The 72,089-nt window shown below is 36.8% G+C and overlaps 2 protein-coding genes across 2 annotated transcripts in view; one reads left to right on the top strand and one right to left on the bottom strand.

Annotated features, from left to right (window-relative positions):
* Nucleotides 1–13,875: 13,875 nt before the first annotated feature.
* Nucleotides 13,876–34,685, bottom strand: LOC120343320 (uncharacterized). Its single transcript, XM_039412496.2, has 20 exons — nt 34,589–34,685; nt 33,706–33,832; nt 33,072–33,145; nt 32,067–32,158; nt 30,773–30,918; nt 29,986–30,073; nt 28,975–29,111; nt 26,871–26,955; nt 24,979–25,096; nt 24,162–24,294; nt 23,315–23,358; nt 22,889–22,976; nt 21,450–21,662; nt 20,276–20,426; nt 19,691–19,840; nt 19,001–19,068; nt 18,107–18,294; nt 17,265–17,456; nt 16,536–16,659; nt 13,876–15,689 (listed from the first exon to the last, which is right to left on the bottom strand). Exons 1-20 carry the CDS (start codon nt 34,613–34,615, stop codon nt 15,598–15,600), a joined length of 2,337 nt encoding a protein of 778 aa, XP_039268430.2. The 5' UTR covers nt 34,616–34,685; the 3' UTR covers nt 13,876–15,597.
* A 34,934-nt stretch (nt 34,686–69,619) lies between these two features.
* The window catches only part of LOC120345730 (uncharacterized), an 8,635-nt gene continuing 6,165 nt past the window's right edge, over nt 69,620–72,089 (top strand). The window contains exons 1-2 of the mRNA XM_078117408.1: nt 69,620–69,736; nt 71,893–71,993. The gene's annotated coding sequence lies outside the window, so the exon portion shown is untranslated. The remainder of the gene's footprint in view (nt 69,737–71,892; nt 71,994–72,089) is intronic.

Raw genomic sequence — 72,089 nt, 5'->3', positions numbered from 1 at the left:
CAATTATTACAACATAATTGCTCGCGTCATTTGTACTTATTAGGCGGAAGAGACACAATTCAAAATATTATTGAAAATGGTCACGAACATTTTTTAATTTATTCCTATTCAAATGTATTATATGGGTACTTTGATTAAAATACAATTTAGCTTCACCTATTCTTTTAATTCACATTATAAATATAAGAAACCTTAACTAGGGTTATTTGATAGTTGAACTATGTCTATGTCTGCGGGAGTCTACCTTTGGTCAGACAAAACGTTAAAAAAATATATTTGTGTTAGTGTACACAGCAAGACTCTTAAATCACTAGGGCTTTTTGTGATCATCTCTTCCTGACTGCAAATATACAGGAATTTCGATCGAGAAAAAGTGTTCTAGCAACTAAAACCTAATTTTGTTTCTATCGCTGGTTAAGATCTCGAACTCACGTGTAAGTTGTAATAAATGGCGCTCCGTAAGTATGTGTTCCAATTTGGAGATGACTAATTTTGTTTGCCTACTTTACATCAAGTTGTGTAAAGGGATTGAAACCTATGAGCAGGGGGTATATTCATTCGGCTAACACAAACAGTGCCCTAACTCGTAACTGAACTAAAATAAGGAAAATCGGAATAAAATTATAGACTAACCCTAACCTGGTACATATATTACGGAAGTGTCTAATAAATTGAGCAGGCAATGCCGAACTGACCGATTCAGGTTCTTACTAAAATAGTAGCACATATCGTTATATATTAGTAGCTTGTTTTACGTAGCGTTGTTCGGGCCGAAAGGCGTGAAAAAGCGTCGCCCAAAAATCACATGTCCACTGGTGCCAATCCTTTCTAAAAATAGTAACTCGTCGGACATCATTAGCTACTTGCGCACGCCCCTGTTCAGAGCAAATTGACCAGACGTGAGTAATCGTATTGTAAGAAAACCCGGCGCTCCAGAAGAATGTGAACCAAGATGGCGGACACCGGAACGTGGTATGTGTACCAACCAGATTAAGGTGGGCCATAATTTTATTCCAATTTTCCTTATTTTAGTTTTATTACGAGTTCAGGGACTATTTAAGTGACTTTTGTAGTATTTGTACTTCGAATTATGACCTAACTCTAACCTGGTACACATACTACGTCCCGGTGTCTGCCATCTTGGTTCACATACTTTGGGAGTACCAAAAACTCTCACATATGCCAGCACAAATGAAAACTTCATTTCATGATATACCGGTACTAAAACAAATACCGTCTCGTACCGTCTCGTGTTATCTTATCTTCTCATCTTATTTATCAATAAATATTGGAACACGAGCCTAAAACAGATAAGGCATGCATGATAACACCTATGTAATCCTATTACTCATTAGGAACACATCACGCATAGCTTCAATACACAAATAAATCCCACACGCATAAATTATTGTACTTTTGATGCCAATCTTATGTAGTCTGACATTTTGGCTGATTATTTCCAGGGCGACGGAAATTATTTGTATTTCAAAATAGAGGGTTCATTAATTTAAATATGTGTCGTCATATTACCGCTTTCTATATACTAAAGCAGAGGGGGCAATTCTGAGTGGACCATTTACTTATAAAAGATTTAGTTACAAAACTCAATATGAAAAACTATGAATAAAAAACAGTTTATTTACAACAGCTAGTCCAACAGATAGGCTAACGTTTATATAATAATAAGAAGCACAACGTAACAATAAAGATCATTATGACGTTATTTTCATATGATTTCAATGAATAAAAAATCCTTTACTTGTGTACCTTTCTACCTCGTCAAATTTTGCTGTTATTGTTTTAATCTCACACTTAAACACGTTATTGCCAGAATGTTGCTGCCTAATAATCATAATATCTATTAGTGATAAAATAACTAATTGATCCAGGCTAAACACTCCAGATCATATGAAAACCCTGAACTCCCCCTCAAATAAGGATCATATGAATTTCCTCCCCAGCCCTGTAGCTGCGATATTGTGTAGAAGCCATTTGTACATTACAACGCAATTTAGCTCAATTGCCACTTGTACACAGTATCAAACTTGAAGCTTATTCAATTCGGTAAGTAGTAGTCAAGTATCATTAACATTACATTTTTGATCTATAACTATTGTTACAACTTCACCAGCTTTAATTCACGAACACTTATTGATTCGATATAATCGATAAGCGGATATGTTTTAATACTAATTCTATAGGATTTTATGCTAGATGGGGGAAATCTGAGTGTTGACAAGGGCCCTACTGAAGGGCATGGCGGGCCGGGTTGTGGCCCGCGGGCCGCCTGTTGCACACCACTGGACGGAAAGTAGTTAATTAAATAATAAGCAATTAGGAAATAATCTGCTGAGATTACTCTGAAGTTCGTGATAGTGAGCAAAGTACCAGCTTTAATTCACGTATACTTCTGGATTTATTATATTCGATATATGAATATGTTGCAATACTAATTCATATGATATTGCATTTTGGTGTTTTGTTTCTTCTTTTTATATCTTTGCTTCAGATAAGCAAAAATCCTCTGATAAGAGATAACTTACTAATCGATGACGGCATCGCCTACAGACATGAGTTAAAGGGATGGTCATTTTCGAATACCTGATGATTTCAGAATCAAATCAATTTTTTTTTTTTGAATCGAATCTTGAATACTTGAAAGATATGTGATGGTATGTGATTTTTTCTGGTATTCCTGAAGTATGCATACCAAGATGGCGGACATCAGAACGTGGTATGTGTACCAGGTTAGAGTAGGGCCATAATTTTAGGTACAAATCATACGGGAGTCACTTGGCTAGTCCCATAATAGAACAAAAATAGGAAAATTGGAATAAAATTAAGGCCTAACCCTAAACTGGTACACATACTAAGTTCCGGTGTCTGCCATCTTGGTACGCATACTTCAAGAGCACAATTTATTTTCTACTGTAATGAGTTCTCCAGAAACGTACATTACTGACAACATGATATCTATCTATCACTCAGACAGTTTAACGATTTTTCAAACACAGAAAGAAACATATTTCATCTATACTTAACTAGGAAGAAAAGAGTCATATGTAAGAATTGCATTTTGAAAACAGAGCTTCAATAAGAAAAAGTGCCGGTATCATCTCGACCTTTTATCAGACAATAAAAAAACAAGATGGCGGCGATTCAAAATTCTCGTCTGAGCGGATTTGAATAATTTACTTTTCGATTACATTCGAATATTCGATTCGAAACGCTCAGCCCAAATTGGGTTATTTAAGATCTATTCCAATATAGTGCAGTCAAAACGCTTTGTCTACAAGGTTACTGCTTTCACATAAATTTATACATTTTGTAAGTAAAGATAGTAAAACAAAAGTATATTATGTTCAAAACACACGTTGAAAATACGTGGATGAAACGTAAACAATGAAATAAATGCAAAGTTTTAAAAACAAGCAAAAGCTAGCAAGATCGAAAAGCAAAATCCAACAAATATATTTAATTTTAGTTAGCTTCACGCTCTCTCAAAAACTTGCCACCTCCCTCTTGTGGGGTACGCTCCACCGTTGAGATCCACTGCATTAGACTATCTTGTACTTGCATCAAGATTTTGAATTCTCCGCAAAGTAACATAACACAAACCATTAAACTCACAACCTACACAACAAGCAAAAAATGTGCTTTGGCAAAAGCTGGCATTGACTGTATATTATAACCAGTTGAAATGTATTTTTTCCCCCAAATGCGAGCATGTTGACCAGTTGCGCTGTTAATTAATGTTTTGTTTAGTATTTTTGAATTTGCTACGTTTTCTTGGCGTTCTTGCCATTACGAAAATTACTTTCCTTTATCTCGTAAATTAGTTTTCTAAGACCACGTCATCGCTTAAAGCTTTTAATTTAATCCAGGCAATTAGCGAATACGCTACACCAAACACTCCTAACAAATTCCATAACATCATCACACACGAATTTTGATAGGGTCATGGCTTTGCTCGTCGGATTTTGCGTAGTAAGTCGAAAAATCTCGGCTCAAATCCAATTCCTTCAACCGATTGTAATAAATGGGATGTACGATATGTCAAACAGTAAAATTTTAAATTCTTTGAAAATAATATAGCTGTTAGCCGCGGGATGGTGCGTAACTGTGCTTATTTTACTTATATTATATACTTTACCTGCCAGGTGAAAAATGTTCAGCCAAAATTTTTTCCAGTCACATGAAAAATGTTGTGCCAAAATTTTTTCAAGAACTCTAGTTATGTTGGATTCGCTATCTCACAGTTATTTTTAAAATCTTATCAACACAAATTGCTTTAAGTCTAACATTAAAATTGACGTCTATTAGCGAGTATTTCACCGTTATAATTTACAATGATCACAGTAATCCTTACTCAGTAATCACCTGTAACATCCTTCAGAAATCGAATGTGCTTTAAAGATTTTCTCTTACATGCAAAAAAGCAGTGCAGTTTTGCTTGCAAAACACTACAACCTTATAAAAAGATAATATATGTAACCCTGTACGCCAAACCGGAAAGATTCCCATATTCGATACTAGTGTCTAACGTCAATCATAATACTCCAGGCATCGAGCCATTTATCATAAAACCTAGTCGAGCAGAAAAACACTCATTTCCGAAAATCATTTATTAAAAGTCTGTTTGACATAAATATTAAACGTTTTTAACCATAATTTGATGTTATCACTAAAAAGGCTACCCATTCCCACAGCTACGTCATGTAAAGTCTTAACTAAAGGCTTAAATATAATCCACAGTGGGATAGAACATAGCTATTATACAACTCACGTAGGGTGATTTCACTTTGCGTTTTCGCGATGGTGTCATATCCTAGAACAGTGTTTCCCAACATACTGGTCGCGACCCAAACGACGCACTCGTAGTATGGAAAACAAGAAGGCGGACACCTGAACATAGTGTGTACCAGGTTAGGGTCAGGTCATAATTTTATTCCAATTTACCTTATTTTAGTTCTATTGCGAGTTCGGGGACTAGCCAAGTGACTCCCGTAGTATTTGGACCTGGAATTATGGCCTAACCCTATCCTGGTACACATACTACATTCCAGTGTCCACCATCTTGGTTAACATACTACGGGAGTACTCCCCAAAATGGGTCGCTTGTATAAAAAAGATCGTTTTGTATATGGTAGTCCAATTTTCGTCATAAATATAGGAGATCATCTTCATTATTTAAGAATATAGTTGGGTCCACGTGTTTTTACAAAGTATAGTTTTTGAAAAATTTAGGTTGCTTTGGAAACCACCTAGAGCAGGGTCGTCCAAGATTGTCAGCTCCGCGGGCCACAAAATTTCTTTTGCATTGTTCGCGGGCCACAATAGTGCTAAGAATTTGCTCAATCAACTTCGCTATAGTTGCCTCAGCAAGCCATAACACTATTCAATTCAGTGGCATTTATGATGGGACAATATATCAACAGATATTTTGGTCAATTTTATGACGATACAACACGAAATGCAATTTTTTGATTTCCATTCGAATGCGACGCGGGCCACAGATAATGAAGCGGCGGGCCACACGTGGCCCGCAGGCATAGGTTTGGACCACCCTGACCTAGAGTTTAGTTGGTACTTCTTCGGAACGGAGACATTTTGAATTTTTAAAAAAATGGTATTCTAGGGTCAAGGATGACGCGATAATACTGGTAGTCGACGTATTTTGTCATACTGAAAATACAAAATGTAAAAAATGTAGTCAAGGGCCAAAGGTATACAGGGACGAGAGTTACAAAAAAAACACGCCAAAAGCAATGAACTCTTAGCCCAGCGGTTCCCAGACTTTTTGTTCTTGTGGCGTCAAATTATCAGTGAAATACCTCACGGCGTACTTACACGAAAAAAAAATTGCTGCTATCAAATAAAACTCATCATGTTCAATTCAATGAAAATAGGTTTTAGTAATTTATAATTCATTCAAGTCTTTATGCATTTCTTTCCGTACCGAGCGATCTGACGCGTTTCCCGCCCCGTTCGAGATTTCCTATTTATCAGGGAAACAACTCACGGCGCAACTACTCAATAAAAAATTGTTGCCCTCAAATTAAACTCAATTTTGTGATCATTAATGTGTATTTTAAGCTTTTTAAAGTTTGTAAACATGTAGGACTAAAAAATAAAGGCAATGTTCACAAAACAACATGACATCATAACATTCACACTTATTCATCCAATAAGAGGTGTGCGGCTGCTGCTCTGAACACATCTTTTTAAATATTCAACCATATATCAGTTAAGTTTAACACAATTCTGGCTCCCAATTTGGGAACCGCTATCTTAGCCAGTTTATAAACACCCCATTATTTGCCAAGGGCTACAAGAACTATATATAGAATTGTGGTCGCGCTTTACGCCCAGCGAGATTTAAAACGGTTCTAGTTAGTACGACCAGGGGAACAGCAGTGTCGTAGTAAATCCCACTAAAATATTTCCGAACGTAAAATAGACAAAAATGTTTTCTAATCCCAAGGGAAAAGCTAACAATGTTAATCATCAAATCGTAAGTCTTGTGGGATTTAGAATCGCCAATGTTTACTGAAATGCGTTGATAAAAGTAGGCACGATGAACAAAAATTACCAAATTTAAAGTATGCTGTACGTACACAATATGGTACTATCATACTATTATGTAAAAAAGGAATGTTATGAGAAAACTGTACACGCTGTACTGACATATTATAATGAACTAGGCCTATAACAGTTCTATTCAATAAACGCAATTCTACTATGCCATTCTAATTTTAAGCAGTATAGCTTAATCCATAGGTTCTCAAAGTAACTATGTTTATTTATTTTTTGTATTCAACTTTACAACTTTACAACCTTTTCGACCAAAAGTATAAGAACTCTTGACCAAATCAACATCTAAAGAACCGAATCTGTCTTTCTCAATGCTTATTTCGTTCATGACTGTAACAATGCAATAAAAATATGATTTCCTCAATTTTGTTTGCATATTATAATATTGACTTGGTTAATTTCGTAACCATCCAGGTATGCAACAATCGGCATATTAATAAAATTTGACAACGATAGCATCGATGTGGGGCAACAAGAAGTTTTTCAAATATCGCATTATATATCCGAGTCCCAATGGATAATTTTTGTAAATTTTATTGTGAGGATTCGTAAATAATAGTGAACCTTTTTCACGGGCTCCATAACACCAAACGTTTGATAACCCCTTGATGTGTATCATAAATATATTCTTATCCTTGACTGATGTCCATAAAACAGCCTAATAGCCCTCTACAAAGGAGGCCTTTGAAATGAAAATTTGGTTCGTTTATCAAATTATATTCCTAACCTTCTATCTAAATGACTGTCCAATAACGTTCTATGGGGCGAAGCATTCAAATAGCGATTGTGGGACCAAATATCCATCCCCATTCCTAACCTGCTGTCTATATGGCAACCTAATATGACATCTTTATGGTTCTACTGAAAAGTCCTTATATCCACCCTACTTCTAATTTTGAACCACAAATAGCTCTTCACCCGTAATGCTTATAAGAGATGTAACTAGTCGGGAGCCTTGATTTTGTCTGAATCAAAAAGAGAGATTGAAAAAGTTAAAATGAGAGAAATTATAAAACGAGAGAACGTAAAAAACGAGAGATTTGTTATTAACCCTTTGTTTTAAATGACAATGGGTCTCTTTGTTGAATCATAAAGCTAAAGGCAGTATGTAAATTGATTTCTGACAGAACGTTTATTATGCAATAACATCAAGTTTTTTTTATTCAATTGGGAGCGATAGATACTTCTTTGAGGCACCGGAGTCTTTTCGGTTTGGTACAGCCTACCCGATTTATACTGCCATGGGTGAGGTGGGGACATGGGTATAATCAGTCACGCTAAAATATTTGAAACCAAAGCTGTGACCCAGGGGCGTAGCCACGGGGGTCGTGAGGTTTTAAACTCGCCTTCCCTTATTTGAAATGTGAAGAAAAAGCAATTTTTTTTTATCATATATTAGGGTCACCATATTTGAGAAAGCAAAATTCCGGACAGTGCATGACTATTTTCATGACCTCGTAGTAAAAATATGGCACGGCACGAAATAACAATGTTCCTCATTAGCAGTATGCACAGTACGATTGCAGATGCAGTAAAATTCCGGATTCCGGACATTTGAGCATTTTTTAAATTCTTCCCGGACGCAAAATTTAACCTTAAATTCCGGACATGCCCGGAATTTTCCGGACGGTATGGCAACCCTATCATATATAGCAATTTTTTGTATTCTGAAACGCATTCCAGACCCTCAAGACCATTGGTTCTCAAACTGGGGTCCGCGGTCGCTTAAGGGTCCGCGAAGCGATTTCAGGGGGGCCGCGAGACAACATTAACCTTGGAACAGAAGCACTCCGATTTGAAGTAAAATTGTGCTGTCAAGCTTTTACAGTGTTTCTCCAAAGCACGACACGCGCTACCGCAGACATTATTACGTAACAAACGTTGGTGAACGTTGCAAGTACCGTACATCAGAGCGCATTGTTTATTGCCATAAAAAATAATTTAGATATGACGATTCACATGTGAAATTTAGTTTTGCTGTGATCAGTTCAGTAGGGAAAGAAAAAACACAGTAGCACCGTCCTATCCCGGCGTCGCTAATATGGCACTAAAAATTCTAATTCCTTTTGCAACAACTTACGAATACGAGGCAGCTTTTTCAACGTTACTCGCTAATTAAAAACAAAAAGTTGAAACAGAATGGACGTGAGACACGATATGACCGTTGCATTTCCCAAAACAGAAGAACTAGTGGAAGCCAAGCAGGCGCACTCATCTCATTGAACTGTTTTTAAGCCATTCAATAGATGAAAGCGTGATATACCGCGTTGCTATTTGCTCTCATTTCTTTACTGGAACGAAAAATTTAAAAGGGACCAATATGCATAATTTTTCAAAAAGTTTGAGAACCACTTCTCAAGACTCTTGAAATCCCACGTTTTCCGAACCCGCTTTCTGTCTAAACTGGCAATCAAATATCCCAGACCACCTCTTTGAAATTTTTGGCTACAACCCTGCTGTTACCACCAGGTCATCGCCTCAAATATAAAGTTCATTTATCCCGCCGTCGCAAATTTTCATTCATAAATAATTAGTCGCGTATTATACAGTTTTTGTCACAAATCTGTGTGGAACAGACGAGAAACCTTGAACCAAAAAATATTCAAAAGTGTGATAATAAAAATACTCATTTATTTTTCAATAAAATAGAATTACATCAATTCAAAGATTGAATAGCAGAGATAAACCGTTATTTACGTATTTGAAAAAACCTTGAATTTTTTCTCTAAGGTTTAATATTTTAACTTTCCGAGACGTACGATATAGTTTTATTCTTTCCCGCGAACAGATGAGAAACCTTAAACTCCAAAAAAATCCGATAGTTTGGTAAATAAAATAGTCATTTTGTTCACAATACTTTCAAAAATGAATATCAGAGATATACTGTTATTTACGTGTTCGAAAAATTCGCCGCATGAAATTTCGGTTCAGAAAATCTCGTCGCAGGAAATTTTGCCGCATAGGAAAATTCGCGGCATGAAATATCGCCGCAAGAGCATTTTACTGTAAAACAAGTATTTTTTTGTGATAAAAACAATTAGGTTTATAGGGTTAGGGTATGCTTTTAATTACCGAATTTCTTTTAAATAACTGTTTTTATCACAAATACTTGTTTCACAGCAAAGTGCTCTTGCGGCAACTTTCCCTTTACGGTAAAATTTGCCGAACATTTCTTAGAGTGTACGGCGAATTGTTCCAGAACCTTCATTCACGCATTTATTTGAAACATCAAATTTTTTTCCCTAAGATTCTATATTTCAACTTCCCGATGCGTACGATATAGCTTAATTCTTTCCCACGGTGGTGTTAAATAAGCACATTACACGACATTCTGTATGTATGACATCATCAATGACGTCATTCACTAAACCAACAAACGCTTATGATTTAATCCCGGGACTTGTATTGTTTGCATAGGCGAAGATATTTTGTTGTAATAAGCAATTTCGGTATAAAGATGTTTCATTAAAACATAAGTTTGAAATTGGGTTACAATAAATTGAGTATTTTTGAATTAGATTCATGTTCGGAGTGATAATGAGAAAAACCCATCTTGAAGAGTATAACTAGTGTCTTCATAAAACGAACACTCGATTTAAGAGAAGCAAGCAACGGAAATATGACTTTTCACTGTAAAAAAAACTCTTCATTCGGTCTTACTAACCTTCCAACCAAAGTTATCCTCTGTGACGTATGTCGCCTCCATAGTAACCACTTGCGATAGAGCACGAGGAATTCTCGTACGGTTTATTATTTTGCAATTTTTTTAATATTTGTGCTGCATGTCGGATACTAAATGTACTATCTTATATTTATATAAAGAGTGATCATAATTTGTTTTGCGCAAATTTATTTATTGCGAAGTATATATGAAAAAATCGGATATAAGTTTCCATTTCCTTATTTTATGTTCCTTATGGTGGACTAATCGGATCCCGTCTATTCGTTGAGGTATTCTTTTTTATATTAACTGGCAAAATTCAATCAGGACATGTGTGGAACAAGCATGAAAAGTGTGAGACAAATAGATCAAGTGTCGGAAAAGCGGACACGTTCAATTAAGACATGCATTACAAATGTGGGATTATTAGGACATGTGTGGTAATAGTAGGACAAGTAGGAAAAAGTGTAGGGGAAATAATTGAAACATTCTAATCCTTTATCCCGAGACGTTTAAATTTGTTTGTTTTTCATTTTGATTTTGCTCTTTGATAGAGATTAATGGCAAGAAAGACCGTAATAAGAAAAGCGAATGTCATTGCAAACTGTACGCTTTTATGTTTATGGTTTTTATTTTAATCTAAACATACAAGATTATGGCAGTACATTAAATTGGCAGTAAGTGCCGGTCAACGACAAACTTTAATTTAACAAATTTAAGGGAATTCCACATTATCCACATATCTGAAGAAAATGGGAAAAGAAAACTTTATGTAGAAGAAAATGTGTTAAAAATTTGTTTGCGCATATCAACAGCGAAATAACTCAACCGATTTCTCGTCTTTCACGAAATCTGTTTTCCCGTTGTCCACAAAGTCTGCCTAAACAACCGTCTGGAACCGTTTTACCTTATGAATCATATTTGTAGTGTTTGCACAGAGTCACGCCGTATTGTTTACTTGTCCACCCAACAATGTAATTCATCATTACCGTGTCTATTTTTATGTGAAATTTCACACCCCCTACAATAGCTATAATTTGTATGATTAGCAAGATGATGTACAGCGTTTTATATGCTCTACATAAGCATAAATAATATAGGGTGTCTATTAGGTTTAAAAAAAAATTATAATTGCAAAGGGAATTTATCGATACTATATACTGTTTTGGCCCTCACAGATGTATTGAATGATTTAAACATACTTAAACAATTACTGATTAAAAACAAACAAAAATGGTCAAGATATATTGAAAACTGACTTCATTACCAAAGTAAAATGGCAAAGTAACTTCATGGACACTCTGTGTTTTGGAAAGACCGGAAAATTCCCGGTTTGGCATCAACTGCAAATTTTTTTACACCTTGGGTAATAAGTATGTAATTTTAAATCCGATATTTTTAAGTTATCAATATATTCAGTTCGTCAATATAGAAAAATACCTCCTAACACGTAAAAAAAAATTGAAGTTCCATTTCAAACAATGACGTCATCAAAATTACGTCATCACCCTACGTGCTCAATCACTTTTATGTCTTTTCAACCACTTAGTAGATTTTATGATTCACACCATGTCCTGTTTATTGAATGAGTTGTAAGTATCGTAAGAGGCTCAATGTTGTTTGAACAAGACTTAGTTTTAAGCCGATATTGTTTGGTTTGGAATTGTTTTTAACTTAGAAATCACTGTTCGATGTCAAATAGGATTAATTGAATCAGTGAAATGGAACCGGGGCACGTATGAGTAATTATAAAACGGGATTTGGGGGAAAATAACATATTAACATAACGCTATCCAGTTACAGGACATTGTTGGAAAATGATTGTCTACAAATATTTTCAGGGGTGGTTTTATATACCGTGTGTCTACACTCTGAACAAAGCTCAGTAAAAGATTTACTAATATTTGAGGAGATACTAAATAGGGTTTCCATAAAGTGTTAAATTTTCCATAAAGTCCTAAATTCCCATAAAGTCCTACATTTTTAATAATTGCAAAAGGAGTAGTTTATTAATACCATATATTGTTTTGGCCCTCACAAATGTAATAAATGAAGTAGTAATATCTAGACAATTACTGATAAAAAAACAACAACAAACCTGGTTAAGATATATCGAGAACTGACTTCGTAACAAAATTGGAATTGCAAAGGGAGTTTATCAATACCATATAATGTTTCGGCCCTCACAGATGTATTGAATGAATTAAAAATACTTGAACAATTACTGATCAAAAACAACAAACCTGGTTAAGATATAATGTGAGCGACTTCAAAATTGAAATTTCAACGGGAATTTATTGATACCATATATTTATATTCCCAGGCGTGGTTTCTCCTCAAGTAAGTTTGTTTGCTCAGGAAATATTTCTTGAATGTTTTTGTTGTTCGAGATTGAGATTAATTGACTTAATGGGGCGGAATGAGACAAGACTGTGACGTAAGAATTGGGTAAAAAATGAACGAAGTTCAAATATCGTGATGTAATGGTCAAAAAATTGGGTGAGTGATAAATATTTCTCACTTCTGAGATTAGGAGAAAATCTATCCCAAACCTACTTGGTGGGAGGATTTTCATGTGTTCCATCATGGGGGAATGAGGGTCTTCATATAATCCAGCAAGGAAAAACTTCAAGTGACAAAAGTGGAACTGGCCAGGCATCGGTTGTGCAGTTTTCGTCAGAAATTGGCTCGCTCTGACCATTTTCTGAAAGTTCAACACTGTTCAGGAAATATGAAATCTAATTAGCTAGCTGTATAAATTAGCTCTAATTACCAACTTCCAACTCAACCTTTCCTACAAAGACTATGGTTATTTATATAATCACTAATTGTGTCTTTTTTGCCCGCTATTTGGTGCATATTGCTCAAACGTTGTAACTTCTTACGCTCTCCAGTCGATGTTTTCAGAAAAGTCGGTGCTTCAGTACTGATACGCGACCTTCGTGTCCATATAATGGAGAATTGTTCTCTAATCCTATCCCTACTTTTGAAGTATGAAGATCTCGTAGTTAACTTACAACCAATCGATTTCAAATTTCGAGTACTGAATGAGATATGAAGATGTGGATGGAGCTGTTAGAAGGCCAGGGCCGTAGTCAAGAATTTTTGAAATTTTGAAAAAATTGTCAAGTTAGACCGCAACAGCTAGGGGCCGCTCTAAGCACCCTTCTCCCCTCCCCCCGTTCACACAAATGGGCTACGCCCCTTGCTTTCTGTACAGACACGCGTCCTTAGTGTCAATATATTGAAAAATTGCCCTTTAGTCCCTGTTTCTGAAGTATGAAGATCTTCTAGTTACAACTAATCGCTCTCAGATTTCCAGTACTTAGATATAACTGGTGATGCAAAAAGACCATGGAAGTATCAGATAACTTTGAAGGGGGAAGGAAGGGGTGCTGAATACAAATAACCAAATTGACCGTGGCAGGTAGCGGGCCCACCCTCAACACAATTCTCCTAGTTATATAATCAATCGATCTTAGATTTGCAGCACTTATATACGACTGAAGATGCAAAAAGGCGATTAGACAGAAACCTTTTACACGCATCTTCGTTTGTATAATATTATTGAAGAAATGCTCCCTAGCCTTATTCTATCCCTATTTTTAAATCAATGAATATCTTATTGTTGTAACTTTATTATATTGAAACTTCCACGTGAAGAAACAACTGAAGCTGGGCATTTTGAATCGAATATTCGAATTGAATAGTAAATCATTCGAAGCGGGTTGGACAAAATTCCGAATCCTGGCCATCTTGTTTTTGGTATGATCGCCAAAAGTCGAAAAAAAAATATTCGATTCGATTCTGAAATCATCAGGTATTCGAAAATGCCCAGCCCTGGTAACAACAAAAAATTAATTTAATTTTAATTAGCACACAATGCAATCACTGAATTTTGTTTTGTTAGAATTAAAATAAGATCTAAGTAAAAATTTGAGTGACAAAAAAAAATATTCTGAAAACGTAGAATATGATAATTGGTCGGACCTGGTCGAAAGGGGCCAGGAGAAATGCGGGGCAGAACTTATTTTGGAATGTAAATAAAACATTTCTTTGTTAATTTCAATTTTTTTTTACCACTCAAGACTTTTGAACTCACGTTTTCGGCCTCTGGTCGTACGCGCTACCTCTAAAATACCAATATCTTTAAAATATTGTAACATTAAGAATCTTAAACATTTGCCATCGAAAATTTGTTCCTAAAAACAAACTATAGGCCGAGGCTGGAAATATTTGAATGTTTATTCCAAGGGTGGCCCATCCCACCGAAATAGGCCAGTCACGTAATATAACCATTTTGGCCAGTCGACCAGTTTGGGAAAAGTCGAATTTCGAAAAAAATTGAAGTGTGCAACAAACGATAAAGAAAACATACAAAATACAGAACATACAATGCAATATTTAGTTTCTGAAAGTTGAAAATAATATGAAAGCTTGTTGTGCAGAAGCCAAAAGTGGCCGAAAATACAAAACTGAACGATAGATTGGTTCGGTGATGCCACTAATCAACTTCGGACGAAAATGAAAAAGATTAATGTGGAGTAAATACCTTTTTTGGACCTCCAGAAGTATGCGCACCAAGATGACGCACAACCTGAACATAGTATGTGTGTACCGGTTAGAATTTAGGTTGTGCGAAATTTTGGTGCGCATACTTCTGGAGCACTCCATTTTTATTTCTTTTGCACCGAATTCTGTACTGAAACTGCATTGAATTTGAACAAACGATTATTTTTTTTTGGACGAAAATGCTCAAATTGAATTTTAAGTCAGATTATAACCAGTTTTATCTAGTTTGGGCTGCAATGATGTCAATATTGAATATTTTGACAAAATGAAGTTAGTTCCAATTTTGCGTCGTCCATATAACCTAGGACCGACTGTCATGGGAAATAGGATTTCTAAATATTTGTAAACATATATAGAATGGCTGTGCCTTGGTATTATGAAGAGTATAGATAATCAAACCGAAACAGCAAAGAATTGGATAAGGTAACAAAATTGAGAGGAAATTTCGGACCAAAGTAACGATTTCGGACCGGTATTAAATAACAACCGGCAATTCTTATAAGATAGACTATATTTTAGTTTCAAAAATTTGGACAAAATGTTCATTTCAGACACTTGTTCAAAATCCCAGGTTGCAAAACGTTTTTTTAGACTAATTACATAAAAATATAAAAGAAATATCAAAGAAACGCAAATTACAGAATTCAAACTTTTCCTAATATCAAACTTTCACGTTTTCATTTTCTGTATTAGGATGCGTTCTTGAAGTAATGTTAGCCTTGTGTTATGATGACATGATACGAACACGTCATTTGTAATTCGTAACGTCATCATTGAAGTGATAGACGAGAAATGATAAGCACACAAACAATCCAAGACCAGCTTAGTATGTTTGAGATAGCGATCCTTGCCGAGCCAGAATCTGTAAATGAAGAATAACAATAATAAAATCTGCCCAAGAGTTGTCTTACGTAACCGACCCGGTCACGCGGTTACGTTACGGCGACTGAGGAGTCTAGCAATCCTCTCGCTTATATTCGCCCCCCATTAGATTCGAACCTGCGAACCCACGATAGATAATCGGAGATGACAGGGCAAGATGTTCCATTTTTAATTGGAAGTGAAATTCTCGTATGTAAGTGCGGATGTAATGTTATCTGGGATGACAAGAACATTTCCGGTACGACATTGCTTACCCACTTTATTACACCCTGAGGTGAAGCTCAGGGTTTGAACAGAGATTTCAAGTTGTGATGCAATGATATCAAGTCTTTGATACCCAGTTGAGTATCTAGACCAGGGTATGGCAACCATGGCCATGGGCGCCGTTTGAAAAGCGGTGCAAGGTAATAGGGCGAAAATTTTTTTTTCGTAAGATCTATCAGTTTCAATAAAATAATTCCAAATTGAAAATAATTGAAACTCGTATTTTTACCTAACTAATAACGTACAAGCATCTTAATTTAACAACAGTCGGTAAAAATGTTTCAGTCAACGATCAAAGGGGCAAATTTTAAATTATGCCATGGGCGCTATTATGGGTAGATTAATTATTTCGCCAACCAGAAAAAACGAGCATTGCAATGATAATAAAAATATACAACAACATAAGCCAAGTTTTTGGTATAGACTGGGAGGAAAGGAAAACGGCCATATGGCCATCAGAGTTGGCTTCCTTTAAAAGTTTCAGTTGTGAGGTTACCACAGTCAACTGTAACAATTTTACCACACGGCCAACGCGTCGTTTTACTTTAAAATATAGTCTTACCGATGCAAATCTTCTGAGTGCTGGTCTCCCTAGATGAGTGATAAGTCAGGTCATTGCCGTTCACGTTACCTCCCCATGCGTACAGAAAAAACCTACAAGTGTCCAGCCCAAGATCATTATCGTCCTGAAAATAAAAAAAAGATGTGCATGGAGTCAATATTTTGTACTATACGGTTTGATTATGAGAAAATGTGTTAATGATTGAAATATGAGGTTTTCTTGTCGTACAAAAAATTGTTAATACATAAAAAAAATCGCAAGGAATTGAAAATAGGTATGAAAATATATATTGCAATTCTGCAATGAAAAAAATGTTGATAAAATATGTCAATAGGTTATTCAAGACTACTGTATTATAAAAAGACGATTATATTTTTTTTATTGGGAACCGATCACAGGACGCCATTTCCACCGCCTTGACGTTTATAGATACAACCTAGAGATTCTGTGATTGTACTAAATATCATTTCCGACATCGGGATTAGGAAAAGGGTTTAAATCTCGAGATCGCAAACCCAGTTTGACTAGCTAAAAAATGTTTTGCCAATAAATAAAAATATCTGCCAATATCTAGTGTAAGCTAATTTTGTTTTGCGGGCCGCACGGGATGTGTCTGCGGACCCTCCGGAATATGTGATACAAAAAAGTACAAACACCCAAAACAAAAAATCCCTCCGACGTGCCGGTGGGATGTGAAGCACACTTTTTTTGTACAGTGAATCAACTTACCGTAGATTTTAGAGGTCTAGTGAATTCTACCGTCATTTGACCATTATTGTAGCTTCCCCCAACAACGGATGTAGTGGGGGTTCCCCCGTCAAGGGCGACACCTGCTGGAGTCCTGGCGGTAATATATCTATCGGTTACTGTTGGCGGGTTCGACGCGTTATCCATCCATACTACGACAGCGTCCGTGTTGACCTGAATAAAAATTTAAAAATCAAATACTTAGCTTAATCAGTACAGTACCGAGTTTATTGCATGAACTTTTCCACTTTGGGAGAATTATTGTAAAAACAACGGTATGAAAATTCATGATTCTAAGCACTACATTAAATTAATATGGAAGAGGAAATATCATTTTTAAGTTTTGGCCTTTTGTATGTAGAAAATTTGGTACTCCCGTTGTGTGTGTACCAGGTTAGGGTTAGGCCATAATTTTATTCTGATTTTCCTTATTTTAGTTCTATTACGAGTTCGGGGACGGCCTGTGTTAGCCAAGTGCCCATAGGTTTCCGTCTCTTTACACAACTTGATGTTAAGTAGGCGAACCAAATTAGGTACCTCTATGTTAGTACACACACTTCTGGCAACTGTAGAATAAAGAATACAAGAGAGCTTCATTTTCCCATGTCTCGGCGGTACTCAACACGTTTTAGTCGTCAGAAAACCATTAGCCGCCAATTGTTGCAAAGTACTAATGCGTTGAAGGGACCGGATTTAATCGACCGGATATTTAAAGTATCAACTAGAAGTAATCGACTCCAAACACCGAAAGTACAGTAACCATGGCAACTACAGCATAGGTAACACAAGCAAACTTTATATTTACATTGCTCAGCAATACTTACCATGTTCTGGTCGTCAGAAAATCCAATAGCTGCCCACTGTTGCAGGGCCACCTTTGCTGTTATAGTGAATTGCACCATTCCTGTGCTCTTTCTGTATCTCCAACGTGCGACATAATTGCAATTTTCTGTGCAATCTTTTGGGGAAGAGTGAGAGCCTTCACTTGCTTCTTCGGTAGAGTTAGGATCATCTGTTACGGGATAGAAATAGAAAAAAAAGATTTAGTAATTGCAATGATGACATAGGTAAAATTTTGAAGTTGGAATACAAGTAAATATTTGATAACCGTGATACCTTGAATAATGATCAGAGTCGGCCTTAGCTGTTATGGGGCCCTATGCAAATTGAATTACATGGGGCCTAGGGACATCGGGACTATGCTGTGAGAAAAATTGCTACCATACGCTTTATTATGAGTTTTCTTTCTACTTTTGAGTCGATGGATCGGCGGGGACCTTGCGTAGATCCAGTCTATTTACGTACTGCTCTTTGCACATCACTTATCGGTTATAACCTATTTATCTTTTAATAATCTTGCCGATTGGTTTTGAATTTTAAATTTAGGCACATAGTTTAGGCCTAGCACCAACAACGTAGTCAGCCCGAAATGGGGAAACGGAAAATTTTCGTTGGTGTAATGACGTAATAGGACGCCTACTCGTGCCTTTTGCTTCAAACAAGGCTAGATAAAAGCAGCCACCGTCACATAACGATCTTCTTACAAACTTACTTCACTGTATCTGGGATATACAAGCGCGCATTTTTACCTAAATCGGTTGCTTTATTTGATGGGAGGATTATTTATAGCAAGCCAGGAAAGACCTCAGATCGCCGAGTTGAACGCTCAGAACCTTACTTTGATAAATCTCACAATATATGTATAAAGTATAACTTACCGTAAACATTGATGGTTCTGGATCCTCTCTGGGAGTCTTTGGTGCCGTGGTATTTCAGTTCGTTGATCCTAGATATCAAGTAAAGCAAAGATGACTATTTTGGATTATTAAGTCCGAGAAAGACATGGGTTCGAATCCCAACCAAGTTGTCAAAAATATGGTCATAATTTAAATATTCATTGAAATGTTCCTTAATGGGATATTCTACCCAGACAAAATTAACTTTAAAAGACTTGTAATTGGGTCCTTTGTATTTTATTTGTTTGTGCTTTATTTGTACTTGTTTCAGAATTTTCTAGTTAGCATTTTCATGAAAAGAATTTTCGAGACAGATTTTTATAGAGACCTGCGGTTCTTAACATTTTATGACTCGTTGCCCCATTTCGGAGGGTTATAGCACTCACGGTGCCCTGTTTATCATTCCAGCGGGATTTACAGTGTTACTAGGGTTAGATTCCAAATCCTGTTATGTTCAAAGAATTCATGCTTAGCAGAGAGAAAACATCAAGCTATGGAATTAGGAAGAACTGGGAGTTTCCCTGTAAAGTTAAAAGTAAAATTAGTTTTCGCCTAGCGTTAGGGCCCCCTCCAAATGCTTTGTGGCCCTTTCGGCCTCTGGTTTCGCCTCTGGCCTCGCCCATACCTGCTTTACCAGCTAGTCTATCTCGCACATCTTCCATCCATACTTACTTGTAATAATCATAGTTGGACGCTTGGCATCTTTCAAGTCCACCGATTGGCCAGTGGTAGAATCTATTCGGGTCTTGTCCTCTTGCCCAAATGAAGGTTGCTGGTCCGTCCGGAATGGTGTGATCGGCCTGGTCTGAGCTGTAAAGCTTCCTACAAAAGCAAAGAGCATGTTAGGTAAAGAAAGTGTTGAGAGATTGTATTTCAAACTGCCTTCTTTTATTCCCTTTTCCTTCAAACAATTTAATGACGTTGCAATTCATTATTACGTCTTTATTGAATGTGACGTCATCATTTATGCCGTCATGTTTTCACCTTATTTCTCTTATCCTACGCTTTTACACACAATTTGACAAAATCACAGGCGGATGTGTCGCACTGCCAATCTTTCGTTTCCTTTTTTTTCAAATAATTTAATGACGTTACAATTCTATTAATACGACTTTGGATTATTACGTCATAATTCATGACGTCATGTTTTCAGCTTATTGCGCTTCTACCACGCTTTTACATACGATCCGACCAATCACAGGTGGACCTTCAGAAGAGAAAATTCACGTATAAAAAGAATGAAAATAACAAATTTACCTTCTAAAGGCTGCATGCAACATTCCATCAACGTGCGAGGCCGCTGCAGCAGTCAAATCATCCGTTCCGCCAAAGAACGAGTCGGGTCTAGGAGTTGACCTGTCTCTGGTATAGGAGTCAAGAATGCGATGTCGGTTACCTTCAGCCGAAACTGAAAAATTTAATTTAGTAACCATTAGAGCAGTAGTGGTCCAGACGTCTTTATTTCCCTCTGACAGTAAAACCGGCGGGAAAAGACCAGAACTGTAGAATGCAATTCAAAGAGTCCTGCTGCACGCTTACACAAATGTCTTTCTGTAACGTTTCGTCTGACAAAAATCAGACTTCCTTAGACAAGTAGTTTACAATTATGACAAAAAATGAACAATCATATGGATTCACTAGCATAAACACTTGATAGACTTTTGAAGGGGATAGATGTATTCTCACGAAACATAAAATTCTAATCCAACAATTTACGTTTAAAGAGACGCTCACATGGTTAAAAATATATGAGTTTTTAGTCTATTTTGCTGTGTTGCAACGTAGTACGGATCCACTAGCATAAAGGCATAGAGGAAGGATTGAGAACTAGTCTCGCGTAATTTCCACCATAAAAACCCAAATGCCAAAAATATTTCAGAGTCCTTGAGATAATCACAAAGTTTGAGAGTGAATGTGTTAGTAGAGTATAAAAGTGTTTAAATATTGCGCAACAACTTTAACTGCTTCAAGTCTAGCGCCATTTCGTTTTTACTAATACCTTTATTCACCGTTATAAGCTAAGTATCTCACGGTCTTTCAGAGAATAATTTCATTCAGAGATCAATCAAGGAGACACTGCTATGTTTTCGAACAAGGTCTCATCAAATATAGATTGGAACCATATATAGGGCAGTTCAAGTCGGCACGGTCTGGGAAACAGTTCATATGACACACATTTCAAATGCGAACCAAACTCAGCCACGAGTACCAACACGGGCAACCTTGGTACAAAGAACCCGTCATGGCGTCTCTCAATCCGATATTCAACAACGTCCTATCAAATATAAACTGAAGACATGGGACAGTTCAAGTAAGCACGATAAGGAAAAAGGTTTACCATAAACAAAACACACAAGCAACAAAGAGGTTAAAGTTTACTAGTAGGCAGCAACTAGTAAAATTACAAGTTCAAATTAAAAATTTAACTCACGAAAGACCATATCCTGGCAGTCCATAGCATGCAAAGCAGCAGAATTTCCCTCTGGTTGACCTTCCGGGGCTCCTTCCGGGGTTCCTTCCGGGTTACCTTCCGGTGTGCCCTCGGGAGCACCTTCTGGTGCGGCAGTGGTTCCAGGAGCGGGCTCTCCTTCTCCTTCGGGTGCGGGGGTGCCTTCTGGAGTACCTTCTGGTTCCGGCACTGGAGCTGGGGTGCAAATTTAAGATGATGAATATGAAGTTCTTGAGAGGCATGTGACCCTATGTAATTAGGGTCAGAATAAATGCCGCCTTCTAATAGTTTAATCACAGGTTATCTACCAAGAAATTGAATATCAATTAATAGCGCGTACCAGCATAAAGCATTTGACAGTCGTTTTCAACCTTTTTGGTGTTGCGAAATCCTAATGAAACATTGCATGCGGAATAATTTGATTGTTTGAATTGTATAAAAAACTATAAATATATAAAAGCAAACCTAATTCTGGCAAAATAAATGATTTTTAAAGTTTTGCAAGTTTTTTAATAGTGACAAGTCTAATAGGCATTCGATTATATTTTAACAATATACACACACAAATATACATATATATGATCTCAGGTTTAAATGTAAATTTCGAGTTGAAGTAATTCTTTGTACGCAATCATGAGCGTAATCACGGGGAGGGTTGGAGCATCAATTTAGAAATGTAAAAAGGACACCTTCCGTACTATACATAGCAATTTTTTGTAGCTTGAAAACGTTTTTTAGACCCTTTAGACCAGGGGGGCAACTTCTCTAGTAAACGGGCCAGATGTGGGAAAATAAAGTTCTCGGCGGGCCGGATTATAATATGAATAGTATTCAATATCTTAATCACATATTTAGTCGCTAATGAAAGAGAGAAAATTATGAATCGCGTTTAAAGTAAAGTTTAAACTATAAAAAAATTAGGAACCAAAAACACATAATGAATTTATCGTAACGTACTAAAAGTGTAATAATGTAATATCCTAATGTACTGATGTACAGTCAGCGGGCCGGTCAAAATCTCGTCGGGTCTGGCCCGCGGGTCGTATGTTTCCCACCCCTGATCAAGACTCTCGAAACCCATGTTTATCGGAATCAATGGTTAATTATAATACAAGAGGTAAATTCCATGAATTATGTTGGTGGTTCGTCTGGTTAGTTGTCATAGTTGTATAATATATTGATTACTTAGGAGACTAGAGCGTAACTAAGTTGTTATTGAAGGGTAAAGACTCTCTTGCCCTTGCATTACCCAGAGCGCAAGTTTTTTTTTTTTTTGAGATTATTATACAAAACAAGTCTCTTTTCGGACATAAATAATAAATTATGCAAAAAACTGTATAGCTACTTGAAGAAAAACAAAAATAAAAATATTTGAAAAAATAAATTCTAAACGAGGCCTGAAAATTTGAATGCAAATATACCTCCTGGATCAGAGTTGTAATTGCTGTTGGCCCAAGCGATTGCTTCTGAGACATTTCCAGCGAGGCAGAGTTGCTTGATCATGTTTACCTATAGATGATATGGAAGAGTGGTTATGAAGTGACAAGCTCGATGATTAGATGAAATTAAGGAAGTGGGGTCAAAATAAGTTACAAGAAGATTTCACGGGTTCAAAGTCAATGAATAAGTCGGATTGGATGAAATTAAGGAAGTGGGGTCAAAAAAGTTAAGCTTTATTTCAGTTCTTGACCAACAGCCAAAAAAAATAACATACAAGGATAAAATAAAAAAGTGGGTCAAAATAGTTTACATTTTGATTTATTTCCCGACTCAAAACCAATCAAAGACATTATTTAGTTCCTGACTCAGAGCCAATTAAAAATCCGATCATTGATGACAATACTTACCTCAGTTTCCCTTTTGACTCTTCTCAACGATCGACGTTTCCGAGCTGTATAAATAATACTAAGATGTTAATAATCAGTGGTTTGTAATATTTTTAACGGAGCGGAACAACATTGAAATATTTCAGAGGCTTGATTAACCCTGTGGGCCTCCTGAAGTATGCGCACCAAGATGGCGCACAACCTGAACTCAGGTTGTGTACCGAGTTAGGGTTCAGGTAGTGCGACATCTTGGTGCGCATACTTCAGGGAGTACCCCCCTGTGCACTAGGTTACTTGAAGAACTGTAAGAAGGAATTCACAAACCAAATATATACATAAAAAGGAACCTAAGTTTGGCTAAACAACTAATTAACTGGCTAATTGTTTTAGATGCATGGTCTTTATGATGGATGAAGCCTTAATAGATCAGCGGGTTACGTGAACCACCCTACGGCGGCGAGAAGTCCAGCAATCCTCTCGCACATAATTATCTCCCATTGAATTCGAAACTGCGAACACACGCAAAGTAATCAAAGGTGCGACGTCGAGCGTATTTCTGAGGCTTGGCACGATGCGCCACACCACCGAATCACATCATTTAAAGCCACATTTTTCGTTTACAAGAACTTTTACAGTTTTCCAGTGGACAATGGTCTATTTTGAAGGTTATCATTTCAAAATATGGTACATCTTAATTGTATTTATGACATCTAGACAAATGTTGATGAATTCAGCCAATTCCGCTTTTAAAAGCGCTTTAAGACAGTTTGAATAAATATTTCTTATAGTTCCGGGCTTTACTTCCGGGTTCGTAACGTTCAAATATCCTAAAGTTAAATAACTGTACATATTCGTGATAGAGCCGTACCAGCAGCCGCCGTTGTAGGTTCCGGTGTTGTTTCCGGTTCGGAGGCCGGTTCAGGAGTTGTTTCCGGTTCTGCTGTGCCCTCGGGAGATCCTTCCGGAGTGCCGGTTGGCGTTCCACTGGTTACAGGAAAACTCTGAAAAAAGGAGCGCATTAGGCATTGTCGGGATTTTTTTTTAAATGAGCCGTGAGCAGTGGTTCTTAACCGTTTAGGAGCAACGGAACTCCATTATAACACCTTAATCCATGTGCCATAGTTCAGTTGACATTTATTGTCTTAACTATAAACATGCATGTAATAAAAAACAATACTAATACTGGCAAAACAAAATGATCTTTAGAGAGCAAGTGTAGCTAGTTTAATGAGAGCGTCAAACCCAATGGGTGTTTGATTAAATTAAAACAATATACATATGATAATGTAGATTATCGGATTCAGATATAATTTGGGTGGCCTTTATATATATATATATATATGTATAGTTTATAGTCGGCGTTGTGGCACATCGTGCTAAGCAATAAGTCGCCACGGCACATCCGATTCCCCTGCGTGGGTTCGCACGTTCAAATTTCATACTGGGTTTATAATGTGCGAGGGGATTGCTGTGCTCTTTGCAGCCGTAGGGGGGTTCATCCACCATGAAGTCAATACACCTAAAACAATTAACTGTCTAACTAATCCCATACCCGATATGGACTGGTAACAAGATGAGATGCAGTGGTTCGCCATATCATTAAGCTGTCCACCCCAATAAACATGTGAATCCTATCGTATCAAATCATTTAATTCAACATCTCATTAAAAAAAATCGAGCCTTACCCTGCATGTTCCAGTTACAGTGTTTGGTCTCCATCCTAAAGCGACCCAGGTCTTCGTCTTTACTTGCAGAACAACTTCGATCTCGTCCTTATTGGTCCCCAAGAGCTTCCAGTACATGCTGATATAAAAAAATAAAGTGTTAACTATCTCTCTGAACAAGTCCATGTTCAAGCAATCAATGGTGTCCTGCAACCTGCGGCACGCGGGCCAAATGGGCCCACAAGAAAAAAATTATTTTATGGGGGTTTTGAAATTTCTAATTTCCAAGTTAAACCGAAACAGCTAACGGGCCGGCCAGAGGCAAGAAAACGTGGATTTTTGAAGAGTCTTTGGGCGCCAAATAGCGTTAAAGCTACTCAAAATTGCTACGCATGATACAATTTTTTTTCCAAATTTCGAATAAGGGGAATGATGAAAATCTCGTCAAAATCAGTTTAGCAGAAAATCCGCGAGATGGCGCAATTTGATCAAAATAACCAAAATCTGGGAGGGTAAATTAAGGGACTCAGAACAGAATAGAAATTGAGGCCCATAGAATAGAAAAAAAAATAGAATGATATAAAATTTCTAATTGGCAAGTTGGACCATAACAGCTAGCAGGTTTGTGTATTGAGGGTCCAAAATGATTTCAACCTACGATAAAACATTACTAGCTTCGTAAGCAAGGGCTGCAATTTCTAATTTCCATATAAAACCGTAACAGCTTGCTAGTTCGAATTGGATGAACTTGGGTTTATAGAGGGTCATTATGGTCTAAAAATCGTTTCAATCTACGAAAAATTTCTACGTGTGATACAGAAAAATGCATTTTTAAAGTAACGAAACGAGATGGGGATTCCTATTCCAACGCCTGGCAACGTCCCAGACAAAATGTAAGGAGATACAATTCGAAAGAACAGAAATCTTGACGGTTTGTCATTGCGTATTCTATTCATATATACACCCTAAGTGTTGTGGTAACCACTGGATAACGCTGTTGGTGTCATAGGAGAATGGAAATTAAGGTACTTTTTTTTATATGAATACAAGCTCGTTAAAATTGGTTTGGCTTAAAATCGCGAGATGACTCAATCCATTTAGTAGAATCATAATTAGGGGTTCCTTTGGGGTCTTTTAGTAAACACAGAAAGTAGATAAACTAGAAAAAAAATGTCAAAAATATAAGCAACAGTTTCCCCTGTAAATTTTATTTAGAAATGATAGATTCAACACTTTAAAAAGTTTTTACGGTTTTTGCACGTTTTTGTGAGATTTTTGGTGTTGTTTTCAAAGCACTTGCCAAATTGAATCTCGGAAATCTGAGCTAAATCCAAATGCTATAATTAATTTGAATTATCACTCTGGGCAAGGCTGAGGGTGTGCTAAGAGGATGATAACAAAAGTTTTGTTGTCATATAAATATGAGTCGTTTATTGATCAAACAACTCGTCAAAATTAGTTTAGCAGAAAATCCGCGAGATGGCGCAACTTGTTTAAAATTAGGGTTCCTAATACCGGAAAATGGGAAAAAAAATATTTTAGTGCTGAAAATGTGAAAGCACTCGATCCAGTAGAAATTGATAAATGTCAGTTTTATTCTTACAATAACAACAAGCTAGCAGAACTATTTCCAAGTCCACTCTGTCTTAAATTTCCACTAAGATTCTCGCCGTGTATTTTCAAGGATTTTGACGGTCTAAAAAGCGTTTAAAGATACGAAAAATTGTTAGGTGTGATAAAGGAAAACATTTTTTCCCGTCTTTTCAAATGAAAAAGTTGCGACCCGCATCTGGGTATGTCCTAAATATTTTGTTTAAAATTTTGTTTGGAGATGATGCGTAAAAACGTCGCATAAGAAAGCCCGATCTTAGTTAGGGCAATTAAATTAACATTTGAAGACAGCGTCAGCTGACCTGAACTCTGGATTTCCATACAACTCGGATTTGTAATATCCCGTCAACTCTTCAGCTGTTTTCACTGCGTTCGTTACAGGAGAATCTGAAAATTTAAAAACAAATGTTGTAAATTTAGTAAATTTGCTTGTAGCAAAGATCATACACAACACATACCACACGATAGTCTAGCTCAGGGGTTCCCAAACCAAGGGTCGCGACCCCAAATTGGGTCGGAGTGATAAGTAGGTAGGGTCGCAAACAGGTCATGGGGTCGCTGAGGTATGGTAGAGGATGGATACACAAATCATCTAAGATTTGACAAACCATGTTAAATTTAGCAGTTTGTAGCATGGCTTACTGTAAAACAGGCCCGTAAGCATCGCTCTATGCTTATGCTATAGAAAATGTAGGTGCTTATTGTGACATCACTGTTTGGTTTTAGCTTATTTTACTTAATACCACCACATGACCAAACTCAAAAGTACAGTAAAAGAAGCTCTAAAGTTTCATGAAATATATATATATTGACATGGGGTCGCACTTGACACTTGAAAGTTGTCCTTGGGGTCGTCCTGGATAAAACTTGGGAACCCCTAGCTGTTGGACTAGCTGTTGTAAATAGACTGTTTTCATTCATAATTTTTGCATTAAAAAAGTGGTTTTTCTAGAGTATTATTAGCCATTGACAAGAGTGTAAATGTAAGTTTGATAGGAAGGACACCAAATGGCTTTTTCAATGCTAAAGGTTAACGACTTGTGATGTGTAGAAAACGGTTGGTAAGCACTGGACTATTATATTAACAAAAAATTCGATACAATGAGAAGTACCCATCCTTCACAGGCTATTATGACGTATTGGTCACTACTAACGGTCATCAATAACAACAAAAAACATCTGCGCATACCTCTGGTACAACAAATATGCGCGCTCAAGAGGTACTTAAACATCATTGTATGTGGACAAAAGAGATTGATACCACTTATAATAAAATGCTCATAAATTTGTGACGTCATGGATAATTCCTATTTAAATTTGAGTTCGATTGCAACTTTAATATATCGGTACTATCCGTTATTACCCCACCACCAATTTCTGATGCTTGCACACTGCACTATAGATAATGCCATTTTGTATTATATTTCGACACTACTTTATCAATAATATGGCAGTCCATAGCATGCAAAGCAGCAAAACTTTCCTCAGGTTGACCTTTCGGTCAATATAGTCAATATAGTCAATCTCTTCACGGGCTCCAAAACATCAAAATTTTGAAAAACCCTGGGCTTAGACATCGCGACGCCCTTTGGACACTTATCGATTAACACTTGGCATAAAAATAATGACTGAAATACGCTAAGTCATTCTTGGTGTGAATATTGTCATATATTACAATTCGTTATATTTGGATAAGTATTCATGACTAAATTATCCCACGGTTAATGTAACCATGGTTACTGCTTTGCTTACAATCCTTTACATGTTTTATGACGTTCAATCCGTGTAATCTCATCGCGTTGTTACATAACAATATGCGATAATCCCTCTCGGCTGACCAGCAAATTTTGTTTTATAGTTAATAATCTTATCTTACATGGGCCCACAAAAATTGAGAAAATATTATTTTGTTGAACTGCTATTTTACTATTAAACATATTCAGTAGAATTTATCATATTTTAGGTGTTATCATGTTATTGCGTCACAAGGGCGTAGCAAATAAATTTAATCAGGAGAGGTTTCTGAAATTTCTGATCGCCAAGTTATATCGTAACGGCAAGTGGGTACGGTCAAAAAAAGTGGGGTTTCAAAAGTCTTCACGGTCGAAAATGCGTTTGAAGCTACGAAAAATTGCTATGCATGATGAAGATTTTTATTTTTACATTTGCGCAGAGCCTTATCAACGAAGGGCGTAAATCATCGTAGTATATAAAGTGTGACTAGCATATTTTAAACAATATTTTCAAGCTAACATGGTTCTATCATTTAAATTTATTCCCAAGATTCTTATTTAGACTTGGATTTAGGCCGAATCCATGTTTTTTGAGCGGGTTAAGGGGGGAGAGGTGTCCGGGGGTTCATGAGACGGCATCCTGGCTACGCCTATAGACAAGAACACGCCTTACCTTTGCTGCAGTATCTTCCCATTTTGCCGGCGTTACAATAGCAGACTTTGGTCGGATAATACGTGGATTGGATATCGTAGCAAACTCCGTTACTATTGCAATCTGTATCATCGTCACAGTCGTTTTTGTACTCACATCTGTATGAGAGTAAAGCGGTTGTTACCAGTTTTTTTTTTGTGTGTGGAATTGGCACCCGATGCATCAATTATCTTATACTAGTACTGCTACCGGGAAAAGTTATTGCTCGCGATTTTTCGTTCGGGAGGTGAACTCGATTGGGTTTAGTGGCATGGCCAAGAATTTTCAACGAGTGGTTATGAAATTTCTAATTACCTGGTTAAACGGTAACAGCCAGCGGATCCGGTCGGAGACCGGAAACGTGGATTTTAAAGGGCATTTAGGGTCTAAAAAGCATTTAAAGCTACCAAAAATTAATATGTATGATACAAGAAATGCTATTCTACATTTCAACGTGGGAGCCTCACTCACGTTGGTAACTCCCGAGTTTGGAAACTCTGTTTAAAGCCATCAATCCTTGTATTTACTTAATTGCTTTACAAAAAGCAGAGCTATTTATTCATGAACAAAATGAAATTCCATATGCCGTCTGTATGTGATTTTCTGATTGAATAAATAGGCCTCTATCAAGTTGAAACTATACTATATCAAACAATCATGTTTTTGATTACATATACGTGTTAATTCTCCTTACTATATATATATATATATACAGGGTGTAAGAAAAATATTTTGGCCCAAATTTATAGTAATAACAATCGTAAGTTTCAATAAATTTTATTGTATGATAAATGAGAATTACAAGCACAATGAAAAATATAAATAAAAAAATGAATTTTTTTTTAACTCTCATCACTATAGATAGAATCGAGCGAAATTTTTTGTACACCCTGTATACACGTTCGTGTTTTCATTTCCTGATGATGTTTGTCTATTTCAAGACTCAAAATTCATTTTATGTCGATAAATTTTTATAAAATGATTTCACAGTACCTGTCCCCTGTGTAGGTTTTGACGCACTGGCAGGTCCCGTCGCTGCATGTTCCTCCATTCAAGCATTTTCCGTCGTAGCAATCAATCCCTGCATAGCGAGAAAAAAGAAATATAATTGTGTGATAGCGCTTCTTATTATTAAGGTGAGTGTAAATACAAATAGGCGGTTGGAGGCCTAGCAATGGCTAGAGCGTTAGCCCCAAGTCATCGGTTCGTAACTAGGCGGCCATGGCTCACTGCTTGGTCACAGAACCAGTTTTGGTGGGCCAAGAATCTAATAAAAATTGCAAAAGTTATTGATAAATTTAGTTTCATTTGTGACATTATAGTTAGATTTTGATTGTAGTTGCAATAAATGATGCTGATGTTGATTGGTGCAGAGTGGTAATTTTCGTTCTAATTATTTAATTTAAAGTGTCTATTTTGCGGAAAAAATTATTTGTTTTTCTTGTAGTTTTACCGTGACATGGCAAAGTTGATGGGTCACGGGATTTTTGCGCAGTAAAAATGAGCCACGATAGAAAAAAGGATGAGAATCACTGGCCTATGCGTTAGCCTCTTAGGGGTATCAATGAGTGCTTATGTGAAGACTTGCTCAGAGCGTAAAGTATGAACACGTTCAACAAAAACAACGATAAATACCGTACATAAAAGACCAAAAAAAAAGTCGTTGGGCATCTACTCACTCACCTGTGGAGCGGTTAGGGTATAATAACTTCACACAGGAATATCAATATATACCTAAGCCGATTAGGGAGAAAAAAATCTTTGAAAATCAACCCCTCACCTGGTGCCATTATTTTCACATCAGCGCAGCTCCAAAAGAGATATCCATCTGCCCCAGCAGTCCATTCACCTGCTTGCCGAGTTATTCTTAGGATACAGTGATCGCAAACATGATCTGCCCCAAACGTGAGATCATGGTAAAGTCTCCTGCAAGAAAAGGTAAATGATAATTTGAATGTACATGTAAAGAAATCTCTAGCCCCATATTTCCCAATCCTTTGGGGAGTACCCCTTCTTATGGAGGAATTTTTTCGTTCTCGATGAGGGATTTCTATTTGATATAGTATTGGTATATACCGTATTTGCTCGGTAGCACGGGCCCATATTTTTTTTAACCAACTCACTAACCGGGCCCTTATTCAAGCCCGGGCGCTTGTTATTTTCGATCGTTACAATAATTAATATATATATATTGTTATTTCCAGTTCTCAAGTATGATTTAACGAGAATACCGAAAATTTTGACTTCTGCTACGCACCGCAGGTACAAGTCCGCAAAAGAAGAAAAGTTTTGCGACGCCCTATCAATATTGAAACGCGACGCCCAGTTTGGAACCACGGTGTTACGTAATCAAGGCTATCTGTTACGTAATTGGACGCCTAGAGCGTGAGTGTTATCTACCGGCGCTTAAAATTCAACAGCACCGGCCCTTATTTACTTTTATGTTCTGTTCACACGGGCGGCTATTCAAACGGGCCCTTGATCAAGACCGGGAGGTAAAACGAGCATATACGGTATAGGATATTTTGAATGTATGTTAATAAATCTCTAGTCCGCAAGTTCTCAACAAGTAGGCCATTGTTCACTGCGGGGCCATGGAAACTCATTTAGCCTGGCCACAGTCTCATTGAAAATTGCTAGTTTTATTTGTGTTATTATAATCAATTTTGTAGTAGCAATGAATAAAAATGCTGTTTTCTGCAACAGAGTGGGAATATTAATTTCAACCAATAAAGTGGAAAATTCCATTTTTGCGTAGAATTTTTTTTGCTTGTAGTTTTTCCCCAAAATAGGTTGATGGGCCAGAAGAATTTTTGTGCAACGAAAATGGGCCACGTAAAAAAAAGATGGAGATTTGTGTGCCGACCCATAGGTTGGGAAACACTGTTCTAAATCATACTCCTATGGAAATAATTCTTAGACATGAAATGTCATTTCCGCATGCCTGGTGGCAAATTTGGTGATCTTTGACATTGGACCTTTAGGTCACTGTTGCTACCCGGAAGTCCGCGCTCGTTTGAGCTCCCATTATTAAACAATTGTAAATGAAAGTTTAAATTAATAATTTAACTTACGTTGAATCATTGGTGTATTGATATCCGTCACCAGTCAAGCTTGCCGTAACTTCGCCGGATGTAGCATTCAGAAGCTCAAATCTGATTCCGCCCTAAAAATATGATTATACATACATTAAATTAAAATGCGGAAGATTGAATATGGCTTTTCTGAGTGATCCAAGAGCTTTTCTGCCAAGAATATTGTATATTTGAATATTATTTTAAAAGAGCATATGTCTTAACATTTGAAATGATTCCTCATTCGCTTTGCCACGTCTACCCATGTCAATATGAAATTGTGATAAAGATTACTGTGAGAACATCTCGCTTCCATGACCTCAAGGCATTGGGGTTAAATTTTGCAAGCGAGATCGTGCATGATCAAAGTGGCCATTGACTACATAGAAGATTGAAGGAAGCACACTCCTTGCACACTTAATGGGTATTATGCTCTAGCTGTGAGAGACCGTCTAGCCTTGGGGTGCACAACACACTCCGTATTCTCGAACGTGGAGTACGAACGGTTTGGTTAAAAGTAACTCCAGTATTTATAATCTTAATAACTGACGTTTATACCGAAAAAAAATTTAAATTGTCATGTTTATTCGCACATTGGTAGCTCGTGCTGCTGTTGTCAGTTATTGTGTATTTTATGGAAGTTCGTTTACAATTTTGCAATTATTCGAACGTGGCAAGTGACAAGATTATTTTAAAAACTTCGCGTATCGTCATTTCAGTTGTGCCCCCCTGGTATAGACAAATATATTTTAATATTTCACTCACAGCGGACTGAAATAGGCATTCTACATGGTTTGGTCAATTGTTTCCAGCGTAATCGAAAGAAAAGATGTGAATTCAAACTTTGACGACTAGGCAACCAGACACACTAAAGGTCCGACCGTTTTAACACTGATTGCAAACCAAAGAAATGAAAATGGAAAGTTTTTTTCTAATGTTTATCAAAGGGCATATAAGAGTTTGAAGGTTGAAACACTAGGAATGAAAGAATAAAAGTCTGTTTACCATATGTGGATAAGCGACGTGCCATGTAGCTCTGACTGTTTTTCCTGTTTCCAGTGTCGTAATCGGCATTCCATCTGTAGAAATTTAAACAAATAGAAGTTAGAAATAATTTTGTGAATATGAATTTGTTCTTGCCACTTTGTTCAGGAACAAGACTCTTAGACGAAAGGAAACTGGTGATCAGATTGCCTTGAAAGTTAAAATTGTGACGAAAATAATGTCTTGGAGTGCATAAGTGACTGCTGGCACAGCGGCTAGCTCTGAGTTAAGGTGTCATTATCCCTAAAATCCCCCTCTCCCCTCTTAAAATAGGAAAATTACTTATTATCCAGTTGGGGTCAGAAATACAGAATATGATGGAAATTCAAATTTTCAAATATTTCCTAATCCATCCATATTTTCAACTTGATAATTACTAATTCCTTAATCCAAAGCATGGCGGGAGTGTTTTTCTCAAATCTCAAATTTTTGCCTAAATGGCGGGATTTGTAAAAAAGATCCGAAAACAAATAAATATTCTTTTTCCATATCTATATTTTTACTAGTAACTATTTAGGGCCTTCTTCGGAGCGACGGCGTATCAATTGCCGCCTGGTGTTGTTATGGTTCGATACCATCTTCTACTGATATATACCTGTAAATGTCATTCCACTGCACGGTGCCGGAGTTCTGACGTTATCCAGGAAGTCCAATGCAAACTTCCTGGCCGGGGGAAAGGTCATCTGCAAATGTCCATGCACGGTAGTCGCTAGACATAACATCTGTAAATATTTATGTAAGAAATGTGAATTCAAATAAATGGGATTGCTAAGTTTGTTAGCGCGATGGGCCAAAATTATATTCAGTTAATAACCGTTACTCTTGGTTTCCAAAGTTGATTGATCGGAGTCAATATTAAAAGCGGAATGTTATTCGCGTACCAGGAGAGAGGAGCGCCTGCAAGGTGCCGATACCGGTATCGGTACGCATAATTAAGATACCGGTATCAATGAATTGTTGCGATAAAACATGTGTTTAAACTGTGATAATGCCGTAACAACTGGCTGTACATAGAACGCAAAACGATGAAAACACAGAGTGTTAAACTATTTCACTAAGTTCGCGGGCCATATTACATCGTTACGCGAGCCGTAATTGGCCCGCGAGCCGCGGTTTGGGAACCACTGCTCAATACTATTAGTGAATGATTATATACTCATACTACTCTTTTTGGTCTTCGTGTCCTTATATTTGATCATTGATCTCTTTTTAATAAAGAACTTGGGATTTTAAAAACTGAAATACTTATATATATGCGCATAACAACATAGCGTTAGCATATTCCATAGTTTTTACTAGATAAATGTGTTTTATTGAATTGAAGGCTTTCGAGCCAAATAATCAAAGAAGGGTGACGTGGCAGCATCACCAATTCTGGCTTATGTTCTGGCTAGTCTCGCTTCATTGATTTTATTAAAGGTTTTGAACAAAATTTAAGTAAAGTCGATAAAATTGCAATATATAAATAAAAAACTTACCGCCACGAGGGCCGATAACTTCCACATCTTTGAGTTCAATGTATTTCACTTTTATTATACCAATAACTTGTTTGTTATATTAGTTTATAGCTATGCACTGTATAAAATAATTCAATTCGTTTATTACTACACTCCTAAGACTCCTAAGGTTAGCGATAAAAATTTAAATAAATGAATAAACACAAATAAAAATATGCAAGTGTACACGATGCCATGGAAGAGTTATGTACGATGTCATGAAAAATGTTGTAATGACCTAATATATAAAAAAAGGCTGAAATTCATATTAAATATCGGCCCAGCCAGGACCTCAGGCAATTTTTAAACATAATCGAGTTCTTTTTCCGAAAATTACATCGACTTACGATCTGATAGTCTATGAATATTACAGGTATATTGTTATGCATCAGATTTGCTACTCTTTGAAGATCATTTTTTGCCAGTATTGTGTTCACTTTTATATATACTCACAGTTAACTATATAGACAATTAAACTATTGCACAGGAGTTCCCTTAAGTTTCTGAAACATTTCATTGGTGTTCCTCGCCACCAGAAACGTTGAAAACTTTTAACGCTTTTCATGACCAAATCCGCTGTTTTCTATGTGCCATGCTATGTGCCATATGTGACAAGCAACCATCGATGTTTATGTATATGCTATTTGAGCTTTATCAGTTCCAGCATTATAATACAACCAAAAACACTAAATGACTCGGCGGTACCATTTTTTATATATTCCTCGTTAAGCTATTTAGAAACTTTTTATTTCTTCCCCGTTATGCATATAACTCGGTTTATGTTATTTTTTCAATGTTCCAAATGACCTAATATATAAAAAAGGCTGAAATTCATATCAACTCATATGTGGTGCGGAAAAAAATAAAGTACTATAAATGTATATCGTATTTTTTGCGCGTGCTCAGTATTGGATTATTTCTGTTTTAAAACGCACAACATTTGCTACATGAAACTGGTTTAAAGCATTTTTTTGAGGTATGTTATCAAATTTCTCAACGTCACACGCGATGGACTACTCATGGCGATCGACCGGTCGACGTGTTGGCCACCCCTGATCTAGTGATACGAGCAATCTGACTTTTGTCTACCCTGAATAGCTTATAATAAGTACTACATATTAATATTAAATAGGTAAAGAATATTAGTAATGCGTAAAAACAAAGTAGAATTCATTGCCTAAAATCAAAAAATTATCTTCCGGAGAGAAGTTTTACTGGACAGGGAAATAACAAATACTGCAATTACTGCTTGGAAGCATAAGCAATGACGATGGGCTCGCGTAGCATTATCAAAATATTGTTGAAAGTAGCAGGAAGTTATAATGGCGCTTCTATTTGTTCAATGTAATACATCTTGTTGCGTGAATCCATATTCTGATGGCGCACCACAAAATACCATACCGCCAGCACTTGCCAATTATATATAAACCTACTTATAGGCCTTTTAACCTGGACCAATACCAGCATTATAATACATCTAAATACCAATCACATATAAATATCAACAGAAGCGATGAGTTGTTGCGGCATTATAAAAAAAATATTATTACAAGTATCAGGAAATTATGATAACGTTTAGCCTGCTTTGCGGTGTCAAATTTCGTAAAGTTTTATTGTTATTGGAGTCTCTCTTAAATATGACGCGCTGACGCTACAAGTAAACGGTAAACTTAATTTAGTATTGGCAGAAAATGTGCCCACCCCTGCTCTATAGAGTCGATATTATCATGCCGTATTGCCTGTCCCACTCTCTTTATCTGGACCTCCAGAAGTATGCGCACCAAGATGGCGCACAACCTGAATATAGTATGTGTGTACCGGTTAGGATTCAGGTTGTGCGACATCTTGGTGCGCATACTCATGAATCTTATACAATTATTACATTTTAGGGAAAATGGAGATCTAGAATAACTTTTCTAACCTAATAGGGTGCGCACGGCGACGTATACATATCCGATTCTTCACTACGACAGGCCAAAATTATCAAGTTAATCTGATTGTCACTTAGAAACACGATATTATCATACTGTGTCCCACTATTTTTATCTGGACCTCCAGAAGTATGCGCACCAAGATGGTGCACAACCTGAATATAGTATGTGTGTACCGGTTAGGATTCAGGTTGTGCGACATCTTGGTGCGCATACTTAGGATCTTATACAATTATTACATTTTAAGGAAAATGGAGATCTACAATAACTTTTCTAACCTAATAGGGTGCGCACGGCGACGTATACATATCAGATTCTTTACCACGACAGGCTAAAATTATCAAGTTAATCTGATTGTCACTTAGAAACACACTCACCATTTTAACTGATAGTACCTTACCAACAGTCGCTTTTATAATCCTCCATACTGTCGGAGATCTGCACCAACTCAAAAGTTCATAACGTAAAAGGTTCGGGATAAAACGGAACGGATAGGAAATTTAGTGGTGGGGCAATAATCGGATAAGAGCCTAGTCTTACTTAAGCTAAAATAAACTGAATAAAATAAAAAAAAGAAATTACAAAGTGAGTGGTGTGACAATCTAGTGTCCATACTCTAACTAAACCTTAGGGCAGCGGTTCTCAACTGGGGGACCTCGGCCCCCTAAGGGGGCCACAGAGGAGTTGGAGGGGGGCCACGAGGATGGGCTGAAATCTGAATTTACTTTTCACTTTAAAAGAAATCTCAGTTTTTCCTAGTTTGCTGCTCAACAAGGTTATTTCGCAGGGTATTTTCGCTCTCTTTTGTACAAATTGTTTTAACATAATGATATTTGGAAACTATCAATGAAAATAACCCTATTAATACCTCTGGAATATTAAAGTGGGGGCCATGAGTGCTAAAAGCCTCCGAAAGGGAGCATGAAAGGTTGAGAACCACTGCCTTAGGGTTTCTGAACTGTACACATACCCCAAGTTCGTTCATCATATATTTATATTCAAAGAAAGCATGTCATGAATCTGTGGTGGGGCGATAATAGGATAATGCGTTCACTTAACTTGGTCTTACCTAACGTGTAAGATAAGCGAAATTTAAAAGAACACATCGGTAAATAAGTGTTGGACAATAAAGTACAGGTCCAGAAAGTCCCTTTACAATTTCAATATTGTTATGAAGTCAGTTCTCAATATATCTTAACCAACTTTGTTGTTTATTAATCAGTAATTGTTTAAATATTTTTACCTCATTTAATACATCTGTGAGGACCAAAACAATATATGGTATCGATTTCCTTTGCAAATAAAATTTAAGACTTTATAGACGCCCTATTCAATATTCACACTCTAACTACACCTTAAGCTCTCTAAACTCAACCAAAACGGAATAACAAAGTGGCATCCGCGACTCTCAATATAAAAGGTGTATTACGAAACACCCTAGAATTGCCATACTATAAAACTCGCATCACGCCCTGAAAAACGTAAACAATTATTTGTGCCTCTTTGCCTAAGGCAATAAGGAAACATAAATGTACTTTATTTAAAACGGCCATCGGAAATAAAAGATTTAAACGCGTCGCTTGTCTGGTCCATAATTAGCGAAAGATACCTTTTAGAATCCATGATAATCTGTGATAATTATAGATAATGACGTCATAATTATTCATTTATTCGCAGACGACGCTTTAGTTTGATCAATTTGTTAGGAATTTAGTCGAGTATCATGCTCGGCCGGATGAAAATAATGGCTTATATCTACGTTTTTGAGACGAGGTTTTGACTTTTTCAACGTGTGGGCTATATTTAACCTGGACGTGAACTAAAGGGACTCTTTATATGACTTCTTGAGTCTCTGAAAATCTTTTTAATATTATTGTGATGTTATTCAAATATTTTCTCAAAAATGCGGTGCTACTATCGTATTCTGTGTTTGAAACGTGTAAACTGCGGCCCGCGGGTTAAATGCGACACGCAAGGATAAATTATGCGCCCGCATGAATGTAGTCTGGTCCACGAAACGAGTTTTTTATTTAGTTTGATCTGGTACGAGCGAGTAATTCTCTTTGCGTTGCAAAGCCTATACCCGAGTCCAATTTATCAAAGTGGGTGTCACGACGCTCAAGTGCGTCGTTTCAAATTTTCTGGGGCGTCGCAAAACTCTCCTCGTTTGCGGAATTGTAAATGCGTTTCGTAGAAAAAGTCTAATTCTCGTTGGAATCACAATTGAGAACTGGAGAAGACAATAAATTTAAAAATTGTAACGTTCAACCTTAACTATGTGACCTCACTAATGTCACGGGTGATTTGATACTGTTCCAATTATGACATCACACACACCTGGATATGGCTGTTTCATCATGTCATTCATTTATAATTCTTTTATGAACAAGGACACATCGAGCGTTGTTAAGCATCGTTCATCGCTTTGGCTCAAGCGGATATTCAATATTAACAGCACGGAATTCTTTCTCCAGGCATAATTTAAATAAAACTTATTGCAAAGGAGGTGAAATTGAAAGATATCAGAGCGTTTTTCACGGGGAAGTCGCAACTTGAATAAAAATTTTTGATGGGCGTCACAAACTGGCGTATGCCATTAAAATGCCCTAACAGGTAGCCTGTGCAAAGCAAACAACGCATGTCATAAGATCAATACCCAAAGATTTTGTGTTTGCGACCACTAGAAAGCCTGAAAGTATTGATAAGAACAAAACAGTAGCCAAAGTTTTTACTACAAACCGAAGTTCAGGAAGAACCGGTTTTACTAACGGCCCAAAACCGGATTCCGGTCGCATTTTTTTTGGTTTTTAAATCCCTCGCGGCACTGTCAGTATTCAAATTCAAAATGCGTCGGAAATGTATATTTCCAGACATTGCAAGTATACGTAATCCACGTGAATCGATGCTTCGTCAATTTATCAATTATGATTGATTAGTTCTAGAGAACAATGCGGAAATAAATGCATGCAAAGGTCAAATGACTAACGCAATGCCAATGACAGCCGGTGAACTAGAAAAAAACAGCAAACTTTTGGGTGGTCAAAGGAAATTTGAAAAACAAAGTGAGTAATAGTCTTTTGCGACTGAGGGCAAAATTATGGGTGGAAGACAGGCCCTTGATATTAAAAACATAAGGGCGATGCTAAAATATATGGACCCGAAGTCTAAAATAAAGTACTTTTTCTACGGTACCTACCAGTATCAATTAATCTCCGAGTTTCGCCTAGTGTCGCGTCAAAGCGGAAAACGCCGTCACGCTGGAAGAATTAAACACCGTGTTTCGATTAAAAATAAAAATATAGCAAAATTTTGGATGTGATATCAGATCTCATACGATTCATAACAAATTTAGGAATAATTAAAAGTAATACCCTTCTAATGAAGAATTCCAACCAGATCAACAACAGCATAATAGCAAAACGATCCATAGGATGTTCGTGTTCAAAAATGTAATAGCCTTATTGCGACTTTTTTCAATCTTCAATACTGAAACCTTTTTAAGTCAGCTTTCGGCGCTCCCGAAGTATGAAGACCAAGATGGCGCACAACCAGTACCCTAACTTGGAACACATACTAGGTTCAGGTTGTGCGCCATTTTGGTTCACATACTTCGGGAACTCCACACTATCTCCAAGTACCAGCTCCGCAGTCACGCATTGAACAACGGTTGCTAATAAGTAGAAAACCTACGTCATAACACTCAAACGTCCAAATACTAACTATAGTAAAGTAATATCTCCAAAGAGCTTCGTCGCAATACTATCCAACGGCGTTGTATTACCAAAGGTGACATCATAATACAATAGTGTGACGTCATAACATTTTATTTGCTTAAATTGTTTAATTCTCGTTTTCTTGAAACATTGGGCGCTCAGGAAGTGTGTGTACCAATATGAAGGTAACTAATTTTGTTCGCCTACTTCACATCAAGCTGTGTAAAAGGGCTGAAACCTATGGGCAGGGGAAAATATTCACTTGGTTAACACAGACAGTCCCCGAACTCGTAATAGAACTGCGATAAGAAAAATCGGAATAAAATTATGGCCTAACCCTGAACCGGTACACACACTGCGGGAGTACTAAAAATATATACATACGGCAGTCACCATCTCTCTGTGACCCAAACCCTTAGCTACAATACAGAACGAGGGTTGCTGACAAATAATAAACCGCCCTATCCCTCCAGAAGTTTATCAAATATTGACAAAAATTCCAAAATATCAGTCTTTTGTTATTAGTGCACGACTTTTCTGATGTTGACGAAAAGAATCGAGTGTTTGCAGCCTTGTGTTGAAAATTGCACAAAGTCGTGGGTTTAAAACAAACAGTTCGATTTGACTTCATCCCATCATCTATGTTCAAACAATACATGCACAAGAAAGCGAAACCCTTGTGAAATAACTTATCAAGCAATAAACTAGAAAAAACGAGTTTTCTTGTAAAGTGGAAAAGTAAAATAAGTTATGCGCCTGGCATTGTGGCCCTTCCAACTGCTCTGAGAGCTCACGGTGGGGAACCGCTGCTGTACAGTTTTAGTAGCTATTGGCGTTTTAGAGTTCGCACTCAACTTTTCTCAGATATGAGTCTCCTTTACCTTGAGTGAGTGCTCATAACTTTGATTAGATATCAGTCTTCTTTACTTCTGAGTGGGTGCTCATAACTTTGATTAGATATCAGTCTTCTTTACTTCTGAGTGAGTGCTCATAACTTTGCTCAGAGATGAGTCACCTTTACGTTGAGTGAGTAGATTCGTACCAAACCTTAAGAGACTACGAAACAACACTTTTAAGTCAATCATCATCTCTATTACTCAAACGCATAGCTACTAAACAAGTGTTGCTGACAAATATTAAACCGCACTATCCCTCCAGAAGTTTATCATATATTGACAAAAATTCTAAAATATTTGCAGTCTTTTGTTATTCCTGCACGACTTTGCTGATGTCGACGAAAAGAATCAAATGTTTGCAACCTTGCGTTGAAAATTGCAAAGTCATGATTTTAAAACAAACAACACGATTTGAGATCACAAAAAAAGGGATTTTTACTACAAAGACCCAGTCAAGTAAACACCCCCGACAACGCGCGAAACAAAAGAATATTATTTATCCAGTTAGGGTTCGGGTTAAGAATGCAAATGGCGCTGACGAAAAAAAAACGAGTTTTTGTAACCTGGCGTTGAAAGTTGCAAAGATGTGGTTTTAATACAAACTGCTCGATTTGAGATCATCTTAACGGAAAAGAGATCTTTTGGACAAAGCCCTCACCAAGAAAATCGCTCAAAATAAAAAAATTGGTAATTGTTCAGTTTGGGTTAGGGTTAAGAATGCAGATTGCGCTGGAAGACAAATTTTTAAATCATTCCTAACCCGAACTGTATAATTGCTAACTTGTTATTTTAAAACGTGTCGAGGGTGTTTTTATCAAATCTCACATTTTTGCTTTGTACAAAAGATTCTAGAAAAGTTAATAGTAATAGTTCCCAACATTTTGAGATGTTGTGATTCGCCCTCTTGATATTTTATAACTCGCCGACGATACGTAAAAACTCAATTAGTATAATTGTATTGTTCCTTAATAATGAATATTCACTATAGAACGACACATGCGACCAACATACTGGCTTTTCTACAGTTCAAATATTTAAAACATATAAACATCGCAGATCGCAGAGAGAACATTTAGTGAAATGCTAGCTCAGGAAAGATGGCGGCGAATCTGTATGATACACCGTAGCGACCTACCTTCTCTATAACTATGCCATCCATCATAACCACCAAATTTTATAACTTAATGACCGCAAATAACCTAAAACGGAAATGACAACCTAAAATAACCCCTCGTTTCCTTAAACTGAACTGGTTTGCTCCGTTTTTATAAACATTTCATATTTCCGTTTTAATTTGCCATTCAACTAAATTTTGTCATTAATACGACCTTATTTGCTCGTTTTAACCCGGGGATAAAGCAGAACATTTCGAATCGAATAGTAAAGTATTCAAATTGGAATTTTAATTCAGCCATATTCTTTTTATTTGATTCTGACAATTATACATCTTTCAAGGGTGCTTCCATAGTATGTGCATCAAGATGGCGGACAACGGAACGTAGGATGTGTATCGAGTGAGGGGTAGGCCATAATTTCAGGTACTACGGAAGTCACTTGGTCCCCGTAATAGAACTAAAATAAGGTAAATTGAAATAAAATTAAATTTACCTTGACTCCGGACAAAATGCTAAAAAATTACGACTCCACTCCAACTTCTTACTCCGGACTATTAAAAGTCTTGACTTGGTGCGGATTGCCCTAAGTGTCGTTCACAAAAGGCGTAAATAAACAGACTATTGGAATTCTGGACTCCGACTCCAACTCTTAACTCCGGACTAAAAAATATTCGACTCCGGACTCCGGTCTATGGAAATTTCGACACCAACTCCAACTCTTGACCTCGGACCAGAAAAATTACGACTTCGACTCCAACTTCAAACTCTGAAGTGACGAGCGATAGGCGGCTTGAATTTTGTTTCCTGGCTGTAATAAATTGGGTAAGCGATGCCGGACCGTTAGTATTCTTATTTTTTCAAAAATAGCAGATTCTTATCGTTGCGATGCCTATGCATGGTTCTGCAAGTGTCGTTCGCAAAAGGCGCAAATAAAAGGAGTATTGAAATTGTTGACTCCAACTCCAACTCTTGACTCCGGACGATAAAAATTTCAAATTCGACTCCAGCTCCGGACTCCAGACTAGAAAAATTCTGACTACGACTTCAAACTCTGAAATGACGGCTCAAATTTCGTGACAACCACCCAACGCAAGGTGTAATATAGTGGCCATGCAATGACAAATAGCAACTCTTTATCGTTGAGACATCAGTGCATGACTGTGCAAAGTCTTGTTTAAGAAAGGCGAAAAAAATAAGTAAATACAGTAATAGTCAACAAACGTTATTCATTGACGCATTATATCACAATTGATATTTATTTTTAGGGTTGAAATACTTCTCGCTATTCAAGGCTTAGTAAATAACTCAGAGTAAAAACGCATTCGACTGTGATGGCAACCGAAATCCTGAATGACTTGCACTTATGATTGAGGACTTGTTCACAAACAATGGAAAATACTATGCAATTCGTGAGTCTTGCTGCACACTAACACAAAGTATTTCTGTAACGTTTTGTCTGAACAAAGTTGAGGGGCGATGGTTCATAACCGCACATAATAAAATATAAAAAAATGCTTTTTAGTCCCTTACGACTATTGAAAAGCCACGTTTCGATCAAACTTGCATATATAATTGTTGCTATTGGTGCGCGCGGCTGTTCGCGACAAAATGACTTGTAACCTTTATTATTATTAATTCATTGGTTTGAGTTCATCAATATAATATTTGTGTTAGATCGAAATTATGAAAAATATAGATTTTAATAACAAATAATTTCAAGTTTCTATATTGTATGGCATTAATAAACTCAGTGTGTACAGATGACCTAATGGTTAAAGCGTGGACCTTTAATTTTATTGGCGATTTCAAATCTCATGTCTGTCACCCGGGTGTACCCGGGATTTGCGGATCAGAACCCCTTTATGAAATGTAAATAATAACAAAAAGCATTTCATAGAAATTTCGTAGCTTGAAACGCATTCTAGACCTTCGAGACTAATGGAAATCCGGCCCAGGTGGCTGTTGCGGTCTAACTTAGCAATTAGAAATTTCGTATCCCCCCACTTCCCCCAATTCCTCAAAAATCCCGGCTGTGCCCTTTTTAGAAAAGACCAAACCAGAAATGTCGCGATTTTTACAAAATATGGTAAATTTCTATATATCTGTGTATGCTAGTACAGTGTCCAGTTAAGAGGAAATATCAGTGAATACTTGTAAAGCTTGCAAAAACGTATAAAATAGCAATAATAAACAATATCCGGGAAAGGTCATGAATCATAGGTCACGAGTGATCACCATAGGCTAAAGGTCAAGCACACTCTTAACGCAAGTATGGAAAGTATCGACACTTGAACCAAGGCTGCGATGACGAAATTTATAATTTTCAAAATTTCAGGATTTCTGAGTCGATTTTTTTTTATCCCGCGGGAATCCACTCTGTTTGCAAATACCAAGGTCAATCTGATTCGGTATATCTAATACGTAAAAAAATAAGGCCTATTAGAAGTATGTGTACCAATATGAAGGTAACTAATTTTGTTCGCCTACTTTACATCAAGTTGTGTAAAGGGACTGAAACCTATGGGTAGGGGGTATATTCACTTGGCTAACACGGACAGTCCCCGAACTCGTAATAAAACTAAAATAAGAAAAATCGGAATAAAATTATGGCCTAACCCTAAATCTGGTACACATACTACGGGAGTACCAAAAATAGAACTACTCTAGTATTACCACTATACAGAACACTTTTGAGGCGGTACCCTATTTTCAACTGCAATAAAGCCTTTCCGTTCCAAGATTCAAAGATTATATCTGAAACTAAACGCAATGACAATAAACTAATCGCACTTTATAAAAAGAAAGTTGAATTTCATATTATTTTTAAAATCATTGTTAGAAGTATATCCCACATCAAGACTAGCTGACCGCGGTCCGAATCCGGACCTTCCGAGTATTTGATTCGTACTGCACATCATTATTTTTCTCGAATCATTGTTCCCACCTAGGATATGTGAAAGCTTTCCTTTTATTAAATTTTTTAAAGATTTGATGGGTATTTTATAAGTTGCTCTAATTTGCACTCGACTATATAAAAAGAACTTCGAAGAAGTGCGCGTTTAGAGATGCCAAAATATAATGCTGGAAAGACCGTACCTCGGTAATCTTGAAGTTTGGTATACGGGTCTTTGTTAAAGTTGAGTATCTCTGTCTTTGACAAGCACCATAACATAATCTTCCTATACATCGAGAACTAAGCCTATATAAGCACTCCCATCTAAATCTCGACGTAACAACATTACACGTGATACGATATCCTATCTTTCGAGAATAAAAACTCGCTATTCCTCGATAACTAAGCCTACAACATCATTAAATCTAAATCTCGCTAACATAACAATATCACATCTTGAAATTGTCAATAAAATTAAAATAAATTTCTGAAATTTCGGTACTCCCGAAGTATGCGAACCAAGATGGCGGACATCGGAACGTAACATGGGTAACAGGTTAGGGTTAGGCGATAATTTTTTCCAATTTTCCTTATTTTAGTCCTATTATCAGTTCGAAGACTATCCAAGAGCCTCCCGTAGTATTTATACCTAAATTTTTGGCCTAACCCTAACCTAGTACACATATTACATTCCGATGTCCGCCATCTTGGTTCGCATACTTCGGGAGCCCCGAAATTTCATTATATTACGTATTGCCATCAATTTAAATTTGTTACATAATGGTTAACTATAACCAATCTAATTTATACCGAACGTATTCGGTACATTATTTTATTCTCGATTATAATGAAATTTTGTTCTAAAGTACTACTTTTATCTCAGGATAATTACACCTAATTTTGACTCCAATCTATATACCGGTAATTTACCTTTTTAATTATGAAAAATGATTTTGAAACGATATCCTATCTTTCAAAAATAAAAACTTATCATTTCTCGATAACTAAGCCTACAACGGCATTAACTAAATCTAAATATTAAAATCATCAATAAAATTCAATTTAAACTTCAAAAATTTATCCTATTGTGTACCACTGTCAAATCAAATTTGGGTTAGGAAAACTTAAATAGTTCATGCAAAACATTTTTGATACGGTACTCCATGCTTAACTACGAAAAAACTATTTGCTTCAAGATATCATGCATATACCTAAAACCAGCTGTACATATCACTAATATTACCCCACATGATACGATTTAAATTTCAAAAACATATAAATAAACGTTTCGAGAACGATCCCCATGTTTGAAATACTTCCAAATTAACGATAACTAACCTACAATGGCAGTGTACCGTGTTTCCTCAAAAACAAGACCTAACCTGAAAAAAGACCTATAGTCGAAAGAGCGAAACAAGAACGTGTTATTTATAAGTAAATGAATACTTTCTACTTTATAATAAATCCCCCCGAAAATTTTCAAAAGAAAATTGAAATAATAGCATGTCTTATTGTTTGGGGAAACGGTATCTGACTGAATCTCCCAGCAGAACTGAGCACACTCAATGAAATTCTAGGTAACTTTGTGAACTTTTTACTATTTTTACCACAAGTAAAAAACCTCTTGAACTTTCAGATTTAAAGAACAATATTCTACTTGACACCACGACATAAGTGTCATCATATCGGCTCAATAACCAGTGAAATATGACGGAAACCAAAACAAACGAAAAACACTGATGTTGCTTTACCGTAGACGCGAGCGGACACTTGAAATGTTACAAATCTGGCTTGAATGGACAGAGACGCACCCAGTGGGGGTGTGAGAACCCCCGTCTCCCCACTCCCTCTTTTGAAATGTAAAATAAAAAAAAGCGCTCTTTCCGTATCATACATGTAATATTTCGTAGCCTGGAATGCTTTTCAGATTATCGAAACACTCAAAAATCCGCCTTTTCCGGCTTTCTGCTGACTTTCCGCTTTCCGCCGACGCGCTAGCTGTTACGTACAGCCTGGAATGCTTTTCAGATTATCGAAACACTCAAAAATCCGGCTTTTTCCGGCTGTCTGCTCACTTTCCGTTTTCCGCCGACGCGCTAGCTGTTACGTACTAACTTGGCAATTAAAAATTTCAGAACGACATCCCCCCTCCTCTTCTTTTAAAACTTCCCGGCTATTCCCCTGTCTGTAGGACCTACCACTAAATCCAAAAGTTCTCGCAAATGGTTTCTCGCAAAATGACATTCCATTTTCACAATAGGATTATAGCAAACACCATTAAAAATTAATGCTAATTTCTACCTCTGCTGTTCATATGGTAGATTGATTAGTTTGGACATCGTGAAATATTCATTTCGTAATCACCTGGCGTGCATTAGTCCACTGCATCGGACAATTCAGATTTCAACTTTTTGGCAAATTATACTAAAATCGGTCAGTTACGACTAGTAGTGGGATTCAATTTTTTTGTCAGCCGGTTCCATCACAAAAATCATATTTTTCACCCGGTTCTGTTACAAAATGTCATTGAAAGTATTCAGTAATGCTAACCGGTTCGCTGATCTCATAAAATTCCGTGAGACGTTTCTATATAACCGGTGCGAACCGGCAGAATCCAACCACTGGTTACGCCAATCTGTCACTTACCAACGGTCGGTAAACTCTGTTCTAAATTTTCAGACCGCACCTCCAGGCGACACGCAGCTTCAGACCTTGTGCTAGAAAAGAAACGTTAGTACTCTAATCTATGACTCTCAACGTATGTGAACCAAGATTGCGGACACCGAAACGCAGTATGTGTATACCAAGTTAGAGCCATAATTTTATTCCAATTTTTCTTACTTTAGTTCTATTCCGAGTTCGGGAACTAGCCAAGTGCCTCTGGTAGTATTTGTACCTAAAACTATGGCCTAACCCTGACCTGGTACGCATGCTACGTTCTGATGTCCGCCATCTTGGTACGCATACTTCAGAAGTACTCAATCAAGGCACATCTATCACCGCTACACTTCGGGAAAGATTGATTCGTGAAATATTAATAACCTAATCAATTCTCTCTCGCACTATCAACAAGAAACAGTAAAATAACGAAAATATTTGAGACGTTCCGTCTGACTAAGGTTACAAAAATATATCCATGTCAGTGTACAGCAGGACTTTTGAATTAATTAGAATCCATCATATAGAGTTCTCAAATTTTTATTCGTTGCATATTAAGTCAGGTTAAAGTTTCATCTAACACAAAGTAACATTTCTGCATTTCCTTCTTGATTGAGAGACACTGTTCTAAGTCATTTTTACATCTATTTATAAATCATAAACTATCTATATATTTTTAAAATATTTTGTTTAGACATGTGGTATTTTTTGATTACTTTTAAAACAATATACCAAAGTGATATAGACCGTAGGATTTGTATGGACGCATATGGGACTGGTGCTGGCGGAACCATGAACTGCCCCTTTGACCATGGTTGGTAATCACTATCATTTGTCATTGGACCCTATGTATGGATTTAAGAAAATTCTGAGCCACATGCTCAGTAAAAAATTTAAAAATTTTGGACAGGTGATTACAATTTTGACAGAAGGTATTGCCTGTCACATATGACATATACTGCCTAATTAATAATAATTTACTGTGACTATTGGAACTATTGATACAAACAAATTTTAGAAGTATATCTTACTTCTCTCATAGCAAAACTTGCTAACGATAAATAAAATTACAAATAAACTTTTATCTAAATCATACCATTTAAATTGTTTAGGCAGGTGATTAAAATTTTGACAGAATGTATTGCTTGACACGATTGACATAAGCTTGATTTGTCGAAAAGCATTCTCAATGAAGAGTTATAGCCATATTCTATGATAAATGAGAACCGCATGCACCATAAAAACTATTATTAAACAAACAAAGACAAAAAAATTGTGACTACAAAACAATTTTAATAATTTCAATAACAAATTTCTCAACTCGAAAACAATAAGTTTTCAATCCTAATCAAGTATTACCTTCTCTAACTCGCTCAAAAATAAATGCATGTAACCGCAACACCCTTTTTTCGTTTACTGCTTTATCCCGGCTAAAAATAAAAATAGCGTGCAAAACAAAATGTGCACCATCATGTCCTTATTTTTCATCTTAAGTCTCACAATCAACCACGCATGGTACTTAGATAAAAGCGCCAACACGACATTATATACATCAGTATCATATGTAAAACACTCATCTATTTAACGCCTTTTTTTCTATTATAATGGGATAATCACTCATGCGCATAGGAGCTTGACCACCGACGATGTACGTAAGGACATATTAACGAGACAGTAAGTGATAGAAACCCCGAGTTGTCGATAAAGGATTTTTCTTAAAAACTGCCGAATGATTTAAATACCATTACAAAAACGTTTATACCTTCTTTTTCCCCTTTGAATTCAAAATAAAAAATCGAGCTAAATTCACAATGTGTCACTGCTCAATGAAAAATTAAAGTCCATAGTAAATTAAGCAAGTCTGTGTTTTTTTAATAAATAAGACATTACTATGGTAATTTAAAAAGGATATCTCAATCTGGGGTTGAATTCCTTCATAAGAAAAAATGAGTACTCCCGAGGTATGTGAACCAAGATGGCGGGCATTGGAACGTATTATGTGTACCGGGTTAGGGTTAGGCCATAATTTCAGGTATAAATACTACGAGAGTCACTTGTCTAGCTCCGAACTCGTAGTAGAACTAAAATAAGTAAATTTGGAATAAAATTATAGCCTAACCTTAACCTGGTACACATACTACGTTCCCGGTGTCCACCATCTTGGTTCACATACTTCGGGAGTACAGAAAAATGTTATCATCCCTCTATTTGCCTATTTTTAAACTATTTAAAAAAATGCACCCGCCTCTGATGCGTCATACTGATCACGGGATTAGAATATATGGAAGTCATGGCGGAATTTTATTTGTCGCCACATTTTAGGGTTTTCGTTCTCCTAAGTTACGCAACTAAACATATTTTCTAAGTTTCTTAGAAACCAGTTTTCTATACTTGATAAGAGCCGTAATTCGATAATAATAACGCTGAGAACTCAATAATGTTGCCAATTCATTTATGATTTCCATGGCCTCTTGACTCGTGTTTGAACATGGTCAAGTGACGGAGTCTATTTCTCCTTCCCGAGTTGGAATCTGGAGAATCCGGAAACACGAGCCGCACCATCGGGTCGAGAACCACCATCGGAATTAATATTTTCTATTAAACGGGGATAATCAATCATGCGCATCGAAGCTTGACCACCGACAATGTGCGTAAGGGGATATTAACGAGGGATAAAGTGATAGAAACCGCGAGACGCCGATAAAGTATTTTTCTAAATAACTATCGAATGATTTAAATACCAATACAAAAACGATTATTCTTTCTTTTTCCTCTTAAAATGAAAAATGAAACAACGAGCTAAATTCATCATGTGTCACTGCACAATATAAAATTAAATTCCGTAATAAATTTTGAAAGTCTGTTTTTTTCAGTAAAAAAGTCATTACTATCGTGATTTAAGAAGTATAGCTCCGATTTAGTAATGGGGTTGAATTTCTTCGTAAGAAAAAAGTTGTCATCACTCCCTTTGCCTATTTAAAAAAATGCACTCTCCTCTAATGCGTCACACAAGTCATGGGACCAGAATATTTTGCAAGTCATGACTGAATTTAATTTTATGACCGCTGCATTTTAGAGTTTTCGTTCTCCTAAGTTGCGCAACTAAAAATATTTTCTAAGTATCTTAGAAACTCGTTCTTTGAACTTTGATAAAAGCCGTAATTCGCTAATAATAACGCTTAAGGACTTAATAGTTTTGCCTTGTCATTATAATAAGGCACTGTGAGTTTGAGACGTCCAAAATTTTCGTGTTATTTCTGTGACAATGGTAGAATATTATTCATCGCTTAACACGAGTTTTCCGATTATTGCTTCTAACCCTGTGTTTAAAAGCGGGCAAGAGGTATATTTTTCAATCGAGAATTGAGATCCGGATACGGAGTCTAATTGCAATCGGAGTTATTTTTTTTGTATCCGGAATCAGAAGTGGCAGACGAAGTCAGTTTTCCAATCGAATTATAATCCGGGTTCGAAGACCGCAAATCGAAATCAATTTCTTTCACACGGTCTCGAGATCGTAATCCGGAGTCTAAGCGCAATCGAAATTCATTTTTTTTATCTATCCTGAATCAGGTGCAGCATAAGAGGTAAGTTTTTCAATCCGGAATTGGTGACCAAAATCAGAGTCTACTTTTAATCTAAGCTCGAGATCCGGATCCGGAGTCAATTTTCGACCGGTAGTCAATGAACACCATCGGAGTCAATATTTTACACCGACATTGAATTTAATTTACGCAACTAAAAAGTATTTAATTAATTTTATAAACCAGCCCGTCATTCATACCTCACTCCTTAATAATGACCCGTAATTCGCTAATAATAAAGCTGCCGATTTGATAATTTTGCGAAGTCAGTCATTACTTATCGATTTTAATCGGTAAGTATGTTGATAGGTATTTGCTGTCTGTCTGTTAGATGCACGCGATATCTCACGAAAGCAAGATTGAATCTGCTTCAGATTTTGCATGTGCATTCATCATATGTCGTACCAGAAACCTATTGATTTTGGATGATTTATGTAGTATAATTAGCGAGTTATTAATTGATTAGTGATGGGACACAAGGTGTCACTATGGAGTAAGAGCGCTGGTATGGGGATCCCCTAATTTTCGATCGATAAGTCTTCGGTCACTGACCGATATTCTCGTTTTTTTATTAGAGTCAATTGTTGACCATAAGTCGAGAACCACCATCGGAGTCGAGATTTTTTTCTGTAGTTGGAAAATCTGACATACGCAACTCAAAAAAAGGTTCAATTCGTTTAGTGATAGTTTGGAATAGAAATTTCGCTCTCTATCCATACTTCAATAAGGGCGTAATTCGCTAATAATAACGCTGCGGACTTAATAATTTTGCGAAGTCATTTATACTTTTCAAAGCCTCTCAAGTATTCTACGCTATTTTCGTAACATTCTTAGAATATGATTCATCGCTTAACACGAGCCTTCCTATGCTCAACTCGGACGGAATATTAAAGTCCGGGTTCAGTCATTGTCTTTACTCTTAAGTCGAGATCCGGATCTGGAGTCTGTTTTTCTAACCGAAGTAGATAACTGCAATCGATTTCAGTCCGAAGTCAGAAGCCGTAGTAGGAGTTCGTTTTTCAATCCGGAAAAGAAAAATATAATTTAATTTTTTTTTACACGGGAGCCGGGAACCGTAATCGGAGACAAGTTTTTAATCGGAGTCGTGGACCAAAATCCCAATCATAGGAACCACAATCGGAGTCAATTTCTTAATTCCGGACTTGAGATCCGGATCCGAAATCGATAACCAACATCGAAGTCAATATTTTACTCCGGAGTTGGAAATATGATACATCGTCTATTATCACACGTTTTCCGGTTTCTAAGACCTGGTGCGGACACTACAATGTTTACCAATGCGAGAGTTAAAGCTAATTTATTATTCGTCCTCGGGAAATCGGCTCCGATTCTCTACTCAAAGTCGAGATCCGGAGATGAAATTTACTATGAGAATCAATTTATAAAACCGGCGTCGAGATCAAATTTTTAACCGGAGTCGGGATTCGCAAAAATGGTCAAATATTCGGTTGGGAGATGGGTACCGCAATTAGATAACAATTTCTAATCCGAAATCAATTTCTCAACCCGTCGTCGGATTCAAATTTTCAACCGGAGTCGGGATGCGCAACCAGAGTCGATTTCAAATCATGGACAAGATCCGGATCCGGATGATTCCATGTACTATGTTCTGCAAATTTATTACAAAAGGTTTGAAGGAGTATAGAAAACTAACAAAATTAAAGCAGCGTGCAAAATAGCTCTCGACTCATCTCAGTAAACTGCCACTCGTTTATGTCTAAATGAAGTCATTCAAGAATCTTGATTTGACATGAACAAATAACGGCCCGCAGGCCAAATCCAGCCCGCTGTGTTATTTAATCTGGCCCGCCTGATGACGACACAACCAAATTAAAACCAAATATTGATGTTTTAGCTGAAAAATAGTTCAAGGAATTTGTTGAGATTAAATTTAGTTTTGGCGCGAGGCTTATTGTTTTCCACTTTTGCTTTTGTAACACTTTGAATATTGTTCATAAAATTTCACGTCACTCTTACATGGCCCCTGGTCACACTAACATAGTGGTTCTCAGCCTATCCGCTGTACAAATATGTTAAAAGTTTCAATATCTTAAAACGGTTAGTCATGTGTATATTTGTTACAGCGTCTTTATATTCATACAAACTTGCTAGCGCAGAGGCATGCGATTAAGTTAAACAATCAGTCACACAGGAAATCCAATTGATAACATATATACCACGATCTAACAACGCAAAAGCATAGTTGAAAGAAAGGTATCTAGTTGATAATCATTTTATTTCTAAATATCTTAAGCTACAATTACAGTATCTTCGAATTGTGCGCATATACGGGTCCTCCACTGATTCGAGCCGCGAAACTCTAATCCAGGGGTTGACAAGGTTTTTGAACCAGGTGCCAAACATTTTACCCACCTGAGTGTGACGTAAAATTAACATTTTATGAACAATATTTACAGTGTTACATAACAAAAGTATGTGCACCAAGATGGCGTACAACCTGAACCCTAACCTGGTACACATACTATGTTCAGGATGTGCGCCATCTTGGTGTACATACTTCTAGAGCTCCAGCAAAAATGAAAAACAATAAGCCTTGTTCTAAAACTAAGTTTAATTGCGATTTCAATAAATTCCTTGAGCTAATATTTATTTGAAACGTATATATTTTGATTTCACTTTGATTGTGGCAGCATCGGGCGGGCCAAATTGAAGTACCCAACAGACCGGAATTGGCCCGTGGGCGTAGTTTGCCAATCCCTGCTCTTAACTCACTTGAAATAGTCATTTTCACTCTTGCTACAGCATCCTATGTTATACGCATGCGGATCCATCGGCACGAAAACATAGAAGAAAGAGAAATGATTACTTTCATAATAATCTAAGCACTGTACTAATATATTAGTGGTTCCAATAGTTGGTTAGTCATCTATAATATTGTTACAGCGTCGTAGTAATATATACAAACCGACTAACGCATAGGCATACGAGAAAGATGAACAATTAGTCACACAGAAAATAAATAAATAGCATGTATAGGTATAGCACGATTCATCAGTGCACATTGTTACTCCCCGAAATGTGACAACAACCGCCTTGAATTACCGCCTTTTTGTCACATACCGTATAATGCCGGTATTGCTTCACGAACCCTGAAGCTCCGTATGAAGCACTTTCAGAACCTATTACCTACAATACTCATCTTTGGCAAAATTTACAAAAATACATTTGTGTTAGTGTGCAGCAAAACTCTTGAATCACTTAGAATAATCTATCTTTACTTCTGCATAGCGAATGCTTTGCGCAGCGAAACTCTGAAATCACTTAAAATAGTCGTTTTCACTCCCACTACAGCTTTCTTGCATTATACGCGCACAGATCCACCGACACAAAAGCATAGAAGAAAGAGACTTACTTACTTCCGTAGCAATCTAACCGCTGTATAACTAAAATATAGTTCCAATTACCTGATATGATTAGTCATCTGTATTATTGTTACAGCGTCCTTATATTCATACAAACCTACTAGCGCAGAGGCATGCGAGAAAGATGAACAATTAGTCACACAGGAAATCCAATTGATAACATGTATACCACGATCTAATCTAACAGCGCAAAAGCATAGACAAAAGAAAGGTGGCTAGCTAGCCGATAATGCCTTTAGTTCTAAATATCTCATATCTTGCTACATTAACAGCCTCTTCGAATTGTACTCATACAGTTCCACCAGCATTTTTGCAGCAAGACTCTTAAATCACCTAAAGCAGTCATCTTCACTCATGCTAGAACATTCTTGCATTATACGTACACGCATCTACTGATACAAAAGCATAATAGGAAAGTATTATTCCCTTAGAGACCGAACCGATGTACAACTAAATTTATCATTCCACTTACTTAAAATAATTAATTATCGTTATTCTTGTTACAGCGTCCTTGTATTATATACAAACCCGTTCGCGCAGAGGGGTACTCCCGAAGTATGTGAACCAAGATGGCGGACACCGGAACGTAGTGTGTGTACCAGGTTAGACCATAATTTTAGGTACAAATACTACGGGAATCATTTGGCTAGTACCCGAACTTGTAATAGAACTAAAATGAGGAAAATTGGAATAAAATTATGGCCTAACCCTAACCTGGTACACATACTACGTTCCGGTGTCCGCCATCTTGGTTCACATACTTCGGGACTACCCACAGATGCATACAAGAATATAAAAAATTAGTCACACAGAAATATCTAATTGCTAGCATGTATACCACGATCCATCGACGCAAAGGCATACAATGAAAGACAGGTAGTTGTTATCGCGTAACGCCAAATGCTAGTATATTTCTAAATTAAACTTTTAAATTATATATGCGTGCGCGAGTCATTAGTTCCCGCTCAGTTAAAAATGCAAAGTCATCGCTTAATTATTTTTTACGTAAAGTGTGTCAGCTGTTAAATGAACTGAACTATTATTCCCAAATCCCCCCAAACTATTTATAAATTCTATTTAATTTCCCCAATCATTAATGAACTCTCATCTGGTGTTATTGGCAAATCTCTCTTCCGCTGTTGTGAAGTTCATGTAGTTAATTATGTGTGCATAAATAAGTGTTATAGCAATGACAAAAAACGAATGAATATTAGTAATAATACATAAAATACAGAGAAAAAATTCCAAACGAAACGCCCGCATGCCCTCGATATTCAGTCTAGAAATTGTTGCGCATGAGTCAAGCCATTCGAGCAGAATCTACAATGACTACTTCACCCCCCCCACCCCCCCCCCCCACCCACCCCCACCCCCCCAACCCGAAAAAGGGTAATTTAGAACATATTCCTGAGATATCATCACTTTTGTGCAAAGCTCCTACATCACTGAACTCGTGTATTTCTCAAAATCAACTGTTCTACGTTATATAGCAAGTAATACCATTTAGTTAGACTTTACATACGCCATTACTCGACATAGTGTGGATTTAATTTCAAACGTGTGGGATGCGTTTTGCTTTTAAAAAACACAATTAACATAACTAAGATTTAACAGTAATTTGACATTTTTTTTACTGATTACAGAAAAGATATAAACTGTATACTATTAATTATTTAACCAGTATCTAAGTAAACAATGCAAATATAGAATCTTCAACAAAAAGTTAAAACATTTTTGAGCGTATGTTTGTAATTGAATGACTTTAAAATTGCATTCAATTTACGTTTTCTCTTCCTACGCATTCTCGGTTCTTAAAAGGAAGGAAGCGTAGTTATACGAAAACAGAAAAATAGTTGTCAAAATTTACTGGCGGGCGTGTCTGCCTGGGTTGCAGGCAAATTTACATGTTTACTATACATTGGACCTGTGTTACTCGCAAAATTAGCGCTTAATAGATAAATCATTTCCGGATGTCTGTTTGCAATGAAAAGACTTCAAATTTGGATTTCCCTATTTTTCCTACACAATCTCAGTTTACAGGAGTAAAGAAAAGAGTTAAATAAAAACAGAATACATTGGCTCTGTATTACTTGCCAAATCCGCGTCTAATGAATCATTTTCGAGGGTTCAGAATAAAATGACTTTAAAATCGCGTACAATGTACGTTTTTTCTTCAATGCAAACTCAGTTCACAGAAGAATAGGACAAGAGTTGAACAAAAACAGGAATGATATTTGTCAAAATTTACCAATGCCCTCATCTGCGTGGGTCAAAGACGAATGTACGTGTCAGCTCTGTGTTACTTGCAAAATCCGCGTCTAATAGTTATATCATTTCCGAGCGTCTGTTTGTAATGAAATGACTTCAAAATTGCGTTCAATGTACGTTTTTTCTTCAATGCAAACTCAGTTCATAGAATAATAGAAGCCTATTAAAACAAAAACAAATAACAGTAGTTAAAATTTACGACTTCAAAGACGAATGTACGTGTCAGCTCTGTGTTACTTGCAAAATCCGCGTCTAATAGTTATATCATTTCCGAGCGTCTGTTTGTAATGAAATGACTTTAAAATTGCGTTCAATGTACGTTTTTACTTCAATGCAAACTCAGTTCATAGAATAATAGAAGCCTATTAAAACAAAAACAAATAACAGTAGTTAAAATTTACGACTTCACAGACGAATGTACGTGTCAGCTCTGTGTTACTTGCAAAATCCGCGTCTAATAGATAAATCATTTTTGAGCGTCTCTTTGTAATGAAATGACTTCAAAATTGCATTTAATGTACCTTTCTTCTTCAATGTAAACTCAGTTCATAGAATAATAGAAGCCTATTTAAAAAAAAAAAAACAGTAGTTAAAATTTACGACTTCACAGACTCATGTACGTGTTAGCTCTGTATTACTTACAAAATCCGCGCCTGTTAATCAAATCATTTCCGGCGTCTGTTTGTAATTAAATGACTTTAGAATTGCATTCATTGTACGTTTTTCTTCAATGCAAACTTGGGTCATAGAAGAAAGGAAACGTAGTGAAACAAAATCAGTAATTATAGTTGTCAAAATTTACTAAAGCGCTCGTCCGCTTGGGTCACAGACTGATGTAAGTGTTAGCTTTATGTTACTCGCAAAAACAGCGCCTAACAGTTAAATCATTTCCGAGCGTCTGTTTGTAATGTAATGACTTTAAAATTGCATTCAAGTTACGTTTTTTATTTAAACAAAAACAGAAATGAGAGTTGTCAAAATTACTATCGCTCTCGTCTGCCTGGGTTGCAGACAAATGTACATGTTTACAATACATTGGACCTGTGTTACTCGCAAAATCAGCGCTTATAGTCAGCGCAGTCAACACCAAACCAGGATCTTCCGAACAAGTAGCTCTCTTTCTGTCTCTCTCTCTCACACACACAAACACACACACTAAACTCTTTAAAATCTCTATGCTCAAATTCAAAAACACTTTCTAGCCCAGGGTTTCCCGACCGGGGGTCTGGGACGACATGAAAAGAGTCTTATCGATGTTCCACGATTGATTTAAAGCAGTGTTTCTCAACCTTTTTTCGTCCGTGGTCCATTTTTGTTGCATAAAACTTCTGTGGCCCACTAAGTATTTTATGCTAGAAAAAACTACATCATAACTTTAAGAGAATGGGCATCAGAACATACTTGTTGTAAGTATATGCAATTAGGAAAACCTGCATGCGCGAGGCAACATTTTCATCTCTTACCAATGATAAAATACAGGTATAGTGACTTGCCGTAGAGTCGGACCTACGAGTTTGCTTGTCACAAATTGCTACGACAATTGACAAATTGAGCAATAGAAAGCAATCTCTTGCAATACATTATTACACGTTCGTGTTATTGTGATGTAAGTAAAACATTATCCATCCGTTGGTTAGGCACAAGGATTGTTACGGCATAGAATGGGGGTAAAAAATTAGATTCTAACACAGGGATCCGCGGCCAAAAAAGTTTGGGAAACACTGCTCCAACACATCCACATACGTAAGAAAACTTTTTCACTTTCTACACATACATTAATACCTATTTTCCTTTCTCGTGATAACTCGTCTCGATTAAATCAAAGCAAATATTTCGCCTCGTGCTATTAGTTTAAAATTAAGAATGCACGCACAAATGCTGCCGCACTATATGACCAATATCTTTTCAAGCTCATTAAATCTCTGAATTATTTTATTTAAGACATATATGAAAAATGACTTGCCTGGATTAAAATATAAGCAAACATTTCGCCTCGCCCGCTACCAGTTTTGAAATTCAAAATGCTTACTCAATCGAAGACCGGGATATATAACCATTATCTTTTCTAGCTTAGCTTAAACCTCCAAACGATTTATTTATGCCATATATGAAAAGTCAAGACACTAACATACCGTCACGTAATGACAAGAAAATTATCGTATGACATATAAATAGAAGCAAAACGTGATTGTATCGTCATAAACGACAAATATACGTCATAATATAGAAGACGATAAGTTACTTTAAGACAAGTCATTAAAAATTTACAAAAATTATTTTCAATTTGTTTTTATGTCTTTGCTAAATAAAGAACTTTATTCGAACATGGGCGTTGACTTTTAAAATATTGTTGAATATCGGTGGCTAGTTTTATCTGACTCTGAGCAAAAGGCACGTATAAGCATCGTATTACGTCACTATACAAATATAAAATTTTGCTCCCTCCCCTCGCAAATTTTGCGCTGGCTACGATCTGCTAATGCAAGCATCATTTGGAACTCCTGTAATATGTGAACCAAGATGGCGGACACCGGAACGTAGTATGTGTACCAGGTTATGGTTAGGCCATAATTTTATTCCGATTTTTCTTATTTTTGTTCCATTACGAGTTCAGGGACTAGCCGAGTAACTTCGGTCATATTTATACCTGAAATTATGGCCTAACCCCGACCTGGTACATATACTACGTTCCGGTGTCCGCCATCTTGGTTCGCATACTACAGGAGTACCCAGCATATATATTATAGCATTGATTTCCCAACATTTTCTAATACATTTATTTTTGCCCAATTTCAAAACTCTTTCTCACGTTTTACGACTGAAAACTTTAATTCTCTTTGTTGCTGATTATCTAGTGCAGTAGTGTGCACCAGGACCGAATTATTTAGGGCTACATGATGCAGCATTTTTTTAAAAAGTCATTGCTCGCGCGTGATGAGGAAGCGTGACTAAAATATTTCAAATATTCAATGGTATGGTTCAAATGGACATTTGGGGTTGCGCTCATTCGTTAATAAATTAGTTAATTAGATGATTTTATTTAATTACGCGTCATACGCTTTAAATAAACACTCGAGGTTGCGCTAATACGTGACTGACATATTCATGCATTTCGTAACTGATATTCTAGCGTTACTAACCTCAAAGGAAAATCGGGTTTGCGCTTATTTATTTCACACAGTTGCATGCGACATTTTGCCCCATTTGTGGGAAATAAGTGCGCAGGTATTCGATCATTTAAAAATGTGCAAGTCATTCCCTGAACTATACTAATTAGGTCTGAACCAAATCTTCTTCTCTTTGGCATTAGGATATATGCGTGTGTCCCATGTGTTTCAAATGAAAGTTCGGGTTTGCGCTCATTCGATGTGTTTCATATTTTTCAATGTTACGTACTTCGAAGGAGAAGTCGGGTTTGCAGTCATTTACTTCTTTTACGCCTTCCTATACGGCATATGCGTTATCAGTTTTTAACGATATTTGCTTCAAATTGAAATTCGGGTTCGCGCCGGAATATCTGCGTGTGTTCCATATGTTTCAAATGAAAGTTCGGGTTCGCTCTCGTTCGATACGGTTCCTATTTTTTAACGTCATGTGCTTCAAATGAAAAGTCGGGTTCACGCTCATTCAATAGGTTTATTATTTTCAACATCATGTGCTCCAAATGAAAAGTCGGGTTTGCGATCTTTTATTTTATTTCACGTCTCTGTGCATCAAGCTAAGCGCCACGTAATGCTGTGTGTTTTAAATGAAATTCGAGTTCGCTCTAATTCGATATGTTTCGTATTTTCAACGTCATGTGTTTCAAAGGAAAATTCGGGTTCGCGATCATTTATTTTATTTACGCCGTTGTGCGTTACCTATGCGTAATCAGTTTTAAACGATATTAGCTTCAAAGAAAAAGTCGAGTACGATGGAATATATGCGTGTGTTCTATGTGTTTTAAATGAAAATTCGGGTTTGCTCTCATTCTTTTATTATACGCCGTAGACTTTGTGCATTGCCTATGCATAATCTAAGTTTTGAAGTCAGGTGCTTCAAAGGGAAAGTCGGGTTCGCGCTTTTTTTATTTTACATCCGTGTTTTTATGCGACATGATATGACCCCAGTCCGAGACAAATAAAAACTTAGGTAATCGATCTTCTAAATATGTGCAAGTCATTCAATATATAATACTTATCAGGTCTGTTATATTAGATTTTTAGACAATCGAGTCCGTTCTTTCTGGGCATTAGGCTATATGTGTGTTTTCCATGTCGTTCAAACAAAAGTTCGAGTTCGCGATCATTCAAAACGTTTCCTATTTTTAACGTCATGTGCTTCAAACGAAAAAAGTCGGGTTTGCGCTCATTTTTATTTGTAATTTACGTCATTGTACATTGTCCATGCATAACCCAAGTTTCGAAGTCATATATTTTAAAGGAAAAGTCGGAGTCGCGGTCATTTATTTTATTTTGCGTCATCGTGCATTGCCTATGCGTAATCTAAGTTTTGAAGCCATGTGTTTCAAATGAAAAGTCGGGTTCGCGCTCATTGATTTTATTTTACGTGGTTTTATATCTGTAATGAGCCAGAACATTACAACTACAAAACTAAATTACTAATATAAAACAATCATATTTACTTAACACCTATTTTACTGGAACGCTGCGATACTTCTCACATATTCAATTACTATTGAAAAACACCTCAATACAAATTTGAAACAAACTATTATTATTATTATATTATTATTATTTTAATGGTGCTTATAACTGGCTTAGTTTTGTGCACCAGGACTGTGATATTAAACGTTTGGTGCTCAAATGCTTCGACCCGTTACGAGGACGTATTCTATAACAAATGATATAATTCTGGGATTTGTTAGCAAATTGATAATATTCACGGGGCCTATATTCAGTTCTTTGCAATGATTAAGTAAAATTGATCTTGGGAAGTTATAACGGGGACAATTACTAGAATATAAAATTACCAACTTTTGAGTTTTTGTGGTAAAAAAAGCGATCTGAGAGGATCTTCAGACGACCCAGTGATGAATGAGTCGTGCGCGACCCGTATGCTGGGAAACATCTATATATACTTATATACCCAAGGGCGTGCCAAACTTTTCTGCTGCTCGGGGACAGTTCTGGTCAGGATGTCCCTTATACTGAACTTAAACATAATTTGGAGTGATGAACAAATTATAGATGTTGTTATACATGTGAAGGAATAAATTAAAAAGGTTGAGTAAAAGTGAAATGTGTATAATATTAATAATTAAATTAGCGAACTAAGCCGCCTCAACCCAAACAATCGACTACACACACCTCTGTTCTTCCTAGAGATTTCTTACCAGTAATTCTATCAGCCATATTGTTATACAATTGAATGAATGAATTAAGTAAGAGTGAGTTTTCCGTTCGTATTATTATTTGGGTCGTCAAACTAAGCAACAAACTCACATGAATCAGATTAAAATCATTTTATCTGCTTCCCTCAGTCCTTCTACAACGTGCTACTCGGGGCGGTTGCCTCTTACTATACCATGTACCTCATATGCTTATTCTAACTGAGACTGGGCATTTCGAATCGAATAGTAAATTATTCGAATCGGTTTAGAGCAAATTATCGAATCGCCGGCATCTTGTTTTTTCTTTCCGCCAATGGTCGAGATAAATTTCTCAATTTTTTTTCTCATTGAAACCATATTTTTTCAACGCAATTCTGACATATGACTCTTTTCTGTATCGAGGTATTGATTTTCAGTAATTTATGTGTCTGGAGGACCTAAAATAATGGGAAAGTCACATACAATTTCATATCTTCCAAGTATTCGAGATTCAATTCGATTCGAAAAAAAATATTCGATTGGATTCTAAAATAATCAGGTATTCAAAAATGCCCTAGTTTTAACACTAACACCAGTGAATCCGTCTCACCAGAAGTGTGCTGTGTACCAATATGTAGGTAAAGGTAACAAATTTTGTTCGCCTACTTTACATCAAGTTGTGTAAAGGGACTGAAACCTATGGGCATTAGGTATATTCACTTGGCTAACACAGACAGTCCCCGAACTCGTTATAACACTAAAATAAGGAAAATAGAAATAAAATTACGGTCTAACCTGGTACCCACACTACGGGAGTACTGTGAATCCTATTTGCCCACAAGTCCTACAATGCAAACTCACCTGTCACACATGACGATTTGGCATATAAAACGTATCCATATGCTTAGAATAAAATACGAAACATGTTATGAGTTGCAGTCACACTGTAAATTCTCAATGATGAAATACTACCTAAAAAAAATACTCATAGAAAAAAATAATTTCTAAATCCTAAAATTGTTTATATGTGGAAACAACCGGTATATTCACCGACTTCATTACAGGGCACTACAATGAAAAAATATAATATATAGACGGTAAATCTATACTTCTATTTTCATTTATGTTAATTCAATTACGTATAAATTACTGTGGTTTTACATGTTTTTTGAAAGTGTCAAAGAGTTGCCTGCGGGCACGGTAACACATTGATAATGGATCCAATAATAGATATCAATTTATATTTATCAATCAAGAAAGAGAATGAGTTATATAAATATTCTGTTATCACAGGCGTATCATTATGAAGCGCCCCTTCCCACTTTGTTTGCTTATTTTACATCAATTTGGTTGTGTAATGAGACCATGGGCAGGATTCACTTGGCTAACACAGAGAGTCCCCGACTCGTAATAGAACTAAAATAAGAATATCGGAATAAAATTATGGCCTAACCTGGTACAGATACTGCGGGAGTAGCCCTACCACTAAATTGAACCAACCAAGATAGATGAAAATGCTCGCTTATATGCTTTGGATAACTTCGGCTATGTCTGTAGAGCGCTTTTAGATATTAGTGTCTGCTTTTATCCGGAGCAAAAAGCACGAGCAAGCGTTGTGTTACGTCAATTTACAAAAAAAATTGGCCCTCATGCAGTATGTGCATCAAGACGGAGGACACCGGAACGTAGTATGTGTACCAGGTTGGGGTTAGAACATAATTTTATTACAAGTTTGTGGACTAGCCAAGTGACCCCTGTAGTATTTGTACCTGAAATTATGCCCTAAACCTAACCTGGTACACATACCACGTTCCGTTGTCCGTCATCTTGGTTCACATACCACATAAGTACAAAAATATTTTCCTAAAAAAATTGGCCTGGCTAATAGCTACGCTCTGTACTATTCTCTAATTGTTCACCGCTAGTTTACCGGCCTTACTTCTTGGATTTTGTTTATCTGAGATTAGATTAGAACAGTGGTTCCCGATCTTACTAAGCGACTTCAATTATTACCAATTTCGTATGCGATCTCAGCGCCATAAAACTATCCAGTACGTGATTGCATATGGTTAACGTGATCTCAATCTCAATACATTCTCATAAAATTCAGTTCCTAACTTGTCATCTTCAGCATTCTAAAGTGACATAATCAAATCCAGTGGTTATGAACCGTTTTTCACTTAACCCAAATTTAAAAAAAAAAAAAAATTGTAAAATCTCGCGACCTAGGAGTACGCAAAAAAATAAAGGTGTGGTACTTTTATGAACAAAATTAAATAAATATTATAAAACTATCAATTTTAAATAAAATTTATCTCCCTCAAATATTATTTCAAAGTCAGACAACTGCTAACCCACGTTTACAATTACTATTGAGTAACACTTGAATAACAAATATAAAAAATAAACAGTGAATTTACCATAAAAAAATTGAACACCTTTTTTATCGAAAAAATCCCGTGACCCAAAGAAAATTTCCGTGCAGAATCGAATCGAATATTTTTTTTTAAATCGAATCGAATCTCGAATATTTGGGAGATATAAATTTTACGTAACTTTCCTATTATTTTACGTTCTCAGGACACATAAATTACTGAAAAGATAGCATGCATCACTCAGACAGATTGCTGAGCGTTCACACACAATAAAAAACACAATTTTATCAATAACTCACTACAGAAAATATTCATACGTCAGAATTGTGTTGAAAAAATACAAATACGCCTTTAACTTGACCATTGGCGAAAAGAAGAAAAAAAAAGATAGCGGCAATTCGAAATTTTACTCGGAATCGATTTGAATAATGTACTATTCGAATATTCGATTGGAAATGTTCATCCTTGGTCGTAATCCATAACTTGAGAAACACTGCTCTCATGTATATAAATGTGGTTTTCAAATACACTTCAATATTCAATATCGACAAGTAATACGATACATAAGCCTCCTTGAAAGCGATGTTTTGTAACGAAACCACTTAAAATATAGCTGTTATATCGAAACCACAAAAAATAAGTATTATTCCATGCTTTCAAATACGATATGTAAAATCACAGGAATTTCAAATTAATTTTCAAACAAGAGAGCGATGATTAAATATATGGACATGTAAGCCAAATCGAAGTAGTACTGGTATGCAATCTTCGGCGCTCCCGAAGTATGTGAACCAAGATGACGGACACCGGAACGTAGTATATGTACCAGGTTAGAGTAAGGCCATAATTTGGACCTCCTGATATAGGCACACCAAGATGACGCACAACCTGAACTCCTGGTTGTGTACCAGGTTAAGGTTCAGGTTGTGCGACATCTTGGAGCGCATACTTCAGGAATACCCGTAATTTTATTCCAATTTTTCTATTTTTGTTCTATTATGGGACTAGCCAAGTGACTCTCGTTTTATTTGTACCTCAAATTGTGGCCTAACCCTAACCTGGTACACATACTACGTTCCGGTATCCGCCATCTTGGTTCACATATTACGGGAGTACCCAATCTTTTACATTAGACTCACGGTACCGCCAGACCATTAGATCGCGAACGCGGAACCGCTACAAGGTGCACACGTTCTAATTTCTATGACGTCATTGCACACAAACAACGAATCTCAAAAGGCCCAGAGAAACTATTGGAAATAAATAAGAGTATTAGCCTTCTGCCAAAAAATATAATCTTTACCCACTGAAAAATCCAAAGCAACTGGTCTAATAGTGAATGAGAAATTTTTTTTTTATAACGACAAGAAAAAGGATTTCATCAACATAATGGCAAAACGATCTGTATGTCCATACCGTGTCCTACGATTCTCGGTATAGAAAGTTGGTTTATTATTTATGCTTCGATAATCAATCGTCTACCACTTAATAATTTTATTCCGATTTTTCTTATTTTAGTTCTATTACGATTTCGGGACTGTCTGTGTTGGTCAAGTGAATATACTCCCTGTCCATAGGTTTCTGTCCCTTTACACAACTTGATGTAAAGTAGACGAACACAATTAGTTACCTCCATATTGGTACACATACCTAACAATATGACCCCTAGGTCACCTTCAAAATTCTCCAAACTAATTTTCGGAACAACACTTCGTCAATAATTTAAGTTGAATTGGGTAACTCCCCGTCCAGCAGTAGATCTTTTGGCTCTTTATTGCAATGTCAAGAAATCAACCACCTCTTGTAAGCAATATTAGTTTGATAACTCGTGCGGTACTTCCCGTCCAAGACAGTAGATTTCAAATTTTAAAATTTAATCTTTCGCTGCTCGATAACCAACTTTAGTCGCGACCTCCCTTGGTCTCGAGACAAGAGCAATAGAGAGTACCCTTTTCTCCTTACAACGTGTTGTGAAAGGAGCTAGCTACCTGTCTGACCAACTGAAGTTCTTCGATTATGTTTATCTCAGACTAGGGTATCCCCCTCCCTCACTCAAATATGAAGGTCTTTGATCAATAGCAGTATACCAGGGGTCGTCAACCTTTTGTCGCTCACGGACCAAAATTGAAGTTGCAAGACATTGGCGGGCCGCACATATTTCTAGAAAGTTGAAAACCGAACGGATGATACTTTTTATAAAAAATGAAGCAGTGATTCATCTCTCGAATAGAATATTGATTTATTTCTTTATTCGAACCATTTGCATTTAGCATCAATTTTTCTGCGTTTTTTTGCCATTTGTCTAATTGTAATTGAATTATAGGCTCATTAAACGAGTTATTGTGAATTTTATACCTTTTAGATTATAATATAATCTAGTCTACACTTGTCTTACAATAAATTCTGTTACGTACAGAATATAATCGTCAAAACCCCTGTTTTGTTACTATAATTCAGTGAGACGTCGCGGGCCGGATTATAGTACTCCGCGGGCCGGATTAGATTTGCGGGCCGTAGGTTGCCGACCACTGCGGTATACAGTACCTTTTCTCCTTACTACGTGTGTGAAAGAATTTACCTGTCGTTTTAAACCTACTTCAAGTCCACTTTAAGTATTCGTTGAGATTGTTTAGACGGCTGATCAGGAAATACAACAATACAATAAGTACCTGGACAGGTGTGATGAGTTTACAACTTTGATTGTTTTGAGAAAATTACGTAAGAGGTGACGTAATTGATTACGTAGAGATAGACCACGATAGCATGGTTTGAATACATCACTACGATGAATGTTTTTATAGTGTACGACTTACGGATTCTATTGTTGCTCCAAAAACAATGTCAGAAGTATATAGTAGCGTAATTGATCACGTAGACTACGATATACAAATACCGATACCGAAAAAATACGCGATATTGCCGATACCTGATACATCGGTACATATCTAGTTTGAATACATCAATGCGATGAATGTTTTAAAAACTGCGGGGCTCACAGATTTATTCACTTTTATTCATAGCATCGAATATAGGGTAGTGATTCCCAACCGAGGGCCCACGACCCCCTTAGGAAGCCACAGCGCAGTTGTAACGGAGCCACAATGCTAAGCGCAAAACTCTTTTCACTTTTCACTTTACAAGAAAACTCCCTGTTTTTTCTAGTTTCATTGTATAATAAGGTTATTTCACAGGTTGTTTCCAGTTTGTTGAGCAGGAATTGTTTGAGCATAATGGAATTTGAATTACCAATTAAAATAACACTATAAATACCACTGGAATGATAAACAGTGGGCAATGATGACTAAAAGGCTCAGAAAAGGGGCCACAAGCCATAAAAGGTTATGAATCACTGCTGTAGAGAATGCCAAGTAAGCGTAAGACTTGTTCAATTTTGGGATTTGAGATCTACCATTCAGAATAACACTATAAATAACACTACAGTGATAACAATTGGCATGAGTGCTCTCGGAAAGGGGCCCACGATCCATAAAAGGTTATAAGCCACTGCTAAAGAGAATGTAAGGTAAGCATAACGCTTGTTCAATGGCCTCCGCTATCGATATTGTAGCAATGTTCGCAGTTAGTTATTTCCGATATTTCCTTTCAATGAGTCAACAGTTTTCACATTCATCTCCTCTTTCGTGGCGTTACAATAATTTTACAATAGACGGAAACAATGACGTGCTAGGACTATAAATATTATTCAGTAAAACCAGTTACAAATAACGATTATTAAATATAGTTTGAAGCAAGATTTATTAACCATTGATCAATTATAGTAATGTTGAAGCACCAAGTGGTTCATAAATGGATAAGGCAGCAGCATATACTGAATATTAACATGTAATAAATAAAGTAATATTTACTTTAAAATGCAGGTAAAGTCAAAGTTTTTGGAATATTCTGGAATCCAAGATTGAAGATTATAACGCAAATACTGGTTTACAATCCAGTATAGTCTTCGTATACAGAGAGGGATGTGGAACAACGCATTATGCAGGTTGAATATACTAGAGCGATAGTATACCTAAGACAGGGGTTCGTTCTTAAACTTTCAGTATTATGGAGCCCGTGAAGAGATTGAATATTATTTACGGAACCCCAAAATAAATTTAGAAAATTAAAAACAAAAAATGCCACTGGTACTTACCGATTAATGTTTATGAGTATATTTAAACGAATATTATAATCAAGGGGTTCTCAAACTTTTGGTGCTAGGAAGCCCGCGAAGAGGTTGACTATTAAGACGACATTGATTCGAAGCAAATTGTCCGCGATTTGTTAAATTCTTAAACTGTATCGTGTTTATTCATTTGCCTTCCTTTGTTTTGTTTTTATTCAAATTGATAACGTAGAACCATAATAGCATGATTTAAATTAGAGATGTACCGATATCGCTTTTATCGCCGATACCGTTACGCCGATATTGCCAATATATCGATACCGATATTTGAATGTGGCGCGTAAATTAACCGATGAAATCTCGTTAGCGAAACCAGTTGTTCGATATAGAAGATCATAGGCCACAAGCGCTGAGAGACTTCAGAACGTTTCGAAGTCAAAATTCGTTTTAATTTTGATTCTGGATTCAAAGTTAATTGTAATTTTTTCCGATTTTCCGGCAGCGTTGTATTGGAGTCGAACGGATATCCGTGACGTGGATTTTTTCCCCCAGAGCCGGAATCCGGAGTCAGGAGTCGTAACCAGATGTCATTTTTTATGACCCGGATTTAATCAGAACTTTTTTCCACCGAAAGGCTTTGTGTTATCCCTCCCATCTGTATTTTTCCTAACAGTGTAAACTTGAAATATATCAAATCTAGTTTAACTATCATTCACTTGCATCTCTTTTGGTAGTAATATATGTGGATTTGTTATTCCGGATCCGGAGTCAAAATTTAGTTCTATCCGGAGTCAGGAGTCAAAACCGGAAGTCATCAGAAGTCTTCTCAACAAGGACAAAAGTCTGGGACTAAAAATAGGTATGAAAAGAAATTTTAGTAATTTATTTATTTAAATATATAGGGTATTCCTATGGTCTTGTGAATTTTTATTTTTTTTGAATTCGAAAGAACCATTTATTGTTTTGGTCGCCACAGATGTATTAAATAAAGTAAGAATACTTAAAGAATTATTGAACAACAAACCTGGTTAAAATATATTGAGAACTGACTTCATAACAAAATTGAATTTGTGAAGGGACTTTATGAAAAACCTGTATTTACTAAATTTTTAGCATTAATTTCCAAGCAATAATCCCAGTAGTTTTAACTTCTGATCCCAGTGAAAAATTGAAGTTACTTTGAAAACCTGTGATTTGAATAACCTTGCAGAAACAAGAGAGCGATGCTCAAATATATGAACACAAAGGCCAAAATGAAATAGTATCAAACCTTTTACAGTACCGGTGATCTTCCTAGTTAAAATACTGTCGACCTTGCTGAGCACGAGATCGCTAAAATGCAATTGTGGAACCGTCACACGATGCGCAATTTTTGGTACTCCCGTAGTATGTGTACCAGGTTAGGGTTAGGCCATAATTTTATTCCGATTTTCCTTTTTTTAGTTCTATTACAAGACTGTCTGTGTTAAACAAGTGAATATACCTACTGCCCATAGGTTTCAGTCCCTTTAGGCAACTTGATGTAAAGTAGGCGGACAAAATTAGTCACCTCCATATCGGTACACACAATTCTGAAACGCCCTACTTTTAGCCCAACGTCATCACACAAAGCTTTATTATGAAAACAAATCTCATAGAGTTCACAGGAATTTTCCCCCAAACAACAACAACAACTACAATAACAACGACAAAAACGATCCATAGGTCCATTTTGTGTCCAATAACAGTAAGTAAACGAGTATTCGGATCGTTTTTCATTGCATTGCAATAATTGTACAATAGACGGAAACAATGACGCGCTAGCACTATAAATAATATTCGTTAAACTCAGTTACAAATACCGGTTAATAAATATAGTTTGAAGCAAGATTCATTTACCGTTGGTCCATTATAGCAATGTGAAAGCACTATGAGATTCATGAAGCGATAAGGCAGCAGCAAATATTGCGTTTCGATCGCTGAATTGTCACCGCCATGAGTAAATGGAATGAGGAAAATTGTGCGGCCCGTGGAGAAGTGCCAAATTTGAATTGTGTGCGGCCCGCGGAGAAGTGCCAAATTTGAATTGTGTGCGGCCCGCGAAGAAGTGCCAAATTTGAATTGTGTGCGGCCCGCGGAGAAGTGCCAAATTTGAATTGTGTGCGGCCCGCGGAGAAGTGCCAAATTTGAATTGTGTGCGGCCCGCGAAGAAGTGCCAAATTTGAATTGTGTGCGGCCCGCGGAGAAGTGCCAAATTTGAATTGTGTGCGGCCCGCGGAGAAGTGCCAAATTTGAATTGTGTGCGGCCCGCGGAGAAGTGCCAAATTTGAATTGTGTGCGGCCCGCGGAGAAGTGCCAAATTTGAATTGTGTGCGGCCCGCGAAGAAGTGCCAAATTTGAATTGTGTGCGGCCCGCGGAGAAGTGCCAAATTTGAATTGTGTGCGGCCCGCGGAGAAGTGCCAAATTTGAATTGTGTGCGGCCCGCGAAGAAGTGCCAAATTTGAATTGTGTGCGGCCCGCGGAGAAGTGCCAAATTTGAATTGTGTGCGGCCCGCGGAGAAGTGCCAAATTTGAATTGTGTGCGGCCCGCGGAGAAGTGCCAAATTTGAATTGTGTGCGGCCCGCGGAGAAGTGCCAAATTTGAATTGTGTGCGGCCCGCGGAGAAGTGCCAAATTTGAATTGTGTGCGGCCCGCGAAACGACTTTTTAATTTCGTTTAATCTGGTTAGTGCGAGTATTTCTAACCCGTTTGCATTGCAAAGCCTATGCTTGAGTAACTATTTCAAACAACGCATGTCAAAAGATCTATCAAATCTGTCTACAACTACTAGTAATCCCATGTTAAAGATGCGACCCGCGGTTTCACCCAGTTATTTGTATCTGGTTCTCCTAAATTAGAAGTTACACACCCCTGATATAAACTATCGAATTTGAATGAAAAGTAGCGGAACCTTTAGGCTGTATTTTCAGAACCATTGCGTACAGCGGAATCCCGAGTAAAAACCATTCTTATAATGTAATACTTTTGATTCAAGGTCCGCACCATATTCGGAGTATGAAGACCCAAGTCAGTTGAAAGGCGAAGCAAGTAATTCTAAACCAGACGATCAGAACAGACAGGCCCAGTATGTACCAGGTATGTGAACGTAAACAAAATGTAATGCGGAGGTTCCCCGAAACCTATGCGATGGGCATTTCCAATCAAATATTCGAATCGAATAATAAACTATTC

The sequence above is a fragment of the Styela clava genome, chromosome 10 (genome assembly GCF_964204865.1).
Source record: "Styela clava chromosome 10, kaStyClav1.hap1.2, whole genome shotgun sequence".
Lineage (NCBI taxonomy): Eukaryota > Metazoa > Chordata > Ascidiacea > Stolidobranchia > Styelidae > Styela > Styela clava.
The sequence above is the reverse complement of the archived record's forward strand: the minus strand, read 5'-3'. Positions and strand labels throughout refer to the sequence as shown.

Bases quoted from the DNA above. Each gene is read 5' to 3' on its own strand.
- LOC120343320 (XM_039412496.2), bottom strand. From the start codon at position 34,615: ATGTGGAAGTTATCGGCCCTCGTGGCG. The intron at 32,159-33,071 runs GTAAACAGACTT...TCATATTTTTAG, and splicing joins ACGTCGCTTATCCACATATG to GGCGGAATCAGATTTGAGCT. The intron at 20,427-21,449 runs GTGAGTTAAATT...TAAATTTTTCAG, and splicing joins CTGCCAGGATATGGTCTTTC to TTTCGGCTGAAGGTAACCGA.